At 43.1% G+C, this 64480-nt stretch overlaps 3 protein-coding genes and 1 long non-coding RNA gene across 6 annotated transcripts; 2 read left to right on the forward strand and 2 right to left on the reverse strand.

Annotated features, from left to right (window-relative positions):
- Nucleotides 1–1788: 1788 nt before the first annotated feature.
- On the reverse strand, nucleotides 1789–22143 carry LOC112264510 (terminal nucleotidyltransferase 4A). 3 transcript variants are annotated; one of them, XM_042295441.1, is made up of 13 exons: nucleotides 21574–22143; nucleotides 15854–15977; nucleotides 15683–15729; nucleotides 15456–15576; nucleotides 7968–8075; nucleotides 6855–6983; nucleotides 6488–6701; nucleotides 6185–6311; nucleotides 5888–5991; nucleotides 5528–5691; nucleotides 5251–5397; nucleotides 4555–4719; nucleotides 1789–3643 (listed from the first exon to the last, which is right to left on the reverse strand). In XM_042295441.1, exons 2-13 carry the CDS (start codon nucleotides 15941–15943, stop codon nucleotides 3464–3466), a joined length of 1596 nt encoding a protein of 531 aa, XP_042151375.1. In that variant the 5' UTR covers nucleotides 15944–15977; nucleotides 21574–22143; the 3' UTR covers nucleotides 1789–3463. The 3 variants fall into 3 exon arrangements, with proteins under 3 accessions (XP_042151375.1, XP_024296930.1, XP_042151374.1); XM_024441162.2 differs by having other exon boundaries at nucleotides 4666–4719; nucleotides 20885–22143; XM_042295440.1 differs by having other exon boundaries at nucleotides 20885–22143.
- Nucleotides 20907–24140, forward strand: LOC121839049. Its single transcript, XR_006078588.1, has 2 exons — nucleotides 20907–21027; nucleotides 22918–24140. It is a non-coding gene; the product is annotated as an uncharacterized LOC121839049 (long non-coding RNA).
- On the reverse strand, nucleotides 23247–31025 carry srd5a1 (steroid-5-alpha-reductase, alpha polypeptide 1 (3-oxo-5 alpha-steroid delta 4-dehydrogenase alpha 1)). The gene is made up of 5 exons (XM_024441167.2): nucleotides 30282–31025; nucleotides 29829–29995; nucleotides 29506–29607; nucleotides 24417–24567; nucleotides 23247–24304 (listed from the first exon to the last, which is right to left on the reverse strand). Exons 1-5 carry the CDS (start codon nucleotides 30590–30592, stop codon nucleotides 24238–24240), a joined length of 798 nt encoding a protein of 265 aa, XP_024296935.1. The 5' UTR covers nucleotides 30593–31025; the 3' UTR covers nucleotides 23247–24237.
- A 194-nt stretch (nucleotides 31026–31219) lies between these two features.
- Nucleotides 31220–38979, forward strand: nsun2 (NOP2/Sun RNA methyltransferase 2). The gene is made up of 19 exons (XM_024441163.2): nucleotides 31220–31444; nucleotides 31896–32053; nucleotides 33126–33230; nucleotides 33306–33411; nucleotides 33534–33605; nucleotides 33773–33857; nucleotides 34225–34420; nucleotides 34861–34935; nucleotides 35013–35143; nucleotides 35236–35309; nucleotides 35565–35695; nucleotides 35982–36078; nucleotides 36214–36389; nucleotides 36458–36550; nucleotides 36714–36849; nucleotides 37549–37629; nucleotides 37708–37846; nucleotides 37964–38003; nucleotides 38125–38979. Exons 1-19 carry the CDS (start codon nucleotides 31364–31366, stop codon nucleotides 38435–38437), a joined length of 2289 nt encoding a protein of 762 aa, XP_024296931.1. The 5' UTR covers nucleotides 31220–31363; the 3' UTR covers nucleotides 38438–38979.
- Nucleotides 38980–64480: the final 25501 nt, after the last annotated feature.

A 64480-nucleotide genomic window follows, 5' to 3' on the forward strand; every position in this document is an offset into this window, starting at 1 on the left:
TGGAGTTTACAGTAACGTCACTCCGATCCAAGAAGCAGTGGTTGTCATTGGAAACAGAAATACTGGGGCACTCAAAAATAACCCACTTGCATAGTAATAACATCATATGTTCAGTGTGTAGCTACCGCGCTGATCCTCAGCCACACACAGTCCCTCGTATGTGTGTGTGTGGGGCTATATACTTGCAGAGACGAGACACACACACACACACACACACACAATTACACACAAAGAAAAGACAAACAACTAGTGGAAGTACTTGGCAACCAAATATACACTAGATTCCAGAATGGAATCAAAATGATTCCCTTTCCTCCACTGTCCAGAGGTCTCCAGAACATTCTCCCCTGCTAAGAAGAAAGACCCTTTAGCCTTTAGAGCACCTAGTCTTTTAGGGCATGTCTAAATGGTACCCTATCCCCTATGTAGTTCACTACTTGACATAGGGGGTAAGTTGCCATTTCACACCACTCACCAATCTTCAGGTCATTTTTGCTGATCATTCATCTAACTCCACCACCATACCATGCACATCTTTAAAAAATGACAGACATACACCAACAGAAACACACTTGGAGCATACAATATGTATTTGGCCTTGTGCCAAACTCCTGCAATGGGGAAGAGTTTTCAGCCCTACTCTACACTAGGACTGAGTAGCGGAAATGGCACAAACGTTAGGTGACTAAGTCCTCCTATGACTGACACACACACACACACAATAAAGATAAGGGTTTTAAAAACAACAGCTATGGTGTTGGGCGTGACTAAGAGCTCAGTCCACTGTGACTCTGCTATAGTAAGAGCTCAGTCAGTCCACTGTGACTCTGCTATAGTAAGAGCTCAGTCAGTCAGCCTGCTGTGACTCTGCTATAGTAAGAGCTCAGTCCGTCAGCCCACTGACTCTGCTATAGTAAGTGCTCAGTCAGTCAGTCCACTGTGACTCTGCTATAGTAAGTGCTCAGTCAGTCAGTCCACTGTGACTCTGCTATAGTAAGTGCTCAGTCAGTCAGTCCACTGTGACTCTGCTATAGTAAGTGCTCAGTCAGTCAGTCAGTCAGTCCACTGTGACTCTGCTATAGTAAGAGCTCAGTCAGTCAGTCAGTCCACTGTGACTCTGCTATAGTAAGAGCTCAGTCAGTCAGTCAGTCCACTGTGACTCTGCTATAGTAAGAGCTCAGTCAGTCAGTCCACTGTGACTCTGCACTCAGTCAGTCAGTCCACTGTGACTCTGCTATAGTAAGAGCTCAGTCAGTCAGTCCACTGTGACTCTGCTATAGTAAGAGCTCAGTCAGTCAGTCCACTGTGACTCTGCTATAGTAAGAGCTCAGTCAGTCAGTCAGTCCACTGTGACTCTGCTATAGTAAGAGCTCAGTCAGTCAGTCCACTGTGACTCTGCTATAGTAAGAGCTCAGTCAGTCAGTCAGTCCACTGTGACTCTGCTATAGTAAGAGCTCAGTCAGTCAGTCAGTCCACTGTGACTCTGCTATAGTAAGAGCTCAGTCAGTCAGTCAGTCCACTGTGACTCTGCTATAGTAAGAGCTCAGTCAGTCAGTCAGTCCACTGTGACTCTGCTATAGTAAGAGCTCAGTCAGTCAGTCAGTCCACTGTGACTCTGCTATAGTAAGAGCTCAGTCAGTCAGTCAGTCCACTGTGACTCTGCTATAGTAAGAGCTCAGTCAGTCAGTCAGTCCACTGTGACTCTGCTATAGTAAGAGCTCAGTCAGTCAGTCAGTCCACTGTGACTCTGCTATAGTAAGAGCTCAGTCAGTCAGTCAGTCCACTGTGACTCTGCTATAGTAAGAGCTCAGTCAGTCAGTCAGTCCACTGTGACTCTGCTATAGTAAGAGCTCAGTCAGTCAGTCAGTCCACTGTGACTCTGCTATAGTAAGAGCTCAGTCAGTCAGTCAGTCCACTGTGACTCTGCTATAGTAAGAGCTCAGTCAGTCCGCTGTGACTCTGCTATAGTAAGAGCTCAGTCAGTCCACTGTGACTCTGCTATAGTAAGAGCTCAGTCAGTCAGTCAGTCCACTGTGACTCTGCTATAGTAAGAGCTCAGTCAGTCAGTCAGTCCACTGTGACTCTGCTATAGTAAGAGCTCAGTCAGTCCGCTGTGACTCTGCTATAGTAAGAGCTGTCAGTCCACTGTGACTCTGCTATAGTAAGAGCTCAGTCAGTCAGTCCACTGTGACTCTGCTATAGTAAGAGCTCAGTCAGTCAGCCCACTGTGACTCTGCTATAGTAAGAGCTCAGTCAGTCAGTCCACTGTGACTCCGCTATAGTAAGAGCTCAGTCAGTCAGTCCACTGTGACTCTGCTATAGTAAGAGCTCAGTCAGTCCACTGTGACTCTGCTGTAGTAAGAGCTCCATCTAGTGAGACAATGTGAGATTACAGACATTTAACCTGTCAACAAGAGGTTGCACTGCAGTAGTCTGAAGCCACTTAGCTCCTTCTGATTCTTCCTTTTCACACATTATAAAACACCCATGGGGGGTTTCAACTATACTTTGACACCAACAAGATACACACAACTCAAGAATTGACACACACTCTTGACACAGACACACACTCCGTCACACACTCTTGACACAGACACACACTCCGTCACACACTCTTGACACAGACACACTCCGTTACACACTCTCCAGACCGGAGGCCATCTGGGGAAAGGTTCTGTAAACTCTTGGCAAAAAAAAAAAAACTACAATCTTAAAAACGTAACACCAAAATTCCTTTACATACACAAATAATAAAATTAAATAAAGATTTGATAAGATAAAAAAAAAAATTTGAACACATTATTGCACAAATTAGAAACCGTCCATTGTGTGAACACTGAATAAGATACAGCTTGGCTACAGGGTTCAAGGACAAAGGCCTTCACAACGCAATCCAGTCAAAAAAACTAAAATAAACTCAATTTACAATACGACACTGGTCTTTCGCTACTTCCACCTGGCAAAGATGTCACTATCCTCAGTCTCCTTGAACGTATGTGAAAAAGGGCAAAGCGCAATTTTTAAAAATATTAATGTGAACAATAAACATTAACGAAAACAAAACAAAAAGGTGGATCCCAAACAGGAAGTGAAAGACTGGAGAGCTGCGGAAAAGTTCTGGGGCCAGAATGCACGTTGGGTTGCGCTGCGTTCTGTTTGCTAGCCGCACTGCTCGTTCCCGTATCGTTGGCCGTTGGTTCATTGCGCAGTAAAAAACATGCACAAATGGGGAGAGGGTGAGTGATGGAGAAAGAGTTTTCCCAGAGCTACACTTCTTTCCCTCCTCAGGGCCAAAGTTCAGCAGCCCAAAGTGTTGAATGAATCCCAATGCTGGTCTGGTGCCTCTGCCTGCCTGTCCTCCAAGTTGAACAGCAGGGAGCATTGTCTCATGAAGTTGTCTTCCCAATCAGTCAGAATGAGAGAGGGATGAAGGGAGGAGAGGAAACGGGGGATGTTTTATCCTTTATCTGCTCAGGCTTACTGGCAGGCTGTCCCTCTTCCGACGGCGCCAGGTGTTGCGGTACTGCGTGTGTGAGTGTGTGTGGGCGTGTGTGAGAGGGTGCGTGTGGGCGCGGTTGGCCAGGGCGGGACTGTGGACCACAGCTGGATTGTGGAAGCCTTTCACGTGAAACTTAGGACCATTCTGTAGAGAGAGAGAGAGGTAGAGAAAGAGAGAGAGGGGTAGAGGTAGAGAGAGAGGGGTAGAGAGAGAGACAGAGAGAGAGAGGTAGAGGTAGAGAGAGAGGGGTGGGTAGAGAGAGAGAGGGGTAGAGGTAGAGAGAGAGAGGGGTAGAGGTAGAGAGAGAGAGGGGTAGAGGTAGAGAGAGAGAGGGGTAGAGGTAGAGAGAGAGAGGGGTAGAGGTAGAGAGAGAGAGGGGTAGAGGTAGAGAGAGAGAGGGGTAGAGGTAGAGAGAGAGAGGGGTAGAGGTAGAGAGAGAGAGGGGTAGAGGTAGAGAGAGAGAGGGGTAGAGGTAGAGAGAGAGAGGGGTAGAGGTAGAGAGAGAGGGGGTAGAGGTAGAGAGAGAGAGGGGTAGAGGTAGAGAGAGAGAGGGGTAGAGGTAGAGAGAGAGAGGGGTAGAGAGGTAGAGGGGGTAGAGAGGTAGAGAGAGAGAGGGGTAGAGGTAGAGAGAGAGGTAGAGAGAGAGAGAGGTAGAGGTAGAGGTAGAGAGAGAGGTAGAGAGGTAGAGAGAGTGAGAGAAGCGGTGAAGAGTTAGAATTCAAGTCATTGAGTGTTTGAAACCTGAGTCAACGCACACACACACACACACACACACAAAAAGCAAAGTGCTCTATGAAAGGAATCCTATACTCAGTTACATCTTGCAGATATTCAATACAACAATGTAGTCATGAAACCAAGAGGGACCGATTGAGAGAACAGAGAGAAACAGGGGGAGGAGAGAACAAGAGAGAAAAGAAAGCAAGATGTGTTGGAAAGCAAAAAAGAGAGCAGAAATAAGAAAGTGAGAGGTGAGGAGAGTCTTAAAGGAGAGAGAAAGACAAAGAGGTTGTCCCAGTCTAGTGTGTGTAGCCGTAATTGTGGCCGGCGCCTACCTGGTGTGTGTGGCTGGTGGGGTGGGGGCTGGACAGAGGCTGGGGGTTGGAGGGGGCATGAGGGTTATGGTGGGCAGGGTGGTGGGTAGGGGGGGTCATGTCTATACCCACCTGTCTGACAGGTAAGGAGTGCATCGTCAGGCCACTGGGCAAAGACATACACGCCTGGAAGGAAGGGGCGGGAGAGACATTTTGAGCCATCACACGTCCAATCACAAACAGCTTTAGATCACCATTTCACAATCCCTGTTACTGGGTTGTAAGTACTAAAAACACAAGGCATGGAGAGGCATATATATATATATATATATATATGACAAATCTTAATGATAAGATGCAGCTGGAAATTCAGGAATGCTGTTTTCTTTTTATAACGGTAAAAGGTAGACTCTGCGGCATGATGCTGGCACAAGCAGCACCACAGCCATTAAGATGCAAGACTTTGTGGATACCTGTGGATGTGCACGGATGCACTTCACCCTGCTACAACGCGGTATCTACGGGACCAAAACAGCAGAGAAGTTTAGCCTCGTGCTTCAACGCTCTTAGTTGTTGCGGAAACTGTCCAGATATCGTTTATACTTAATGTGTCGCTGAGTCTACCTTTAATGTCCCACTCACAGAACATGTTGATCCATCACGCTAAACTCTCCCATCTCTAACAACACAAAGCTCAGTAGCTGCTAGGTTCTGTACCTGTGAGCCAGGGGACATGATGAGGTGCTGCTGGTTGATGCCAGTCTTGCCCAGTGCCAGGCCCAGGGGTAGAGTCATACCCAGAGACTGGAGGGTGTAGGGGGGCAGCGCCGGAGGGCGGCCAGGGCATGGCGTCGAATCAGAGTCCTGGAACACACAGCAGAGGGGAGGGCTTAAAACATGATCAGCTGTCAAATCATTAACACAATTGCATTTATATAGTACATCATAAAGACCGCAGTGTGTGTGTGTTTATTGTATGTGTCTGTGCCCTTACATTGTCTGACCCGGACAGAGAGGAGACCGAGGAGGCTGAGGAGTGTTGGTGAGGACTGGACAGGGACATGGGGGAGTCTGCACTGTGAGGGGAGACTGAGTCCCTCTGTTCCTCCACACCTACACTCAACACACACCGTGCTGGGTCCTGCTCCAGGACAGAACCTAAAGAGAGAAACAGGTTATTATACACAGCAACACACACTTCCCAAACTGCCATACGAGACAACAAAAGGTTACCCTTGCACACACAGGTCCATATACACACACAAAACCTGCCATAAAAGACAGTCAAGACTTATTTTACGCAGAGGTTACACACACAGGTTATTTTGTACACACACACACACACTTCTCTTACCACGGCTCTCCATGCGGGCGAGGTGCCTTCCTCCCCACTTCGTCATGATCCACTCCCTGTAGTCAATCACTTCCTGGGTCACCTTGATTATCCTCCCCAAAGTGCTGCAGGGATAGTGAGAAACAGGAAAGGGCAGGATTTCAAATGTTGCACAGCAGTGGATTAGTTACACTTTCCAACACAACCACCATATTTATTTGACAATCTTTACTTTGATAACTTCTGTACTTATTCATGTACAAACATTTCTAGGCCCGGCTGGACACAGAAGACATTCTGAAAGAGGGGGGAACCAACCTGTCGATGTCCTTATTGGGGTAGGAGCGTGCTAGCGGTGACACGGCGTGACCAAGGACGATGTAAGCGTAGTCGAACACCTGCTTGACTTGCATGGCTCCGTACGAACTCCTGCCAACGTCGTTACCTGGAACACACACGGTTAAAACACCTAAATCGGCCCATACAAACTAAGGCCAACACCATTACCAATGGAAAACACATACATTCGCTCAAACACTGTCCAGTCAGATGCACACACATACACATAGTCACACAAACACTCAGTCCTGCACACCATCATGCGCACACACACACACACACCTGGCATCAGTGGGTCCTCTATACAGAGCATGGAGGGTCTGTAGCCGTTGGTCATAACCTTCGTCATGTCCTCCTTGGCCATGTAGGCCCCTCCGTTCTTGACACGGATGCCCGTCTTCAGGTAATTAAAATGGCGGCCGTACAGCTCAAAGAACTCAATCAGCAGGATGCCAAGGTTGATGTTGGGGCTACTGGCGTCAATTCTTGGGTGGAGCTGGATGGATGGATAGTGAGAGAATAGGTAGACATGTTATGACAACATTACAAGTGCCATAACTGTACACTGTCATACTAGATTACACAAAGTGGGTGTTTGTGTGTGTGTGTGTGTGTGTGTGTGTGTGTGTGTGCTCGTTTGTGTGTGTACCTGGAGGAAGCTAATGACCATCAGGATGAGGCTGTAGGAGCTGATTCCTCCAGTGAACACCTCGTTGAGATCTCTCTGGAGCAGAAATTGCTTCAGCACAAAGATCAGGTAAGGCAGCACGGGATACCTCTGTAGGGGCCCGAGAGAGAAAGGGGGGAAGGAGGGCGAGAGAGATTAAAAACACTAAGGAGAGAATCGAATCCCTGCTCAATTTACACAGTCATTGAGGAGCAGAGCACCTATTAAAAGTGGGAATTATTTCAAATTAGACGATGAAAAAGTCTTTATTTAATGAAAATATGTAACTTCGTATGAGGATCACTACTTGAAATACAATTCGCCTCCTTTTTACAGATTCTCATTTTTAAATCATATGCTGATTTTGAGGCTGCGGTTGTCAATGGGACAAAGACTCACGCGTTATGGTTCTGGTGACTTACAGAAGCATGTTGGGTTATGTCATTGAATAAAGGACAAGTCAGAGAAATTCCTTTACTGACAGCATATTGTGGGCCTATCACCAAATCTCCACCTAACCCCTAGGGCATAGGCACTACTGCAGAACTAATAAGATTGGCTAGAGAAGTAAAAGCACGGTTCATTTGAGCGGGAAAACCCGACATTACAGCAGACGACACCACTCTGAACCAATGTGCAGGTGTACATTCTCTGTTCTCACCCAATATGGAACATTCCATCTCAAATTTAAAATGCATACAGTGCCTTCAGACAGTATTCACACCCCTTGACTTTTTCCAGATGTTGTTGTTTTACTGCCTGAATTTGAAATGGATTACATTTAGATTTTGTGTCACTGGCCTACACACGCACATACAACATCCCATAATGTCAAAGTGGGATTATGTTTTTTTAAATTTTTTTACTAATTAACTCAAAATGAAAAGCTGGAATGTGTTAAGTCAATAAGTATTCAACCCCTTTGTTATGGCAAGCCTAATAAGTTCAGGAGTAAAAATGTGCTTAAGTTAAAATAAGTTGCATGAACTCACTGAGTGCAATAATAGTGTTTCACATGATTATTGAATTACTACCTCATTTCTGTCTTGGGAAAATGAAGCTAACCTAAAAAAGTACAAATGCTAGTGTTCTCACCTTTGTGTAGTCCTTGATGAAGAGAGCAGCTTTGACTCCCGTCTCCACATTGAAGCTGATGTCCACTTTGACGTCTGTCTCCTGGTCAGTCAGCTTGATGATTGGCACCTGGGAAAAAGAAGAGAAACATTGACTTTTCATAAAAATAAACAAAGTTTATTTCACATCCATTTCACTTTCATTCCCGCTCAATTCTCAGATCTAATCATTAGTTGAATGTATGAAGTGTGCACTAAGTCTCATCTACTTGTTTATCCTGTTCAATTGACGCTCTCTGGTGTCATTTTCTAAGTGACACAAATTGTAACCTACCCGAATTAGATATAATTTTGAAATCTAAATGTAAGTCCTACAAACACATGCTTAGCACTGTTAGAAGGGTAAGTGCCGTGGGATTCTGATATAGCTGTACAGCAACGTCATGACTATTAAAGAGGCGGAGCCGCCTCCACAAGGGGGCAAAAACGGCTTAGCCCCCTCAGTTTAAACTTGTGCCCCCTCAGCTTAAGTTTAATGTCCCTATATAAAAATAGCAGAAAAGGTTAAATGATGATGATGATGATGATGGTTGAGTGACAGGTTGGCGCAAAATCTGTATTTCTGCTGCACTGCGTCAGTACAATGGACAGAAGGCACCGCAGTGTGTGAAGGGGGATATGGAAAGCCACTAGGGCGGTTAGGTAAGACTCCATTGGGTGGTTGGCTAAATGGATAACGCGATACGCCTCCGCCTGTAATATTTCCTTTATAAGGGCGGGGTCATGTTTACCGTTGAAGCCGCTTCACTCCCTACCACTACAGAGTTTAGTTAGCTTCTTGGCTAGCTGTAAAAAGTGCTCGTGTTGTTAGCAGTACAGTAGCCCAGCAGGACAGAGGAGAAGAGACTGAGTGTAAAAGACTTCTTGGATTCCGTCATTGGTGAAACGTCAGAACGATTCAGCGAACACAACAGCCAAATGGTGGAGGCCCTGTGTGCCTTTGACCTGGAGAGCCATGACTTTCTAGATGTGAAAAAGGTGAAACCACTGCTGGAGCTAAGCAAAACAGATTTGGTGGGAGCAAGAGTTTAGTGTCGCTCGCCAGTTGGGCTGAAAAATCACCTGCTCCAGCTCCAATGAGGACCCCACTATACACGGCAATGATTCTCTGGTTCTCTCTCCGCTATGCTGACCGTGCTTACTGCACTGACAAGTGGATCTCATTTTCCACTGACAAATGTGTTCAGACAGCACAGAAGAAGCATGCTACATCTGAGGAAAGCTCAACTAATCCAACTGTCATTTGAAGGGGAACTTACAAGAATATTTCAGGGATAATGGAATGATCAATTACACAGGAAGTTCCACAGAGCATCAAGGAGGCTGCAACTCTTCTGAAAAGAAACAATCTTGCTGGTTGGTTTTTATCAAAATCTTGGTGGTAGAGAAAGTGGCCTCATTTCAGCAAAAACCTAGGATATGGAATGGCAAAATGACTACCTTGGCCAAAAGCCTAGGTTTTCAACAGCCTTGTTTAGTGTGTAGAGGGCAGTCCATGGTGCTGATAGAGCACAGCAGACAATTCACACCAACCGGTCACTTCTTGGTCAAAAGCACTCAAATGGTCTCGCCAATTGAACGTGTGTTTATTGTGGTACAGCATGATGTAAGCGGAAATCTATATAATTCCAATGCAAGAATCCAAATGATGCCCCAGGGTATAGCTACATTACATACAGTTGAAGTCGGAAGTTTACATACACCATAGCCAAATACATTTAAACTCAGTTTTTCACAATTCCTGATATTTAATCCTAGTAAATATTCCCTGTCTTAGGTCAGTTAGGATCACCACTTCATTTTAAGAATGTGAAATGTCAGAATAATAGTAGAGAGAATAATTTCTTTCAGCTTTTATTTCTTTCATCACATTCCCAGTGGGTCAGAAGTTAACATACACTCAATTAGTATTTGGGTGTATTGATGTTAAATTGTTTAACTTGGGTCAAACGTTTCGGGTAGCCTTCCACAAGCTTCCCACAATAAGTTGGGTGAATTTTGGCCCATTCCTCCTGACAGAGCTGGTGTAACTGAGTCAGGTTTGTAGGCCTCCTTGCTCACACAGGCTTTTTCAGTTCTGCCCAAAAATGTTCTAATGGGATTGAGGTCAGGGCTTTGTGATGGCCACTCCAATACCTTGACTTTGTTGTCCTTAAGCCATTTTGCCACATCTTTGGAAGTATGCTTGGGGTCATTGTCCATTTGGAAGACCCATTTGTGACCAAGCTTTAACTTCCTGACTGTTGTCTTGAGATGTTGCTTCAATATATCCACCTAATTTTCATCCCTCATGATGCCATCTATTTTTTAATTTTACCCCCTTTTCGTGGTATCCAATTCTTAGTAATTACGATCTTGTGTCATCGCTACAACTCTCGTACGGGCTCGGGAGAGACGAAGGTCGAAAGCCATGCGTCCTCCGAAACACAACCCAACCAAGCCGCACTGCTTCTTAACACAGCGCACAGCCAATCCAGAAGCCAGCCGCACCAATGTGACGGAGGAAACACCATGCACCTGGCTACCTTGGTTAGCGTGCACTGCGCCCGGCCTGCAACAGGAGTCACTGGTGCGCGATGAGACAAGGATATCCCTACCGGCCAAACCTTCCCTGCGCCACTCGGGAGGCCCATGAAGCCATCAATTTTGTGAAGTGCACCAGTCCCTCCTGCAGCAAAGCACCGCCAAAACATGATGCTGCCACCTCCGTGCTTCAGGGTTGGGATGGTGTTCTTCAGCTTGCATGCATCCCCCTTTTTCCTCCAAACATAACAATGGTCATTATGGCCAAACGGTTCTATTTTTGTTTCGTCAAACCAGAGGACATTTCCCCAAAAAGTATGATCCTTGTCACCATGTGCAGTTGCAAAACCATATTCAGAGTTTTTTATGGCAGTTTTGGAGCAGTGGCTTCTTCCTTGCTGAGCAGCCTTTCAGGTTATGTCGATATATGACTCATTATCCTGTGGATATAGATACTTTTGTACCGGTTGATTTGTACTTTTCGAAGCAAAATACGTTAACCTCTAGGAGACAGAACGCATCGTCTCCCTGAGCGGTATGACGGCTGCTTGACGTCCCATGGTGTTTACACTTGCATACTATTGTTTGTACAGATGAATGTGGTACCTTCAGGCATTTGGAAATTGCTCCCAAGGATGAACCAGACTTGGAGGTCTACAATTTATTTCTGAGGTCTTGGCTAATTTCTTTTGATTTTTTCCCATGATGTCAAGCAAAGAGGCACTGAGTTTGAAGGAAGGCCTTGAAATACATCCACAGGTACACCTCCAATTGACTCAAATGATGTCAATTAGCCTATTAGAAGCTTCTAAAGCCATGATATCATTTTCTGGAATTTTCCAAGCTGTTTAAAGGCACAGTCAACTTAGTGTATGTGAACTTCAGACCCACTGGAATTGTGATACAGTGAATTATAAGTGAAATAATCTGTCTGTAAACAATTGTTGGAAAAATTACTTGTGTGGGGCAGAAAGTAGACGCCCTTTTGGGAAGACAGCAGTGTGTATAGGCTGCATTCACATAGGCTGTTTAATATGTTAATTACCCCCATCTACAATGCCTTCAGAAAGGATTCACATCCCTTTACTTTTTTTCACATTTTTAGTGTTACAAAGTGGGATTAAAATGGACTTAAATGGTAATATTTTATTAACGATCTACACAAACTACTCTAACATCAAAGTGGAAGAAAAATTCTAACATTTGTAAAAAAAAATAATAATAATTTTTTTTATAAATACAGTACCAGTCAAAAGTTTGGACGCGCCTACTCATTCAAGGGTTTTTCTTCATTTTTTAAAACTATTTTCTACATTGTAGAATAATAGCGAAGACATCAAAACTATAAAATAACACATAAGGAAACATGTGATAACTAAAAAAGTTTTTTACAAATGAAAATATATTTTATATTCTTCAAAGTAGCCACCTTTGCACACTCTTGGCATTCTCTCAACCAGCTTCACTTGAAATGTTTTTCCAACAGTTTTGAAGGAGTTCCCACACATCCTGAGGACTTGTTGGCTGCTTTTCCTTCACTCTGCAGTCCAACTCATCCCAAACCACCTCAATTGGAGGCCAGATCATCTGATGCAGCACTCCCATCACTCTCCTTCTTGGTCAAGTAGCCCTTACACAGCCTGGAGGTGTGTTGGGTCATTGTCCTGTTGAAAAACAAATAATAGTCCCACTAAGCGCAAACCAGATGGGGTGGCGTATCACTGCAGAATGCTGTGGTAGCCATGCTGGTAAAGTGTGCCTTGAATTCTAAATAAATCACCAACAGCGGCACCAGCAAAGCACCCCCACACCTCCTCCTACATGCTTCACGGTGGGAACCACACATGCGGAGATGTTTACCTCTGCGTCTCACAAAGACATGGCGGTTGGACTCATCAGACCAAACACATCAAATTTGGAGGACAGATTTCCACCGGTCTAATGTCCATTGGGCGTGTTTCTTGGCCCAAGCAAGTCTCTCCTTCTTATTGGGTCCTTTAGTAGTGGTTTCTTTGCAGCAATTCGACTTTGAAGGTCTGATTCACACAGTCTCCTCTGAACAGTTAATGTTTGAAATCTGTCTGTTAATTGAACTCTGTGAAGCATTTATTTGGGCTGCAATTTCTGAGGCCAGTCACTCTAATGAACTTGTCCTCTGCAGCAGAGGTAACTCTGGGTCTTCCTTTCCTGTGGCGGTCCTCATGAGAGACAGTTTCATCATAGAGCTGGATGGTTTTTGCGACTGCACTTGAAGAAACTTTAAAAGTTCTTGAAATGTTCCGCATTGATTGACCTTCATGTCTTAACGTAATGATGGACTGTCGTTTCTCTTTGCTTACTTGAGTGGTTCTTGCCGTAATATGGACCTGGTCTTTTACCAAATAGGGCTATCTTCTGTATTCCATCCCTAGACAACCATTTTTCAGGCATTAAGAAGGAAATTAATTCCACAAATTAACTTAAGGCACACCTGTTAATTGAAATGCATTCCAGGTGACTGATGCATGAAGCTGGTTGAGAGAATGCCAAGAGTGGGCAAAGCTTTCATCAAGGCAAAGGGTAGCTACTTTGAAGTATCTCAAATCTAAAATACATTGGTTACTATATGATTCCATACGTGTTATTTCATAGTTTTGATGTCTTCACTATTATTCTACAATGTAGAAAATAGTAAAAATAAAGAAAAACCCTAGAATGAGTAGGTGTGTCCAAACTTTTGACTGGCACTGTATATAAATAAACAGTAACACATCTTTATTTTACAAGTATTTAACCCAGAGTCAATAAATGTTAGAATCATCTTTGGCAGCAATTACAGCTGTGAATTTTTCTGGGTAAGTCTTCAAGAGCTTTCAACATCTGGATTGTGCAACATTTGCACATTATTCTTTTTAAAGATTCAAGCTCTGTCAAATTGGTTGTTGATCATTGCTAAGACAACCATTTTTCAGGTTTTGCCATAGATTTTCAAGCAGATTTAAGTCAAACCTAACTCTGTCATGGTCTTCTTGGTAAGTAACTCCAGTATATGTTTGGCCTTGTGTTTTAGGTTATTGTCCTGCTGAAATGTGAATTCATCTCCCAGTGTCTGGTAGAAAGCAGACTGAACCAGGTTTTTGTCTAGGATTTGCTTAACTCCATTACGTTTATTTTCTATCCTGAAAAACTCAGTCCGTAACGATTACAAGCATACCCATAACATGATGCAGCCACCACTATGCTTGAAAATATAGAGGGTGGTACTCAGTAATGTGTTGAATTGTGTTCAGGACACAAAGGGAATTGCTTTGCCACATTTTCTGCAGTATTATTTCAGTGCCTTGTTGCAAACAAGACGCGTGTTTTGGAATATTTTTTATTCTGTAGAGGCTTCCTTCATTTCACTCTGTCAATTAGGTTAGTATTGTGGAGTAACTACAATGTTGTTGATCCATCCTCAGTTTTCTCCTATCACAGTCATTAAAGTCTGTAACTGTTTTAAAGTCACCACTGGCCTCATGGTGAAATCCCTGAGCGGTTTCCTTCCTACCTGGCAACTGCATTAGGAAGGACGCCTGTTTCTTTGTAGTGACTGGGTGTATTGATACACCACCCAAAGTGTAATAACTTCACCATGCTCAAAGGGATATTCAATGTCTGCTTTTTTATTACCATCTACCAATAGATGCCCTTGTTTGTGAGACATTGGAAAACCTCCCTGGTCTTTGTGTCTGAATCTGGGTTTGAAATTCACTGCTTGTCTGAGGGACCTTACACACACCTTACAGTATGTGTGGGGTACAGAGATGCGGTAGCCATTCAAAAAGAAAGTTAAACCCTATTATTATACACAGAGTAAATCCATGCAACTTATTATGCGACTTGTTAAGCACATTTTTACTCCTAAAACTTATTTAGGCTTGCTATAACAAAAGGGTTGAACACTTATTGACTGAAGACATTTCAGCTTTTCATTTAATTAATTTGTTTTAAAAAATGATCCTAAAACATACTTACACTTTGACATGAGAGTTATTGTGTGTAGGCCAGTGACAAAAAAATATATACAAGTGTCCCTTAGTTGGGGAATAAGAGATTTGAATGTCTAGGTTTGAAATAAAATAACCAATTACCATTCCAAAAGGACACAGCCATTTTAAAAGCGCAGGGCTTGTGGAAGGTGCCATGCTTAAATTTTTCATCTTACAGGAATGATATACATAATGCTGAAGTTGTAATCTTTTTACTGATATAATCAGATCTCATGTCTGATTTCCAGTTCGACCACTAGAAGATCACATGTGCCTTTGGAACACGAAAAATAGATGCGTCCGGTTTGATCAGGTTTGGATAGTACCTCACTGTGCAAAAATGGCTGAATGGATTTTGAAGCCTGACATCTTAAAATGACCCTACTGATCAGGACTTTCTAGCTATCAAGTATTTTTTGAAATAACCCAGACAGCCAAGGAAACGTCAAACTACTTTTCCCACTGGAAACGGGTGAGCTTGATCAACGGCGAATATGGAGGATGCATTCAAGGTAATGTTATATTATGTGGATGGTAAAGAAATGCATTGCATTATGAGGACCACCAGGGTGTACCCTTTCCATGCATACATTTTTTTTCCACTTCTTGTCACTTGACCCAAATTATACACACCATGAATATGACCTTTGCGCATGATTTATGGCCTGTAGGGTGGACGTCATAAGAATGGGGGCATTCTTATGACATCACCAGCAGTGAGATTTAAGATCGATTTCCAAAATGAGAAGTGCTGTAGTTTTCGAATGATAGGTCACTTTCTATTTTCTGAATGAAATTGACTGAATGGGTACAGAGCCCAGAACACTCAAGAGTTTAACAGGTTATCAGTTTGAACAGCATTGAAGCTATCCCAACAGATTGTGTAAGCATTCTTTTAAAACACAGCACCAACTCACTGTAGCTTTGTCCAGCACTTTGATGGAGAAAGGTTCCGCCACGTTGTGTTTCCGGAGGGCCTGTTCCAATTGCTGCAGAGGGGGGCGTTCCCACTTCCCAAACACCACCAGGTCTATGTCACTATGGCAACAGAGAAAGATGGTGGTAGGTCAACTGGTGGCCAAGCACCTGGAGCAAATTCTGAGAACAAGATTCAACACATTACACAACAAGACTGCTCTCTTACCTTGTGGGTAGATAGAGTCCAGTGCTGAAGCTGCCAAATATCTGCACCTGGAGAGAGAGAGAGTTAGAAAAAAAAAAAAAAACTTTATTGTACCAATATTTGTAGACTAATGGACAAAATGTCTGATGTGCTGATTCAACGCCCAGCTCTGGTGTGTGTGTGTGTCCTCACGTCAGCAGTAGGCCACAGCTCCTTGATGACCGTCTCGATTCTGTTGACCACCTCCTTCCTCATAGAAGCCTCCTCGGGTTGGGGAGACATGAAGTTGTAGAAGTCCACCACCTCCTCATGGAGACTGGGGAGGGACAGGGGAACAGGGAGAGGAGAGGGTTAACAACAAGCACACAGTCGCTCACCCGATAATAAACCAATCAAATAATAGGTTGATTTACATGTTCTGTTTCATGAATTTAAAGGTCATCAGGTCGGGCCTACTGCCAGCATCTTCTCGAAAAACGTAAGACCATCATGGAAGCAGAGATTTTTTTATCCAAGGCCTATGTTGATAGTAATAAAAAAATGGGACATCTATAGCGCTTTTTCTGAACCCAAAGTCACTTGATTTTTATTTTTATTCAACCTTTATTTAACTAGGCAAGTCAGAACAATAAGAACAAATTCTTATTTACAATGACTGCCTTGTTCAGGAGCAGAACGACAGATTTTTACCTTGTCAGCTCGGAGATTCGATCTAGCAACCTTTTGGTTACAATGCTCTAACCACTAGGCTACCTGCCGCCCAGGTTTTCAAGTTCAACATCCCAGATATCCCTTAGAACTGTGTGGTAGTAGTGGAGAAGCCATCTTAGAAAAATGTTACACGTACCACCATAAGTAATCCACATCCCCTGGGATGAACTGTAGTAGTACTGGTCAGCAAAACCCTACAGCAATTTATTCACTAGGAAAAGGCCTAAACGCTATGCTATGATTTTAGAATGAAACACCGAGCAGAGAGACTGTTACTATCACTACTAGGACCCTGGTGGTGCCGTTAGAGACGGCATCTTCGCTTCTAGTCCTTAGGAAACTGTGCAGTATTTATTTGTATGTATTATTTATTACATTGTTAGCCCAAAACCTTAAGTGTTATTACATACAGCCAGGAAGAACTACTGGATATCGGAGAGACGTCAACTTACCAGCACTGTGACCAAAAATCCGACTTTCCCAAAGCGGATCCTTTGTCTGGGCATTTGAACTGATTCCAGAGGCCGACCCAAAATAACGCCGCCGGAGGAGAGGGTGCCAGAGCGGTCTTCTAGTGATGCTTCGGATGCGCACACACCACCCACCACTCCTGAGTATATTACTTGCTAATGTCCAGTCCCTAGTTAATAAAGTCGACAAAATCTGGACAAGAGTTGATTTCCAAAGAGATATCCAGGATTGTAACATACTCTGTTTCACGGAGACATGGTTAGCTGGGGACATGCTGTCGGAGTCCATACAGCCAACGGGATCTTTAGTACATCGCATCGACAGGAATAAACATCTCTCTGGTAAGAAGAAGGGCTGGGGTTTATGTTTCATGATTCACGGCTCATGGTGTAATTGTAACAACATACAGGAACTCAAGTCCTTTTGTTCACCTGACCTAGAATTCCTCAGTCAAATGCTGACTGTATTATCTCCCAAGAGAACTCTCCTCGGTTATCATCACAGCCGTGTATATCCCCCAACAAGTGGATACCAAGACGACCATCAAGGAACTTCAGTGGACTCCATGCAAACCATATATCCTGAGTAGAGGTTGACCGATTAATCAGAATGGCCGATTTCAAGTTTACATAACAATCGGAAATCTGTATTTTTGGGTCCCGATTTTTTAAAATATCTTTATTTAATTAGGTAAGTCATTTAAGAACACATTCTTATTTTCAATGACCTTCCTAGGAACGGTGGGTTAACTGCCTTGTTCAGGTGCAGAACGACAGATTTTCACATTGTCAGCTCGGGGGATCCAATCTTGCAACCTTACAGTTAACTCGTCCAACACAATAACGACCTGCCTCTCTCTCGTTACACCCCACAAGGAGACTGCCTGTTATGCGAATGCAGTAAGCCAAGGTCAGTTGCTAGCTAGCATTAAACGTATCTCATAAAAAACAATCAATCATAATCACTAGTTAACTACACATGGTTGATGATATTACTAGATATTATCTAGAGTGTCCTGCGTTGCAAAAATCTGACTGAGCGGTGGTAGGCAGAAGCAGGCGCGTAAACATTCATTCAAACAGCACTTTCGTGCGTTTTTCCAGCAGCTCTTCGTTGTGTGTCAAGCATTGCGCTGTTTATGACTTCAAGCCTATCAACTCCCGAGATGAGGCTCGTGTAACCGAAGTGAAATGGCTAGCTAGTTAGCGTGCGCTAATTGTCGTTGTGTTGCTGGTTCTGGCCCAGGGAAGAGTGAGGAGAGGGACGGAAGCTATACTGTTACACTGGCAATACTAAAGTGCCTATAAGAACATCCAATAGTCAAAGGTTAATGAAATACAAATGGTATAGAGGGAAATAGAAATTGCATATAATTGACAGATTAGGATAGAACTCTGAAGTCTCCAAAACGGTCAAAATATTGTCTGTGGGGCCTCCCGGGTGGAGCAGTGGTTAAGAGTGCTGTACTGCAGAGCCAGCTGGGTTCACGCCCAAGCTCTGTGCGAAGGTTGCCAGCAGCTGGCTTCCGGGTTGGATGCGCCGCTGTGTTAAGAAGCAGTGCGGCTTGGTTGGGTTGTGTATCGGAGAACGCACGACTTTCAACCTTCGTCTCTCCCAAGCCCGTACAGGAGTTGTAGAGATGAGACAAGATAGTAGCTACTAAACAATTGGAAACCACGAAATTGAGGAGAAAAAAGGGTAAAATTCAATTTAAAAAAAATAACAAATAAATTATTGTCTGTGAGTATAACAGAACTGATATTGCAGGCGAAAACCTGAGGAAAATCAAACCTTTATTATTTTGAAAGCGCCATGTTCCATAGCCTGCCTTCGCTAAATTTAAAGGGATATCACCCAGATTCCTTTTCCTATTGCTTCCTCAAGGTGTCAACAGTGTTTAGAAATAGTTTCAGGCTTTTATTTTGAAAAATTAGCTAGAAAGATAACATTGCGTCAGTTGATAGCTGGGTGTTCGCATGAGTTTTGCTAGCGCAACAGAGTGGGATAGCCATTGTCTCTCCCTCTCCTACTGAAAAAGAGACAGTGCCGGTTGATATATTATCGATTATATATTTTAATTTTTTATAGGCAGTAAATGAGAAGGAATTAACTGTTTCACTGCCAGACAAGGCTCCGCTGATAGCCAGGTGTAGCAGTGGTAAGATGTTGGGATAGCTTTATATATGCCCTAACAGTTTGTGGCCACCGTGTGTCACCGTTAAAGTGCAATTCATGTATTGTTGTTACTTGTTGTGTAGTGGCTTTGCTGGCATACGTCCCACTTTTAGTGGTATTTGTTTTCCCCCCAATTAGATTTACATGCTAAAATCTTCGTTAGGTGCTTCCTCCGTCACGTCATGCCATTGTTTTAAGCGTTCTCAAGCCGCCCTCTGCCGGCGTACCCAAAGTGCTGCGCTAAAATGGTGATAAAGCCAACTACTATTGCAAAAGCACTCAAATATTTAGTAGGAAACCACTTTGCCCGCATTATCATGTCGTCAAATGTACTTTACGCATCTCAATGTTCTCGTCAGCTAGCAAAGTTCGAAAAAAAAGCTAACAATGCTAAAATCCGGTGGCCTTAATTTTAGAAAGCTAGCTAACGTTATACTACATCTAAAGTAAATCTGGCGACATCAAAATTAAGACAGAAGGTTTCCCTACTAACTATTTGACTCATTTGGAATGACAGTATTTCCAAGTCACTGTAATGCATTTAAGATTAAATCGTCATCGACGATGGAGTAGAACGCTCAACCGGGCATCAGTCCAAAACAATATTGTGAATTGTGACGAAACATGCGACCTGTGATCCTTAAAATTGCTTCTGTGCATACTAAAAGGTAGATAAGAGATCGTGTGCATGTTTTTGGCAAAATAAACAGATATATCGTTAAAACATGATTTTGTATTTTCAGCAAATCTAATGAAAATGAACTTATTGATAGCCTTCTTACTCCTAATATAGTTATCTTAAAGTCACCTGGCAGTTTTTGTTGCAGCCTCTGATTTTATAGCGGTGGTCAACTTGGAAATATATATAGCTAGCTAATCAACAATAATATATGGAATGAAGTTAGCTAGCAAGCCAACTAGCTAGCTATAGTTGAATAACTATATATTGAGTCAGAGGTTCATCCTCCAAGTGGCTAACTATGAACCCCTTTTTAAGTTTGTGTGACTTAAACATATATTCTAGAAGTTACCCAACCATTCATATGTTAAGTAACCAATAAGTTAGCAAGCTAACCCTACCAAAGCGTTAGTTAGCCGCTACCTGCTTAGCAAGCTACCTAATGCACTGCTAATAAATACAAAAAAACTGGTTAGCCACTGCAGTTCAATCTAGCTAAAAGTTAACATTCGCATTACTACCGCCCGTGCAGCAAATCAAACAAACACCAAAATTACACGTTAACTGATTAACTGAAGGCATGACAAGATGACATGTTTACAATCATAAATAAAAGTAGCTAACGTTAACTAATAGGAAACCATGACAGCTAGCTGTCGCGGTTAAAATTAGCAAATTAGCCAAAGAGTATAACTAACTCAAGATAAACTAGAGCCTGTTTCCAATGGGCGCAGATTAATCAGTGGACAGAACAAGCACGAGCTAGTGAGGTTCTATTGGCGCGTTCCAGTATTTAATTACATATTTCCGTTAAGGAACGCCTACTCTGTGAAAGGCGTGTGTGCAATAACTCAATTCTCCCTTGCACTTCTAAACAAATATTTTTTTCCCCTCACTTTAGTAAAGGGTAAAGTCTTCAAAACCTAATCCACTCTGTTAGCTGCAAATTATAGTTATGGATACAGAACTGTATGGAGATAAAATATTTAATCGGCCAAAATTCATATTGCTCAATCTTCTCCCACAGCCGGCCAATGGGCTTCCTCTCATCACCATATTTGGTAGTGAATGAAAGGCCAACCGGATGTTACATTTATACATCCGGTGAAATATCTGTCTCATTGTTCTGTATGTATGTTGGCGTCAAACAATCCCAGTGGGGCAATGACCCTATCAAAAATACTCACCCATCAACACCGGGGCTGTATTTCCTCGTCTTCCAAGGAGTTCCAGTCCCCGAACTAACATGGTTGTCATTAGTCCAGTTAGAAAGCAAGTAATTAATCCCATAGGTGCTCGCCTTGTTGTCACTTTTCCTTCGGCCTGGATGGTGAGTGTGGTTATTTAAGGGTGATGGTGGGTGACGCTTCACACAATTATGTTGGAAATTGTACTGGGGGTGATCCTGATGATGCCTTTGATGGTGGTGGAATTGGTTGACATTATTATGCATGCTTTCGCTGAAGCTAAAAAACAGATTGGCACATCCAGGGCTTTTATTACTATTTCCCGTTACATTGCCACCGCAAGTCCTTCCCAACGAGCAGTTCGAAGATGGACTGTCCGTTCCAGATTCCGTCTTTTGGGGCATTCCACTGTCTCCCAACAAATCTGTCGTTACACTGTTACCGTTCACTTTGGACGGAGTCAATATGTTCTGTACGTTGCCTTTGGGTAACGTTGACCCGAAGGAGGAAAATGAAGTGCCGTGATTAGTAGTACGGTTTGAAATACAGTGATGGCTGCTGCTCAGACTAGCAGTGGTGTTAATGCTATTGCTCGATGCCGCAACATTTTTATAAACGTCCAACGCTGGATAATTCACACACAGGTTGTGGTTCTGATTATTATGATGTTGACCGGAGGTCGCTCGTACCTGAGAAATCTCCCAGATTCGCATCCATGATGCGTTCGCAGGTCCTTTCTGCTCGGGCTGATTCCAAGCCACCCTCGGATCCATTCAACTTTTTTTCGGAACCCCCTTCAAGCAAATCAATGTGCCCGTTAAAAATACACTACTGCCCTGACTAAAGAAACGTGATAATAACCCGTGTTACAAAGACAGAGATAAAAGGTAACGCCAAATGAAGTCCATTAGAAGACCGGTCCTTTTCAAACAGCTAGCTGAAAATCGCTAGCAGAAGTCTACGGTGATTCAATATGGCGTATTCTCTTCCAACCGAAGCGCCGTGCGCATGTCTGTAGGATTTTAAACGATCAGTTTGAACACACCCCGGTCGTCCCTAGTTACCACAGCCACAAAGTCCTAAACCCTCGCCTAATTCTACAATTTCTCTTCTTAAAATCAGATTTTAAACCTAACCTTAACCACACTGCTAACATTATACCTAACCTTATGTTAAGACCAAAAAACGTATTTAAATTATTTGTAGTTTTTTTTTAGATATAGCCAATTTTTGCTTTGTAGCTGTGGTAACGACACACACCTCGCTCTCAGCTGCCACACAATTTGACTCATTACAAATCACCCAATACTGTTCAAAGTAAATATTTGAAGAATTTTTGACCATGTTTATACAGCAAAATATGTATTATGAATAATTCAATAACAGCACCCAGTATCATAACTTTATCTTCGCTGTCTACTCCTGTTAATTTGAAATAAGTAATCAGTCAACATGGTAATGAGAAATTTGAATAACCCTGGCAAAATGTTGGACAGCCTTTGTGCATGACAGATTGGCAATAAAAAAAATGCATTTAATTGAATACATTAAGAAAAAGGTCGTTTCATTTGGAGGTATCCCTATTATATCAGAAAATACTTATGTTAAAATGTCTTCCTGGTCCTTGTAGAGGTAAAAAAAAAAAAGAGAGAATGTATTACCACAAGCTTGGTGACTTTTTAATGTCATTGATCCTAGTCTCTCCCTGAATGACCCTGGTAAGCTAAGGAGCTCAACAACCCATTTTACTGCTTGCTAACAGCTCAGTTCAGTGTGAGTCAAAATGCAATGCTGTCCTAAGACCACAAGGAATTCACAAGGTGAGCTCTTACCTCAGACAAATATGTTGCTTGGGGCAATGGGTGTAATAGCTTGAGTCTTGAGAACACTACACACACAGAGAGAGATTTAGTCCACAGTGTAGTTCAGCATTTCCAATTCTGTTACTCATTTTGATTCCATTCATGACATATCATTGAAATGAAACCAATGTTTCATTAAAAAAATTAAAAATATACTATCCTCACTTACAGGATTGATACTATAAACTACATGTGAAGACAGAGGGCTGGGAAGGAGACGGGGAACACGTAACTAGAGGTGTCCGTCATTACACACGCAAAGAGAGCGATTCCAGACACCATTTGCAGTCAACCCTACACACAGCCATCTTCCAGCCCATTAAACTCTGTAATGGAATGAGGCAAGCTGGAGCCTACTGGCAGCACCTTCTGTACTGTGTGTGCGCTCTTTGCATAATGTCTGCTTCCCTCCCTGCTCACGTGCTGCATGTGACAGAGCCAAGGAAAACCCCCAGAGCAAGAATGTCAGGTTGAGTATTGCTCACTCCCTCACTAGTCCACTCTCTCTCCCTCCATCACTATCTTTTCACTCTCCCTTTCTTTTGGTCTCTCTCTATGGCAGCAACAAGCTCTGGGTGATAGGCTAATCCAGTGGCCTTACTGACTGAATGGAGCATTTCTCTCATTTGTATCTCTGGTTCATAACCCCATTTTCAGCTGGGGTCGCCTCACGAAGTGTGTGTGTGGTGAAGGGTTGGTTCATCCTCAGTGCTGCTAGCACTACACATCATAGGGGAAGACTACAACACTGCTCACGACAGATTCCTCTGACACACACGTGAGTGCACGAATATACAAAGAGCTAGTTTCTTCCACAAGCAGTGAAATCTGTCTGTGTGCATTCCTGTGTGTTGACAGTAAGTTAATTCTCAGTCCTTCTAGCACTGGGTTGTCTCACTGGGGAAACTAGAGCTCTACTGACAGATTGTGTTTTGATGGTTGGCTCATTCTCCGCCTGCACGCAACAGAGAGGGCGAGAGATGCACACACTGCTGCAGGGAGTTAGGGGAAGGGTAGAGGTTAGGGGATGTGTTGAAATGGAGCTGAACCTTTGTAAGATGGATTGGTTCTGTTGGTTGGTCCGCTGTGAAAGTATCGTAAAAGTAATAGTCGCCACATACTATAGTAAATCTCATTGCGGGACATAACCAAGTTGGTGAGAACTGAAGTGCAACCATGTGAAAAATATATCCAGCCACTCTTGGAGGATTTTTTTTTTCTCAATAAAATAAATTGCCTCTACTTGGCATTGTAGCCTCCATCAGGGCATGTCTAATAATCTTGTCATTGGTGTTGTGGTTTCTGGAGCTCTTCATATCTTCCCAGTGAATAGAATTGTCAGTACTCATTGTGTTCATCCTTGTACGTATTCTCTTGAGGTAAACCCAAACAAACAAGCAATAACAAACCTAACCAGACCCCAGATGATGTAGCATAGGGTCACAGCTCGTTGCGTTGGGCTGTTGGAGGTTGGATCGTTGTAGTGAATCATTATAATACAAATGGTATCAATGCCTTCCTGGATTTGGGGTAGTCTTCGAATTTCTGAAGGTACCACCTAGAGAGAAGGAAAGACAGGAGGACATGAATTCACTATTATAGTATTACAAGTGTAGTTCACCCCAAACCGTGTGTGTGTGTGTGTGTGTGTGTGTGTGTTTCCTTCCTACCTGTGGTGAGCGAAGGCTCTGCTGGCAAGAACAATGAGAGTGAAGATGGCGAAGGATGCGCTGTGGACAGAATGAGCCGCCAGGGCAAATCCCGCCCACTCTGTTATCTCACCAAAGAAGTTTGCTCCAGACACATATTCAAACAGCCCACCTACAGGAGAGAACATAAGACAGGGTACAACCAGTGATGTACAGTATATAAACCCTGGATTGCTGATGCTATGTATTGACCAGTGAAAGGCTTTGAAGCCACCGGTCAACCATATTGGCACTGCCCAGAAGAATGAATGGCACCCCCTATCAGTCATCTAGTGTATATATAAATAATTTGGTAGAACCACAGGAACAGTCACGACAGCAATGTGATTAACCAGGCCCGTGTCGCATGTTTATCACCTGCGCCAGTCAAGATTCCATTGATCCAAGGTTTGGGTTTTAGTCTTAGCAGACATGCTTATCCAGACCGACTTACAGTAGTAGGTACATACATTTTTGTACTGAGCAGCCAACAAGTGCTCAGCACGTGGGAACTCTTTCAACTGTTGGAAAAGCATTCCAGGTGAAGCTGGTTGAGAGAATGCCAAGAGTGTGCAAAGCTGTCAAAGGCAAAGGGTGGCTACTTTGAAGAATCTAAAATATATTTTGATTTGTTTAACACCTGTTTGGTTACGACATGATTCCATGTTTTACTTTTACAATGTAGAAAATAGTACAACTAAGAAAAACCCTTGAATGAGTAGGTGTGTCCAAACTTGACTGGTACTGTGTGTATATACTATTCCCCCCCAATACGAAGGTTTAGTGGTGAGCACCAATATCGATAATTAATGTAATACTGATATGAGCATGGCATATCGTGATATGGGTTTATCCTTGCTGTTAACCTACACTAATGTGTAAAAGTAAATTCATGACTGTTCCTGCAGTCACAGAACATCTACTTAGCATACTTAACAGCCTGCTGATGGGCCATCAACAGGCTTTCCATTGTTTTCAAGCTAGGTTAGGCTCCCAGAACATTCACACCTGGCCCATGGGAAATCAGGAAACAGTTATCTGAACTTCAAAGCCTTGGAAGAGAAGTCCACGTAGTTGCAATGTTATTCATTCAAACAGATGTGTTTGATAAAATGCAACTGATTTCAATATAAATTTTCCATATCCGTGCCCATCAAATTTTTTATCTTGGTCCCAGATGTTTGTGCTGTCTTGCCAATGTCTATGATCATTCATAGACATATATGTATGCCTTATGACTAACGTGACATGGTGTGATGAAAGAAACATACAGGAACTCAAATCCTTCTGTTCACCTGATTTTAGAATTCCTCACAATCAAATGTAGACCGCATTATCTACCAAGAGAATTATCTTCGATTATAATCACAGCCGTATATATCCCCCCCAAGCAGACACATCGATGGCTCTGAACGAACTTTATTTAACTCTCTGCAAACTGGAAACGATTTATCCGGAGGCTGCATTCATTGTAGCTGGGGATTTTAACAAGGCTAATCTGAAAACAAGACTCCCTAAATTTTATCAGCATATCGATTGCGCAACCAGGGGTGGAAAGACCTTGGATCATTGTTACTCTAACTTCCGCGACGCATATAAGGCCCTGCCCCGCCCTCCTTTCGGGAAAAGCTGACCACGACTCCATTTTGTTGATCCCTGCCTACAGACAGAAACTAAAACAAGAAGCTCCCACGCTGAGGTCTGTCCAACGCTGGTCCGACCAAGCTGACTCCACACTCCAAGACTGCTTCCATCACCAGGACTGGGAGATGTTTCGTATTGCGTCAGATAACAATATTGACGAATACGCTGATTCAGTGTGAGAGTTCATTAGAACGTGCGTTGAAGATGTCGTTCCCATAGCAACGATAAAACATTCCCTAACCAGAAACCGTGGATTGATGGCAGCATTCGTGTGAAACTGAAAGCGCGAACCACTGCTTTTAATCAGGGCAAGGTGTCTGGTAACATGACTGAATACAAACAGTGCAGCTATTCCCTCCGCAAGGCTATCAAACAAGCGAAGCGTCAGTACAGAGACAAAGTAGAATCTCAATTCAACGGCTCAGACACAAGAGGCATGTGGCAGGGTCTACAGTCAATCACGGACTACAAGAAGAAATCCAGCCCAGTCACGGACCAGGATGTCTTGCTCCCAGGCAGACTAAATAACTTTTTTTGCCCGCTTTGAGGACAATACAGTGCCACTGACACGGCCTGCAACGAAAACACTCCAATTTGCTTACCGCCCAAATAGGTCCACAGACGATGCAATCTCAACCACACTGCACACTGCCCTAACCCATCTGGACAAGAGGAATACCTATGTGAGAATGCTGTTCATCGACTACAGCTTGGCATTCAACACCATAGTACCCTCCAAGCTCGTCATCAAGCTCGAGACCCTGGGTCTCGACCCCGCTCTGTGCAACTGGGTACTGGACTTCCTGACGGGCCGCCCCCAGGTGGTGAGGGTAGGCAACATCTCCTCCCCGCTGATCCTCAACACTGGGGCCCCACAAGGGTGCGTTCTGAGCCCTCTCCTGTACTCCCTGTTCACCCACGACTGCGTGGCCACGCACGCCTCCAACTCAATCATCAAGTTTGCGGACGACACAACAGTGGTAGGCTTGATTACCAACAACGACGAGATGGCCTACAGGGAGGAGGTGAGGGCCCTCGGAGTGTGGTGTCAGGAAAATAACCTCACACTCAACGTCAAATCAACAAAACTAAGGAGATGATTGTGGACTTCAGGAAACAGCAGAGGGAACACCCCCTATCCACATCGATGGAACAGTAGTGGAGAGGGTAGCAAGTTTTAAGTTCCTCGGCATACACATCACAGACAAACTGAATTGGTCCACTCACACAGACAGCATCGTGAAGAAGGCGCAGCAGTGCTTCTTCAACCTCAGGAGGCTGAAGAAATTCGGCTTGTCACCAAAAGCACTCGCAAACTTCTACAGATGCACAATCGAGAGCATCCTGGCGGGCTGTATCACCGCCTGGTACGGCAACTGCTCCGCCCTCAACCGTAAGTCTCTCCAGAGGGTAGTGAGGTCTGCACAACGCATCACCGGGGGCAAACTACCTGCCCTCCAGGACACCTACACCACCCGATGTTACAGGAAGGCCATAAAGATCATCAAGGACATCAACCACCCGAGCCACTGCCTGTTCACCCCGCTATCATCCAGAAGGCGAGGTCAGTACAGGTGCATGTTGCAGGCCATTGACAGGGCTCAAAGCTGGGACCGAGAGACTGAAAAACAGCTTCTATCTCAAGGCCATCAGACTGTTAAACAGCCACCACTAACATTGAGTGGCTGCTGCCAACACACTGACACTGACTCAACTCCAGCCACTTTAATAATGGGAATTGATGGGAAATGTAAATATATCACTAGCCACTTTAAACAATGCTACCTTATATAATGTTTACATACCCTACATTATTCATCTCATATGCATACGTATATACTGTACTCTATATCATCGACTGCATCCTTATGTAATACATGTATCACTAGCCACTAACTATGCCACTTTGTTTACATACTCATCTCATGTATATACTGTACTCGATATCAGCTACTGTATCTTGCCTATGCTGCTCTGTACCATCACTCATTCATATATCCTTATGTACATATTCTTTATCCCCTTACACTGTGTATAAGACAGTAGTTTTGGAATTGTTAGTTAGATTACTTGTTGGTTATTACTGCATTGTCGGAACTAGAAGCACAAGCATTTCGCTACACTCGCATTAACATCTGCTAACCATGTGTATGTGACAAATAAAATTTGATTTGATTTGATTTCACTGGCTTGTCAGTACAAAAAAGTACAAATGTATGCACACACTATTGTAAGACGCCCTGTACAAGAGCGTCTGCTAAATAACTCAAATGTAATGTCAAGGAGTTTGTTAGAGTACAACCAGGTCTGGGACCAGGTTATAGCCATTGTACTATGATCGTGAGCTCTATCAAGATCTATCCACCTAGGCTGCAATACAGAAAACTCACTTCTGATACAATTTCACACACTTGATTATTTTCATCAAGACCATTCAAATTGTCATTGGATAATTGGAGAAAGAGATCCCTAATATGATTTTATAAACTGCCGTTAAGTAAAGCATTCAATAGAGGCATTATTACAAAAGGATGCAAAACACTACTAAAGACAAATGTTAATCTACCCGTTTCAATTTCTTCAGGTCAGTTTCCGGTGAAACTGTAGCATTGTATTTCAGATCCTTTCTCAGTCTCTCTGGCTTCAAACCACTTCTAAGTCACTGAAGGTTGATCTCAATTTTGAGTGTTAAGGTCATAGACTGAAATACGGCAGCATAAAAAAATTATTCATAAACAAGGCATGAAAGACCATAGATGGCTTCAGTCCTCCCCCCTGCTTGAACACAGACTGTGTACAGCCACTGCCTTCACCACCACTCTTCTAAAACATCATGTTTCTCTGGATTCCAGGAGTGCCTGCAGGGCGGCAGGTAGCCTAACGGTTAAAACGTAGGGCCAGTAACTGAAGGTCATTGGTTCTAATTGGTGAAAAAAAATTTTGTCTGTGCCCTTGAGCAAGGCACTTAAATAACTAAAATGTAAGAATGTTTCATACGGTGTGACTAGACTTGCTACATTCTTCTGTCTCTACCGTAAAAAGCTTTATTTCTACAAGGCTTTAGGGTGGACAGGCTTCAACTGGTTCATCAGTTATGAAGGGTTCACCTCGGGCACAAGGTGATGGTTTCAACACTCTCTGGTGTGTCATAGTGACACTACTCTCTGTAACCCTGGATTTAAAATAGAATACTGGATCCACCCTCTGGAAAGAGTGAACTCCCTGTTTTAAGCAACACTGAACATCAGTGTGCTACTATGGTTGTAGCTAGCATAGACACATTTCACAGCCATTATTTACAATGTGTTCAGCTGGCCGTGAGAGAACTGATGTGAAAATGTTACAGCATGCTGTCCAAAACAGTCATGGCGTCTGGTCAGGGGAAAACCTGTCTCTCTATATCGCTCTCTGGTAGCAGGTATCTTACCTGTTGGTATCTTGTAGCTGATCTCTCCAGGCTTCCGTAGGTTCCTCAGGATGTGGTCTGAGTGAACGTTCACCAACCAACCCACCAACCATAGCGCAGAGCCTGAAAATCAACCAATGGGGAAGCTGATTTATAATGATTTATAATGAGGTGAAAATGAGGAAATGTAAGGTATTTGTTTTGGATAGCATGACGTGGATAACTCTAGAACGAGAAGAAATTCATGGAACATATTGAAATAGACAACTGTGTAATTTGTGAATGTGTGGTTTATGCATTAATACAGACCCTAAGCTGCATGTCATGTCAGCCATGTCTCTTACCTGTGATAAAGCAAGGGCTGGTAACCCAATCAGCAGAGTACTCTGCATAGTGGCTCAGGTATCTGACCTGCATGTAGCCATTATAGATGCAGAACACAAAGGCCAAGGCGAACGATGCAAATGGTGTAGATTTCCCTCCACGAATTAAAAATGGATAGATGAGAGATCTAGAAGAATATAAATAGAACTGATGAATAATAATTTCCCCACCAGTTGTCTAGGATGCATGTGTCTCATGGCTGGCAATGCACTGCATTTAGCAATGTGTTATTACAATTGAGAAATCCATTGCATATGAGGGAGTACTCTGGGCAGAGCAAAATGTACTTGGTTGTACAGTAACCAAAAAACGTTTGAGAACCACTGACCTAGAAGATATGACAGTTAGTACTTTGTATGCATGTGAAGTACAGTGTTACCTTGTCAAACTATCTTCTAACCATTGGGTCTTACCTTTGCACATAGTGGCAGAAGTACATGACCAGCAGTAACTGATTGGGAAGATGAGTGGTTTTCGCCGCAGAAGTCCACAGCACAAGGCACAGTGGCACCAGAAAAGCAGGTAGTTCCTGCACGAACCAGGCGAATTTGACGTTGACGGGGAATCCATATCTGCTTGTTGCGTATCTGCCATAGGGGACATTCTCAAATAGTAATGTTATGAAGGTACAAGCAGCCATGAAAATCATGAAGTATGCCAGGCAGTCCAAAACATACAACTCTTCTGTCTCGGAGGCGAAAAGCTTTGACATAATACTGTCCATATTTACCAGATAAGCTGCAAATAGTGTAAGAAATTAAAATTGTATTCAAAACAATGTAAATAAAATGAATGTATCCAAGGCAATAATGAACACATATGTCACTTGCACAAGTATGCGTACTGCGATCATCTCACTGGTCTGCTCAGTTCCATGGTCCAATCATAAGGATAAATAAAGGAGCCTGACTCCTAATAAACCAATCGAGTCACTTTGTTTTGCATCGTCATTATCTAGCCAATTGAAAATGGATACAATGTTATTCAACTACAAGGTGTGTTCAGGAGAAACCACCACACTGGTAAAAATATGAAATTACAGTAATTTTAGATGAATTCCATTACATATTTATGCAAACTGCTGTTTAAAAAACAAAAATAAAGTATATAGCCATTGCCCCTGGTTTCCTTAACTGGCGAGGAATAAGCCACGGACTATATCGTTGATCAGACATTGTTTGGAGGAAGGGGCATTAGTGCACACAAAAAAAAACGTATCATTTATCACTGTCTGACTAGCTCCAAAACGAAAACATATTTGAGTGTGTTTTTGGTTTTAGTTGGCCAAAATGTTGCACTGATATTTTCTATTTCTCAGGCTAATTACATCGCCACCCATAAACTGGGGTCCTGTCTCACATGTGTGCGTCAGAGGCTGAAACAGAACACGAGTGCAGTACCATTCGCATTTCAATCACCCTGTTAGCAAAATACATTTAGCTACACCAGAACGTTGCTTCGCAGATTCATATTCAGAGTAGTGTGTGTTTCCAAAATGGGAAAGAGAAGTCGACTGAGAAAGAAGGAGCATCAAAATAATAGCAAGCCTGGTGGAAGAGATAACCGGGACAATGCTGTAAGTTTTGATAGCTCTTCATAGCTAGCCGGCTAATTTAGCGTACTGTAGCTAACTTGCCTAGGTCACCTCAAATTACTGTATGCCGAGTCAAAGAGATGTAATTTTTCCCCAGCAACTTTGATTTGATTACTACTGCACAACTCGTTGACATAGCTATGTGTAGCTAGCTAGCTATTTTATCTTGGTCCCAGATGTTTGTGCTGGCATGTCAAGGAGTTGGCTATACAGTAAAAGCAGATCTGGGACCAGGTTATAGCTATTGAACTATGATAGTAAACTCTATCAATATCTATCCATCTGAGGCTGCAATTCAGAAAACTAACATCCACTTCACTTTACCCCCATCCATTCCTCTCCTCCCATGTCTCCTATTCGGTTCCCCCCACATCTGCTCTCTTCCCAATGTCGCCTCGCGTCTTCCCTCTCCTCCGATGTATCTGTCCTGTAGGGTTGGGGTGCAGGCTACGCTGACATCATCAAGGAGAACAAGCTGTTTGAGGCATACTACCAGGAGCTGGGCCTGGTGCCCGAGGGGGAGTTTGACCAGTTCATGGCGGCTATGAGAGAACCGCTGCCCGCCACCATCCGCATCACTGGATACAAGAGGTACGGAAGCTACTAAGCTCGACCTCTGCCAAATGGCCAGGGGTGTATTCACTAGGAAGTAAACAGGTCCCCCCATGTTCGGTATTATCTCAATTTGTCCAATAGAAACTCTTGTTTGCCAGATGTTTTTTGTTTGGAAACGTTTTGTTACAGTGTGCACTAATAAATACATCAATGGACTCTGGATCCTCTATGGCACAGATGGAAGTGGTCTTTCTCACCCTGTAGGTGAGGTGACAAACTGTTAGTTGGAATTGACCACTGTAGATGTTTTGTAAAGGGATGATGATTTATACACTCCCACTCTTGTTTTAGCCTGGTCCCAGATTTGTTTGTGTTCATGATAATTTGACATGACAATGACCATAGGGGGGTTAGCGAGAGAGCAGACACAAGTCTAGGACCAGGCTACTCTTGCTCTACATCAGGATTCATACTTATGAAGATTGCTTTCCAAAACACCACTCTATTAAACCTCTAAGTGTATTAAAAAGGATTGTCCATTGGGTTGTCCCCATGTACTTCCTGACGGGCCACCCCCAGGTGTTGAGGGTAGGTAGCAACACATCCGCCACCCTGATCCTCAACACTGGAGCCCCTCGGGTGCGTGCTCAGTCCCCTCCTGTACTCCCTGTTCACCCACGACTGCGTGGCCAGGCACAACTACAACACCACCATTAAGTTTGCAGATGCCGGAGGAGGTCAGAGACCTGGCCGGGTCTGCATTGTGTCCCACCACCCACCAACCCCTCTTTTACATTACTGCTACTCTCTGTTTATCATATATGCATAGTCACTTTAACCATACCTACATGTGTATATACTACCTCAATTAGCCCGATTACCCGGTGCCTATATAGCCTCACTACAGTTATTTTTCACTGTCTTTTTACTGCTGTTTTTATTTCTTTACCTTTACCTATTTCTTTACCTTATCTATTGTTCACCTAATACCTATTTTTTTTACTTAAAAATCGCAATGTTGGTTAGGGCCTGTAAGTAAGCATTTCACTGTAAGGTCTACACCTGTTTTGTTTGGCTCACGTGACAAATGAACTTTGATTTGATGTAGCCATGCCAAGGAGATCCTCCACTGTCTGAAGAACAAGTACTTCAAGGAGATCCAGGAGGTAGAGATCGACGGGCAGAAGATAGAGGCTCCTCAGCCTCTGAGCTGGTACGTCTACACACACACACACATGCATACATACATACATAAAGGGTCATCTGCTGTAATTGTGTGTGTGTGTAGGTACCCAGATGAGCTAGCATGGCATACCAACATGAGCAGGAAGATCCTGAGGAAGTCTCCTCTCCTGGAGAAGTTCCATCAGTTCCTGGTCAGCGAGACCGAGTCGGTGAGGAAGTCTTGAGTGTTATTTAAGAATTAGAACGTAATTTAATAGGATCTCAATGGTTTCTTATCTGTATGGCTGCCTTATGTACTGTGGTGTTTCTTTCTCTACGTTGGTCTATACAGGGTAACATCAGCAGACAGGAGGCTGTAAGTATGATCCCTCCTCTGCTGATGAAGATTGAGCCCCACCACAAGGTAAATGACACACTGGATGCCTTTCTGGCCAAGAACTGCTTCCATTTCGGTCCTTAGACCCTAAATCTGGGAACATTGTAGCGTAACTGTGTTTTTGTGGGTAGATTCTGTTCCTAGACCCTAAACCTTGGAACATGTATAGTGTAATTGTGTATTTCTGTGGGTAGATTCTGGACATGTGTGCTGCTCCTGGATCTAAGACGGCGCAGTTGATTGAGATGCTCCATTCTGATATGGACGTACCCTTCCCAGGTAACCCGCACGCACAGAATCAAATCAGTAGAAAAATGTAACAACAAACATCTGATGCATTGTCTGAATTGTGGCCCAATGGAAAGGGCGGTAAGTTGCTGAATGTATCTTTTCTGTTACTTTGTGACAGAAAAGATAGCGGTTAAGAGCATTGGGACAGTAACCAAAACACTGCTGGTTTGAATCCCCGAGCAGACTAGGTGAAAAATCTCTGTGCCCTTGAGCAAGGCACTTAACCCTAATTGCTCCTCTAAGTCTCTGGATAAGAGCGTCTGCTAAATGACTAAAATGTGAAACAACGTAACAAAGCATTGTAATCCTGAACATCCTCATCTCCCCCCTCTTTCTCTTCCTCTTCCCCCTTCAGAGGGCTTTGTGATAGCCAACGACGTGGACAACAAGCGTTGTTACCTGCTGGTGCACCAGGCTAAGAGACTGAACAGCCCCTGTATCATGGTGGTGAACCACGATGCCTCGTGCATCCCCAGACTACAGATAGACACAGAGGACGGACAGAAGGGCACACTGTTCTACGACCGCATCCTCTGCGACGTCCCCTGCAGGTGAACAAAGAGTGAACCTGTTTAGCTGAGAGAAGCAAGTAAATAGTGATTGAGAGAAGTAGGGGAGAAAGGTGGGGGGAAAGGAAAATCTGGGATTTTGGTGTTCGACAGTCAAAACTAGACGTGTCGACAGTCAGCTATATGGAGAGATATCAACCTCACTGTTCTACCCTATGTCTTATGATTGGCTCTTCTGTCTGATTTATGATTGGTTGCTGCACTGGGTAGGCTACTGCTTGTTTTGTTTTTATTAGGGGAACCAAATGTGACTATAAGAATGAGACAGGAGAGAGAGCGATCTCCTGTAACCACATTGTAGGATTGTCTGTCTGGGAAGGCTGATGTGTAGTTAGATGTCCCAGGGAAGCTGACAAACTCTAATTTTGGATTTTCTCAAGTGTGTTCCTAAAAAGTAAAGTATTCTGTGTGTGTTTCTACAGTGGAGATGGCACCATGAGGAAGAACATTGACGTGTGGAAGAAATGGACCACCAGTAACAGCCTGCATCTCCATGGGTGAGGAGAGAAAGAGAGAGCATGTGTGTGTGTGCGCCTGTATATGTGTGTGTGTGATAACCTGTGTGTGTCTCCAGTCTCCAGATCCGTATAGCAGTGCGTGGTGTGGAGCAGCTAGCTGTAGGAGGGAGGATGGTCTACTCTACCTGTTCACTCAACCCTATAGAGGACGAAGCTGTCATAGCAACGCTACTGGAGAAGAGTGAAGGTAACACACGCATGCAAGCACACACAAATACAGTGCCGCACACACACACACAGGAGATAACTGCCTCTGTCTCCCTCTTTGTCTATCTCTAGGTGCGTTAGAGTTAGCAGATGCGTCAGTTGATCTCCCAGGGTTAAAATGGATGCCTGGAGTCACCAAATGGAAGGTATATAACTGTTGGAACACATGACTGCCACCTCATGCCTATTAATCACTGCTAGCGACTATTAGAGGTACTTGATAGGCCTGACAGTAGCCACTACAATAGTCATGATATTCCACCACCGTGCCAGTTTGACTACAGATTTAGCCCGTTTTATAACTGAGTCTTTTGCGCTCTCTCCCATCCCCCTCCTCTCCCTCCAACAGCTACCTCTCACACACACTTAATATCTCTCACCATCTTTCCTTCCATCTCTAGTTGATGACTAAGGAGGGTCAGTGGTATAAGGACTGGTCCGAGGTGCCAGTCAACCGCCACACACAGATCAGACCCACCATGTTCCCTCCCACAGACACAGAGAAACTGGCCAATATGAAGTTGGAGAGATGGTACATTCACCTGCATACACACCTGCACACAAACACACAGGGCCCCACTTTATTTGGTTAGAATATGCCTAAAATGTCAGTCATGACAATCATGTACATGTATTTGCTACACCTGTGCACACAGCTGCATACGTAATCCTAATGAGATGAAAAATAAAAGCTGGACAGACTTTCAAATCCCTGTGAAGTGTTGCTGGTTTGTGTTGATTTGATTTCTACCAGCAGAGGGTGCAGTTGCATCTAATTAATCTTTGTATATACTGTGCATACGTATGTGTTTATTCAGTATGAGGATCCTGCCCCATCACCAGAACACGGGAGGCTTCTTTGTAGCTGTCCTGGTCAAGAAAGCCCCCATGCCCTGGAACAGAAGATTCCCCAAGGTATACACACATGTACATGCACGGCCACACACTCACGGATAAGCCCACATCTCAGATGGAATGCAACACCATCTGGTAGCTCATATACCAGAGAGAAGTTCCCGTTAAAGTGAACTATGATCCATCCTTCTCCAGTTGAGGAAGGAGCAGTCATCCAGCTCCGTGCCCCAGCCAGAGGACTCTCCAGTGGGCACCCCTCTTCCTGAGACACCCTTGGAGGATGGAGAGAGAGATGGGGGGAAGGAGGCAGGAGAGGACTCGCCCAAAGAGCCAGAGGCAGGCGATCAGGCCAAGGAATCCAACGTGTGTGGGTAAGTTGAGAGAGAGAGAGAGGGGTGGGGGGGAACAGTGTGTATTCTGACTCTGTTCTGTGTTCCAGACCTCCTCCCAATAAAAAGATGAAGAGGCATGGTTTTAAAGAAGACCCCTTTGTCTTCCTCACAGAAGACGACCCTGTCTTCCCCCCGATAGAGTGAGTGTGTTTGGTGGTTTGTGTAGCCTATGTAAGCAGCTGCTCGATAACAGCATTATCTGTACAGAGGGGACAATGTTTTGACCAAGCATAATGGTATTACCTTTACATGTTTTGATTGAGCCCTGGTTATTGATCTATTCCATGAATGTGTTTTTTGCAGGTCATTCTATGACCTGTCTCCAGACTTCCCAAAGATAAACGTTCTGACCAGAACCCACGAGGGGAAGAAGAGACATCTGTACATGGTCTCCAAGGAGCTACGCAACGTCATGCTCAACAACAGTGAGCGAATGAAGGTAGGAAGGTGTGTGTGAGAGACACCTGTATGTTCTCTAAGGAACAATGTGGCGCTCTGCCTAACAACAACTGTGTGTGTCACTGCCAGCCCATCAAGGGGAGTCCAGCTAACAGATGGGACCCTTTTCATCCCAAATCCCCCTAGTACACTCAGCTCCTGCACAGGTGGTCGTGTGTGTGCATTCAAGCAGACAGAGGAACCCCCCCCTCTATTTCCCCTCTCCTTGTCGCTCTCCCCTCCTTGTCGTGCTCCCCCTTTTTACCCTTTCCTTTTCTCCCTCCTCCTCTCCCTATGTATCTCCCCCTCCTTTCTGATGTTGTGATGTTTAGACCTGACCCAGGTTCAGATCAGCCTCCAGGTAAGCAGTAGTAACAGACAGGCTGAGTCCATCACCAGACGGTTCCCAGAACTGCACACATACTGACATACAAGCAGCGTACTTAACAGGGTTCTGGCTCAATGATGGGAGAAAGTATTTAGTTTTCTTAGAAGCAATGGTTTATTTGAAATGGCCATCTCCCAATTGGAGCAATTTGACCTAATAAACAAATATTTGCATAACTTAAGAAATCTAGAAACTGTCATCACTATTATTGAAAACAACAATGACAACGTTGAAATGAGAAGCAATTGTAAATATGTTGCTGAAAAAGTCATTCTCAAGTGTAATGATTTAATTATTTTGTGAGTTTTGCAGGTGATCAACACAGGGGTAAAGGTGTGGTCTCGCAACAGCGATGGGGAGGAGTTTGGCTGTGCCTTCAGACTAGCCCAGGAGGTAGGTGCATGCACACACACGCGCATTCATTCCTTACTCTCCTCGTTCTGCTCTCCTCATTCTGCTCTCCTCCTCCAGGGTATCTATACTCTGTTCCCCTACATCCGCTCCAGGATGATCACAGTGAGTGTCGAGGACATTAAGATTCTACTGACTCAGGAGAACCCGTACCTCAGCAAACTGGAGGAAGACGCTCACCAACAGGCCAAGAAGATGGGTGTGTGTTCTCAACTGGAAAGCAATGATCTGTGTCTAAGGCCATGTTGGGTGTTGGCCCATTCATGTCTGTATTACTAGTAAGTACTTCATGTTTTCCTCCTCTGTGTTTCCACAGGAATGGGCAGCATCGTGTTAAAATACCGGCCTGACAATAGGTAAGTGTCCATTTTGTTTGCCTGTCTGTGTGTGTTATATTATCTGTTGAATTCACCCTGACATCCCTCTCCCACTATCGCCCCCTCTCTCCCTCATCGTCCTCTCCCTCTCTTTCCTCAGTAACCCCGATGGTCCTCAGTGTCCTATAGAGCTGTGTGGCTGGAGAGGCAAGACCTCCATCAGAGCCTTCGTGCCCCGCAACGAGAGGTTCCACTACCTCCGCATGCTGGGGGTCGAGGTATTCAGAGACAAACAGGGGCAGGGACCCAGGGAGGAAGAGAAGGAGGTGAAGGAGGAGGTGAAAGAGGGGGAGACAGAGAATGGGAATAAAGATGTCAGCCCAAAACAGGAATTGAGAGGTGAAAATCGAGGTGACGAGCACCTGAAAGGAGATGAGAGGGAGGGAGGAGGGGAGAATTTGACCAGCACCTGAGACGAGTAGAAGGAAATGTGTAACTTAATAGTCTTAACAAGTTTCCTCTCTTTGGCTGCACTGATGTTAATGAACTGGAGGTCATCCACCATGTTGTCACCCATGTTTTTTGCAGATGGAGAAGAGGAGTTGAGAAACCACTTTAGACTAGTAACATACACGGAGAAGGGAGGAAGTGGAGCTGTATGAGGTTGAGCAATGCTGGCCAGACAAGAGCTAGACCAAACATGAGAGAGAAGAGGGGTGTTGGGTAGCTCAGTAGTACTTCTAAACCACTGCCATAGCAGAATGACCACCCCTCCTAGACTGGGCATGTGGACTCTTCCATGCTCCCCCAGACTTGGTGTGCTTCAATGCTTTAGTGACTTTTATTTTCTATTGCCGGTTTTATTTTAACAAAACTCAACTCCACTGGCAAAACATGGAGAGAGTGTTGTTTTTTTCTTATTGTGCATGTTTGAAGGTTTCTCTTAATGGCCATTTCATTTTTTTATCATTGTAAGTAAGAAGAAAGGTGGAATTGATTAAAAGTATTAAATTCATATAAAGTCTCTGAAGTGCATTGAAATAGAATCTCAACCACCATATGACTTAACTGTGTCATATCACACACCCAACCATACACACACACACACCATCAGCCATACACCTCCTGTGTAGGCCTCAAACCCCAATGGGCCTTGGTCAAAAGTAGTGCACTGGGAAATCAGGTGTCATCTGGTTCGTTGACTAGTTGTCATGGATGTGTGGCGTTTTGAGAGTATTAAACAGAGGGAGGAACTTGTCTGTGTACCTTTACTCTGCTCTGTCAGAGTGAGTGATGCCCAGTGTCTTTTAGCTGCTGCTCCATGTGCCAGCTCACTAATACCATAATAACATGTTCCCTGTAGGAACACATCATTCACTACGCTTTCTACCTCACTCTACTGTAACTTCATTCCTGCTTTCTCTCCCTCTGCTCTCTAACCTCCCTCCCTACCTTCTTCTTTCTCCTCACACCTTTTGTTTATCCATTTCTACTTTCCCCTATTTTTTCTTCTAATCTCTTGCTCTCTCCTGTGACTGAGCTTTTAAAGCCTCTGCTTCAATCTCTGGACCCTAAATGTTCCAGACAGGCACTTTAATCAAATGGTCTCTCGGGACCAAGACAATCCACCATGTTTGCTATTCTAAACACCCAAAACCTTCTCAGTTACTGTAAATACATCTGAGACGAGTGTACTTCGTCTTACGTTAGCCATTTCAATGGCATTGAAATGGCTATATCAAAACCCTATTGTCTCTCTAGTGCACTTCCTCCCATTGTTTGATCCGTCACGTTTTCATTAGGCTGAACCATCAACCCAGAATCAAGCAAGCGAACAGAATCTCCTCGTATCACCCCTACCCCTCTTTGCCTACCCAACCACCTTCCCCTGTTTCCACTTCCCTCGTCCCTTAGGTAAGTGTCTTTCACTTCCTCTTCTTTCTTCATTCACTCCCCTCCTTCCAAACTCCTTTCCTTTTCTCTCTCCTCTTCTCCAATCTGCTACTGTTGCATGGTTCATGCTCTCAGACTGCAAGCCTCGGCTCGTGGATATGAATATATGTTTCGGATTATATAATAGATGCCCTTACGCAACTCACAGATTCACATAGAGTGGAGGCATTTGGGTATAGAGCTTGTGTTTCATGGACTAAGTCTAATCCCACTCAGCCTCCACAGACACATGTGGCTACAGGCTAACACAGACATTTCAAAATGCTAAATACTTTTAGTCCACACGCTTCCACTTAAATTCACCCATACAGACCTTAAACACACACACACAGATTTTCATGGATTTACGTGTCATTTGTAATGCAGCTTTAGCTCTCTGACTCATCTTCTGCGAAAAGACAGGATTTGTGGTTTAAACCCCCAAAAGACATTTCTCTGCATTTGTCTTCAGAGACCATATGACCAAGAACAGAACACTTTAATATAATTGAGCTACACTGAACAAAAATATCAACGCTACATGTAAAGTGTTGGTCCCATGTTTCATGAGCTGAAATAAAAGATCCCAGAAATGTTCCATATGCACAAAAAGCTTATTTCTCTCAATTGTTTTGCACAGATTTGTTTACATCCCTGTTTGTGAGCATTTTCCTTTGCCAAGTTAATCAATCCACCTGACCGGTGTGGCATATTAAACAGCATGATCGTTACATAGGTGCACCTTGTGCTAGGGATAATGAAAGGCCCTTCTGAAATGTACATTGGAGTTGTGTGACAAACACAATGCCAGAAGTGTTTCAAGTCTTTAGGGAGTGTCCAATTGGCTTTCTGACTGCAGGAATATCCACCAGAGCTTTTGCCAGAGAAGTGAATTTTCATTTGTCTAACAAGCCACCTCCGTCATTTTAGAGAATTTGGCAGTACGTCCAATTGGCCTCAAATGCAAACCTTGTGTATGACGTTGTGGGCGAGTGGTTTTCTGATGTCACCGTTGTGAACAGAGTCCCCCCGTGGTGGTGGGGTTATTTTATGGGCAGGCATAAGCTACGGACAATGAACACAATTACATCTTATCGATGGCAATTTGAATGCACAGAGATACAGTGATGAGACCCTGAGGCTTATCCGCCACCATCACCTCATGTTCAGCATGGTAATGCACAGCCCCATGTTGCAAGCATTCCTGGAAGCTGGAAATGTCCTAGTTCTTCCATGGCATGCATAATCACCAGATATGTCACCCATTGAGCATGTTTGGAATGTTCTGGATCAATGTACACGTTCCCGCCAATATCCAGCAACTTCACACAGCCATTGAAGAGGAGTGGGACAACAGTCCATGGGACACAATAAACAATATGATCAACTCTATGTGAAGGAGATGTCGTGCTGCATGAGGCAAATGGTCACACCAGATACTGACTGGATTTCTGATCCACTCCCCTGTCTTTTTTTTATATATATCTGTGACCCAACAGGTGCATATCTGTATTCCCAGTCATGTGAAATCCATAGATTCGGGCCTAATGAATTCCTTTCAATTGACTGATTTTCTTATATGAACTGTAACTCAGTAAAATCTTTGAAATTGTTGCATTTATATTTTAGTTCAGTATAAATGCTCGAGAACAGGTGTCTTTCATGTAATTGGGATAATCACAGACCATTGTTAACAATATCTGGTTCCTGTTGCTGATGAGTCTCCATGGTGATGGGGTTTATTTCCTGTAGAGATTCAGCTAGCAGGGTCCACAGGGTATACTTCCTTACTCTTCTCTCTACTGTTGTTTTCCCTCTATCTAATAGTCGTTCTTCAGAAATCAGGGTCAGAGAGAAAAGAAGCTGTCAAGGAAAATGTGTTCTGCATTCATGGAAGAACATGACAAACACAAACTGCCAAGGTAGCTCTGAAGGTTCAAGGCCTTGCTGTGGATATCCTCTGCCTTTGGCTCAGGGACAATTTGAAGCTGAGGAGGGGTGAGAAAACGATGGAGGGAAAGGGTGAGGGAGAGTAAGATGGGGTTAGAGATTATGGTGGTGAGAGAGGGATGAATACTGGGAGCGAGAGAGGCGGTAAGGGAGAGAGATGAAGGATGGAGATAGAAAAGGGGGTTGAAGAGGGAGGGGGTGAGTGGCTGGTGCAAGGCTTTATTTAGCCCATGCCTGCAGGTGTTGCCTAGTAACAGAGACAAAACAGAATGGAGGAAGAGAGACGGAGTGTGCATATCACCTTTTTCTCTTTCACTGTATTTCCTCCCTCACTCCGTCTCTCGGTTTCCGCTGTTTCTTCCCCCCCTCGCCTTTCCCCTATGTGTCACTCAGGTAAACACACAGCGATGACTCCGTGGCATTGCTGTTTTTCATTAGCAGTGAGAAAGGCTGCAATTATCTGGACAGAAGGAAGAGAGCATGAGGAAGAGTATAGAAGAAGAATGTGAATGAATTCCTCCATTTTAAAATAACAGCCTCAGTTGGTTGCCATGGTTTTAGCGCTGTACCTCTCGTCGCATGCTGTTTATTTGTAGTTGTAGCAGTGTGCTGCCATCTTGCCTCTAGCTAACAGCTGTTGAACTTGGTTAAATCATTAGATTCTCACCAGATTGAAAGCAAGGCCATATCAAGGTAGAAGAAGGTTAGAGGTCCAGAAATGATCATCCAGGCCTGTGTGTTTGTGCATGTATTCTGGACACTGACCCAATTACCTGCAGGCCTGTTTAAAAATGCAGGAGTTAACACAGAGAGACAGACACCGAGAGAGAGAGAGAGAGAGAGAGCGAAGCGAGAGATCAGAGACCTGGATTGCAGTTGAGATTAGACTAAAAGTACATGGTGCAAGTGATCAATGCCGTTCGAGTTTCTGCAGAGATTATTACAGCAATTGTAAATCTCCACAGACCCACAATGACCTAAGCAGGCCATCTTGAACATGCACGCATTATATAAGAAAAAATGTATTGTGACAGTAACCAACAAAATGTTGACATGGATGTGTTACTCATTTTAAGGTTGATTGTTACATTAGTTTGTAAATTAGCCTTAACTTTAGGCTATTTACTCTATTACAAAAGTAATATTGAATTCTGTTTGGTTGACAACGCAAACAAATATCAACATTACTGCTTGGATAGTTCCATCTGAGACACTAGCTTAATCCCATTCTTTAAATTGTATTTTTGGTTGAGTTTGTTAGAGGTTGATGTTACTCTTCAATAACACAGACCCCAAGGCAAATCGGAGGGAGAAAAATAGGTTTCTTCAAAGAGGACAAATCATAGATGTTGAGAGGTAGATGTTCATTCTCTCCTGTCCTCAGTGATTCTCTCCACAGAACAAAGAGAATTGATGTAGTTAATAACCCAACCCTAGCCTGTGGTTGTTCCTAACCATGTCTCTGACCCTTTGATCATTAATTCCATATTACTGAAAAAACACTATTTCCATTGATTGTTAATTCCCTCTTGACCTTTAATACTCTAATGACTTTTAGTCCTCTTGATCTTTAGTCTTCTAGTCCTCTGCTTTGTGTATTTAACTTCTAAATATTCTTACACTCCTCCCTAGACCATTTAAAAACATATATATATATACTTCAAATTTATTTTTTAGAAAACATGAAAATATACAGTATAAAAACACATTAGCAGTAAGCATAAATCATTTACATTAAACACCTTGTATTTCTATAAAACCCAAAGGGAATATTTTACTTGATGTTACAATAAGAAATAGATTTCAAAGAAAGTTACAGAAAATAATTATTAACAGGTGTAATGATGATGTCCCTTACGATTCCTACCACATCCTGTATTAGGAGGAAACTCGCCCCAAAAAATAATTGTCTTTCAGACAATAATATTAAATCGTCCTATCATCCTATTGGCAAGGTAATCATTTACCAAGTCCTTTCAAAGTGACCAGCTCTTCCACACTGGTATCAGTCCCACTTAGATAACTATTAGAGATGATGTTCTGACAGTCTGCCGGTAGTGAGGAATTCTTCTTCTGTTCCACGGGTTGATAAGGACGTCTCTAATGAACACTTCACCAGTGATCTTGTATCGTTTCAGGTACAGTCCTTCAGTCAAGGTATATTGCTTCAGTCGATAGATTATCATAACCTGTAACGAAGGAAACAAAATGAAAGTAACATGTCCTGGTTTCAGAACAATTTGAAATTTCACATAGATTTTCATAAGTAAGCATGTCCCAATTTTCAGGTAAAAGTTCTTGTTCAGTTTATGTCTCAGTTGTTGAATCTTGTAATGTTCATACAAATATTTACACGTTGAGTTTGCTGAAAATAAACGCAGTTGACAATGAGAGGACGTTTCTTTTTTTGCTGAGTTTATACAGTATATATTTATAACCCTTTGAGGACTCAAACCTATCTTCTAGAATACAAATAGTTTCTGTATGGCCTGGTAACTTGTTGAAGGCTTACATTACTCACACGTGTAAAAACTGCTACTCAACTAGCAACTCACTTCTATGCAACAAGGTTTCACAAAAAGGACTCAAACCTTTTAATGGAGGACTTGAGATTTAACAAACCGGTAACAGAGGAGGACTCAAACCCCTAACAGAGCAAACAAAGGACTAAACCCTGTAACAGAACAAAGGACTCAAACCTTTTGCATCACATACTGTATACGTATCACTCATTGCATGCACTAATTTAAATCTGTTTTGGTTCTTTTAAATTTCATTGGTCTAGACTCACCCAGCAATATGTTAGCAGTCAATCAGGAGATTAAGAGTTGAACCCCATGGGTTGCGCTCAGCCCCCTCTCTCTCTATCTCTCTCTCTTTTCCTTGGATCAACACACAGTTGAGTTTTCAAGACCAATTAATCTGGTTCACGGCACCAAGTGTTCGCAGTTGATGTTACTCTTCAATAACACAGACCCTAAGGCAAATCAGGGGGGAGAAAAATAGGTTTATTCAAAGAACACAAATCATAGATGTTATGCTGAGAGGTAGATGTTCATTCTCCCCTGTCCTCAGTGATTCTCTTCACAGAACAAAGGGACAGGATGTAGTTTATAACCTAACCCTAGCCTGTGGTTGACCAATTAGAATTCCTTGCAATAAAGCTGTATCCTATTTCAGCCTCAATGTGTAGACAAATTACTCCCATGTCTCTGGCCCATTCATGATTAATTTCCTATTACAGAAAAAACACTATTTCCATTGATCATTAATTCCTTCTTGACCTTTAGTACTATTGACTTTTAGTCCACTTCACCTTGAGTCCTCAAGTCCTCTGCGTTGTGTATTTATCTTTGAAATATTCTTACAAGTTGGAGAAGTGAATCCAACATATCATTTTCCAACTTGTCATCTAGTTAATAGGCTATTTAATGTATTTCAAAAGTGATGTTGGAATGTGTTTGATTGTCAACGCAACAAAATATCAACATTTGAAGGAGATTTATTTTTTTGCTTGGATAGTTCCATCTGTGCCACTGACTTAGTCTGGCTTTAATTCCAGTTTGTCTAAAAATGTATAATTGATGTTGGAATCATGTCATTTCACCCATAAACCAAAGTTAAAGGACTAAATCAAACTTTAAATGCGCTTCAAATAAAGGTTGCTTTGGTCTCCCAAGTGGTGCAGTGTTCTAAGGCACTGCACTACAGACCCGGGTTCGATCCCAGGCTGTGACTGGGAGTCCCATAGGGTGGTGCACAATTGGCCCAGCGTCATCCGAGTTAGTGGAGGGTTTGGCCAGGGGGGATTTACTTGGCTCATTGTGCTTTAGTGACTCCTTGTGGCGGGCCGGGAGCCTGCAGGCTGACTTCGGTTGTTAGTTGAACAGTGTTTCCTCCGACACATTAGTGTGGCCGGCTTCTGGGTTAAGAAGCGTAGTTTGGCAGGATATGTTTCGGAGGACGCATGACTCTCCAAAGCTCTTTGGGGAGTTGCAGCAATGAGACGATCACATGAGAAGATCACAATTGGATATCATGAAAAAAGGGGTATAAAATAAAGGTTGATTTGACCCTATTCTTTAACTTTGCAATATTGATGATATGAGTGATAAAGTATGGCCACATTTTATTTGCTCTGTTAAATCTAGCCTTAGGAACAACTTTGATAGCAACAGTTAATCAATTAAGTTAAGTGGCAATCTCAACCATTCTCATGGTAGCACATTGGTAATAATCAGTGAAAAATATACCTAAGCAGGGCTTGGTTAAAACCCTGGATGGGAGACCAGGGTAGCTGTAGATCAGTGGTCACCAACCTTTGAGTCGAGATCACTTTCTGAGTCAAATTGCAAGCCGAGATCTACCATTGATGTTTTTTTTAACACGACGTAAAAACGTATGCCTATGCATCATTAACCTATGAAAAACAGTACTGTAGTAATGAGGTTTGTGCAGTAGGTTATAGGCCCAAAACACTACAGCATATTGTCTGAATTGCCCTGCCAATGCATTCTTGTTAATCTCAGATCATTAAAAAAAATATATATATTTCAACAATTGAAGCAGGCTATATGATCACACCAGTTGTTCTATTACTTGTGAGGCACAGCTGAGGTAACAAAAAGATTTGAGCCTGCATCTGATGGTCAGTCTCAGTGGAGGGAAAGTGCAGCAGACCGGGTGCGCTCCTCATCCTCCGCTCTCCCTTTCCTCCGCCGACACGGACAAAGTTAAACTTTTTGGGGGAATCTGTACTTTACTATTTATATTTTTTTCAACTTTTACTTCACTACATTCCTAAAGAAAATAATATACTTTTTACTCCATACATTTTCCCTGACACCCAAAGTACTCATTACAATTTGAATGCTTAGCAGGACAGGAAAATGTGGTTTAAACCACATACTTATCAAGAGAAAATCCCTGGCCATCCCTCCTGCCTCTGATCTGGCGGACTCACTAAACACATGCTTTGTTTGTAAATGATGTCTGAGTGTGCCCCTGGTTATCTGTAAATAAAATAAACTCAAATGTGGCTGTCTGCTTTGCTTAAGACAAAGAATTTGAAATGATTTCTACTTGTACTTTTGATACTTAAGTATATTTAAGCGATTACATTTACTTTTGATACTTAAGTATATTTAAAACCCAATACTTTTATACTTTTACTCAAGTAGTATTTTACTGGTTTACTTTCACTTTTACGCAAGTATGACTATTGGTTACTTTTTACACCACTGCTCCTATGTCCAGAGAAAGTGAAATATTCCTTCATTTTAAAAAGACCCAAGCCACTAATAATAAGCCTATCAATACATTTTCCTAATCAGTCATTGCAGCTGCAGTGCTGGTTGTAGCACAAGTGCATGTCATAACTTATGTAAGTGTTGAATAGAAAGTGTTGACCATGCTGAATAAACTTAAGAGCTCAAAAACAGCAGCTCTGCTGTATTTGTTGACACTCTAGTCATAGATTTTATACTTTTTTAAACTGTCTCAACTTTGCGTGACTTTGTTTTACGTCTGCTACATTACTGTAGACAGTAATCTGGAGCCATCCGATTGGCCAGTGGTAGGCCTATAGTGCACTTGATTTGCTCCCCCAGGAGCACTGTGTGCCGGGTAGGTGCGCAGTGCAGCTGAATCTGGTGCACCTTCCCCCAACAGTACAAGATGAATAAATAAAAAAATTGGAACACAAGGTTTATCTCTTGTTTTTTTACAGAAATGTTTGGCATCGACTAGGAATGCCTTGGCGATCGACCGGTTGTTGACCACTGCTGTATATCAGTTCCCCAGTAGGAGGTGCTGACCAGCCTATTGTTTTGTTTTCTGGTAGTGGATATAATGTTGACGATCTGACGTAAAGTTACAAATTCAGCAAGGTTTGTCTGTTTTAATTTGATTACCCTGTGGTTGGAATTTCACCTTCAAAACAATTACTTTTTTCAAATCCAATGTATTTTTCACAGATTCCACATCACAATATTGATTCAACCAGTTTTTGCACAGTAGGACTCTGGGTCTGCCCTCAATGTGTCCGGTTAAGATGATCTGTTTTAGCTGTGATGAGGGAGGGTGTGTGCGTGTGCTCACTTGCAATTTAGGAGTCCCACCTCAGGCAAACAGGGTATTATAAATCAAGCCATTCTTCAGGGATAGAGAGTCTAGAGAGATAAGATCACCTTGAGGATCCCCAGTGCAGTCTGCATACACACATATGCAATGGAACACCCCCCTCCCCCATCCATCCACACACACACACACACTACGATCCAAGCATCTGAGAGCATTAGGAAAAGTGTCTAAAAATATATTTTTTCCCACATGCACTGTGCTACATAAAATATTTATAGTGACTCCCAGTCCTTTAGCTCTGCCATTGATGCAGCAAGAGCAAGAGGGTGTGCCTGTGTGTGCGCATGAGTCAAGTTCAGGTTCTAGATACCAGGCCACCACACAGACAAGGTTTAAGGAAGTTTGTTTGCTTCAAAATAACCATTTTGGTTACCACATTGCACACAAATACTCAGTCCCAAACATAATGTACATGCTTCTACTCATGGTGGTGCTTCTACTCATGGTGGTGCTTCTACTCATGGTGGTGCTTCTACTCATGGTGGTGCTTCTACTCATGGTGGCGCTTCTACTCATGGTGGTGCTTCTACTCATGGTGGCGCTTCTACTCATGGTGGTGCTTCTACTCATGGTGGTGCTTCTACTCATGGTGGCGCTTCTACTCATGGTGGTGCTTCTACTCATGGTGGCGCTTCTACTCATGGTGGCGCTTCTACTCATGGTGGTGCTTCTACTCATGGTGGTGCTTCTACTCATGGTGGCGCTTCTACTCATGGTGGCGCTTCTACTCATGGTGGCGCTTCTACTCATGGTGGCGCTTCTACTCATGGTGGCGCTTCTACTCATGGTGGTGCTTCTACTCATGGTGGTGCTTCTACTCATGGTGGTGCTTCTACTCATGGTGGCGCTTCTACTCATGGTGGTGCTTCTACTCATGGTGGCGCTTCTACTCATGGTGGCGCTTCTACTCATGGTGGCGCTTCTACTCATGGTGGTGCTTCTACTCATGGTGGTGCTTCTACTCATGGTGGTGCTTCTACTCATGGTGGTGCTTCTACTCATGGTGGCGCTTCTACTCATGGTGGTGCTTCTACTCATGGTGGTGCTTCTACTCATGGTGGTGCTTCTACTCATGGTGGTGCTTCTACTCATGGTGGTGCTTCTACTCATGGTGGCGCTTCTACTCATGGTGGCGCTTCTACTCATGGTGGCGCTTCTACTCATGGTGGCGCTTCTACTCATGGTGGCGCTTCTACTCATGGTGGCGCTTCTACTCATGGTGGCGCTTCTACTCATGGTGGCGCTTCTACTCATGGTGGCGCTTCTACTCATTCTACTCATGGTGGCGCTTCTACTCATGGTGGCGCTTCTACTCATGGTGGCGCTTCTACTCATGGTGGCGCTTCTACTCATGGTGGCGCTTCTACTCATGGTGGCGCTTCTACTCATGGTGGCGCTTCTACTCATGGTGGCGCTTCTACTCATGGTGGCGCTTCTACTCATGGTGGCGCTTCTACTCATGGTGGCGCTTCTACTCATGGTGGCGCTTCTACTCAAACATTCATCCAGTATTTGCCCGTCGGAAGTCGTCACCAGTCATTCCTCATCGTCCATTTTCATCAAGTGGGGGGGTAGTAAAACATGCATGAGCAGGGAGACATTCTGAACAGAAGTAGTCAACCAGGCTCACATGTTTAAGGGTTGACCGTCCTGCATACAGTATCTGCTTGTAGGAGAGTGTGGTCGACTCAGGTCCCTATCTGGCTGCAAGGTCGTTGGTAGCTGGGGTGACGGCGGCAGCAGCAGTTTGGCACTAGTCTTACTCCTATAGCAGCAGTCCAGAAATTTGTTAGAAGCTCTATTATAACCAAGCAGGTTCTTCTTAGGTCAATGAGGCCCAGGTGTGGCAGACCGAGGCCAATTCCCGTCTCCCAAGGAGAACAGCTGTTATGTTTGAAAAGAAGCAAACAAACACTTGTTCTCAGTTGAGACTAAATGAGTAGCATCTCACATACAACAGAAATAGAACAACCAAACCACCTAAGGACTTCTGATAACAACAGATAAAACAGACTGTGCAATTGATGATGCGAATCATAGATGCTATACCAATCAATCAGGGATGAGCACAACAGAACACCAGTCAAAGGGGAGGGGTCTACATTCAATAAAATAAGAAAACAAGAGAAACACAGCAAACCAAGGTAAATCATGCAAAGTGAAATGGCAGACGTTTTGGGAAATGAGAAGTCACTGCGAACTCTAAATACATATTAAATACACACAAAGAAGGCTTGTCTATAATTAGAGAAAATCTAGGAAGGGCAGCATGTGTCAAGTGTGTACCAGATTAATAGAAAGGAGACAAGGATACAGCAGTTTGTTTATATTTTTGGGGCCAGATGGATTACCAGGACGTGTACTGAGGTCACCTGACTGACATTTTCAACCTCTCCTTAACCGAGCGTGTAATACCTACATGTTTCAAGCAGACCACCATAGTCTCTGTGCCCAAAGAAAGCGAAGGTAACCTGCCTAAATGTCTACTGCCCAGTAGCACCCACGTCGGTAGCCATGAAGTGCTTTGAAAGGGTGGTCATGGCTCACAACACCACCATCCTGGAAACCCTAGACCCACTCCAATTCACATACTTTCTCAACAGATCCACAGATGGCGCAATCTCAATCGCACTCCACACTTCCCTTTATCACCTGGACAAAAGGAACACTGACAGTGGCACGAAAAAGTATGTGAACCCTTTGGAAATACCTGGACTTCTGCATAAATTGGTCATAAAATGTGATCTGATCTTCATCCATGTCACAACAATAGACAAACACAGTCTGTCACCATCAAGTGCATCCTGACCAGTTGCATCACCGCCTGTCATGGCAGCTGCTTGGCATGCAGAGGGTAGCGCCTTACTGAGGCCAAGCTTCCTGCCATCCAGGACCCACAGTTGAAGTCGGAAGTTTACATACACCTTACCAAATACATTTAAACTCAGTTTTTCACAATTTCTGACATTTAATCCTGGTAAAAATCCCTGTTTTAGGTCAGTTAGGATCACCACCTAATTTTAAGAATGTGAAATGTCAGAATAATATTAGAGAGAATGATTTATTTCAGCTTTTATTTCTTTCATCACATTCCCAGTGGGTCAGAAGTGTACATACACTCAATTAGTATTTGGTAGCATTGCCTTTAATTGTTTAACTTGGTTCAAACGTTTCGGGTAGTCTTCCACAAGCTTCCCACAATAAGTTGGGTGAATTTTGGCCCATTCCTCCTGACAGAGCTGGTGTAACTGAGTCAGGTTTGTAGGCCTCCTTGCTCGCACACGCTTTTTCAGTTCTGTCCACAAATGTTCTATAGGATTGAGGTCAGGGCTTTGTGATGGCCACTCCAATACCTTGACTAAGCCATTTGCCACAACTTTGGAAGTATGCTTGGGGTCATTGTCCATTTGGAAGACTCATTTGCGACCAAGCTTTAACTTCCTGACTGTTGTCTTGAGATGTTGCGTCAATATAGCACAACATTTTCCTTCCTCAAGATGCCATCTATTTTGAGAAGTGCACCAGCCCCTCCTGCAGCAAAGCACCCCCACAACATGATGCTGCCACCCCTGTGCTTCACGGTTGGGATGGTGTTCTTCAGATTGCAAGCCTTCTCATTTTTCCTCCAAACATAACGATGGTCATTATGGCCAAACAGTTCTATTTTCGTTTCATCAGACCAGAGACCATTTCTTCAAAAAGGACGATATTTGTCCCCATGTGCAGTTGCAAACCATAGTCTGGCTTTTTCATGGCTGTTTTGGAGCAGTGGCTTCTTCCTTGCTGAACGGCCTTTCAGATTATGTCGATATAGGACTCGTTTTACTGTGGATATAGATATGTTTGTACCTGTTTCCTCCAGTATCTTCACAAGGTCCTTTGCTGTTGTTCTGGGATTGATTTGAAGTACATTCATCTCTAGGAGACAGAACGCGTCTCCTTCCTGAGCGGTGTGACGGCTGAATTGTCCCATGGTGTTTATACTTGTGTACTATTGTTTGTACAGATGAACGTGGTACCTTCAGGCGTTTGGAAATTTCTCCCAAGGATGAACCAGACTTGTGGAGGTCTACAATTTATTTTCTAAGGTCTTGGTTGACTGCTTTTGATTTCTCCCATGATTTCAAGCAAAGAGGCACTGAGTTTGAAGTTAGGCCTTGAAATACATCCACAGGTACACCTCCAATTGACTCAAATGATGTCAATTAGCCTATCAGAAGCTTCTAAATCCATGACATCATTTTCTGGAATTTTCTAAGCTGTTTAAAGGCACAGTCAACTTAGTGTACGTAAAGTTCTGACCCACTAGAATTGTGATACAGTGAATTATAAGTGAAATAATTAAACAATTGTTGGAAAAATGACTTGTGTCATGCACAAAGTAGATGTCCTAACTGACTTGCCAAAACTATAATTTGCTAACAAGACATTTGTGGAGTGGTTGAAAAACTAGTTTTAATGACTCAACCTACATGTATGCAAACCTCCGACTTCTTCTCCCCAAAAAATGGTAAAAAACTCCAGTCACCCAAGTCATAGACTGTTTTCCCTGCTACCGCACGGCAAGCGGTACCGGTCTAGGTCCAAAAGGCCCCTTATTAGCTTTTATCCCCAAGCCATAGGGCTGAACAATTAATCAAATGACCACCGGGCTGGCAACCCCCCTTTGTTTTTACAAGGCTGCTACTTGCTGTTTATTATGTATGCATAGTCACTTCACCCCCACCTACATGTACAAATGACCTCAACTAACCTGTACCTGCTCACATTGACTCGGTACCCCCTGTATATAGCCTCAGTATTGTTATTTTATTATGTGACTTTCATCATTTTTTAAAAACTTTTTTTATTTTGTAAATATTTTCTTATCTCTATTTTCTTAAAACTACATTGTTGGTTAAGGGCTTGTAAGTAAGCATTTCACAGTGAGTTCTACACCTGTTGTATTCGGCACATTTGACAAATCATTTTTATTTGATTTTGAATGGTAAGTATGTGAAGTGATATGATTCAAATATATGTAAAGCTGTGTTGATGATGACAAGTCAAATAACAACCCATTGCGGTATGATTTATATACAGTGCTTCATATATTATTAATTACACACACACCACACGTTCATGTATTAAGAGGGGGATAACATTCATTATTTAACATTATGTCCACAGAAAGCAGTGGTGGTTGTGGGCCTGAATTAATAATGTATAAAATCAAGAATGAAGACTACTCAAAGACTATTTGAAGTATCATGGATTCCCCAGTATCACAGAAGATGCATACAGTGCATTCGGAAAGTATTCAGACCCCTTCCCCTTTTCCACATTTTGTTACATTACAGCCTTATTCTAAAATGGATTCATTTGTTTTTTCCCCCTCATCAATCTACACACATATCCCATAATGACAAAGCAAAAACAGGTTTTTAGAAATGTTTGCAAATGTATTACAAATAAAAATGGAAATATCACATTTAGATAAGTATTCAGACCCTTTGCTCGAAATTGAGCTCAGGTGTATCGTTTCCATTGATCATCCTTGAGATATTTCTACAACTTTATTGGAGTCCACCTGTGGTAAATACAATTGATTGGACATGATTTGGAAAGGCACACACCTGTCTATATAAAGTCCCACAGTTGGCAGTGCAGGTCAGAGCAAAAACCAAGCCATGTGGTCGAAGCAATTGTCCGTAGAGCTCCGAGACAGGATTGTGTCGAGGCACAGATCTGGGGAGCTCTGACAGAACTCCAGAGTTCCTCTGTGGAGATGGGAGAACATTCCAGAAGGACAACCATCTCTGCAGAACTCCACCAATCAGGACGTTATGGTAGAGTGGCCAGACGGGAGCCACTCCTCAGTAAAAGGCACATGACAGCCCGCTTGGAATTTGCCAAAAGGCACCTAAAGGACTCTCAGATCATGAGAAACAAGATTCTCTGGTCTAATGAAACAACGATTGAACTCTTTGGCCTGAATGCCAAGCGTCATGTGAAACGTCTGGATGAAACCTGGCACCATACCTACGGTGAAGCATGGTGGTGGCAGCATCATGCTGTGGGGATGTTTTTCAGCAGCAGGGACTGGGAGACTGGACAGGATCGAGGGAAAGATGAACAGAATAAAGTACAGAGAGATCCGTGATGAAAACCTGCTCCAGAGCGCTCAGGACCTCAGAATTTGGCCAAGGTTTACATTCCAAAAGGACAATGACCCTAAGCACACAGCCAAGACAACGTAGGAGTGGCTTCGAGACAAGTCTCTGAATGTCCTTGAGTGGCCCAGCCAGAACCCAGACTTGAACCAGATCGAACATCTCTGGACAGACCTGAAAATAGCTGTGCAGCGACGCTCCCCATCCAACCTGACAGAGCTTGAGAGGATCTGCAGATAAGAATGGGTGAAACTCCCCAAATACAGGTGTGCCAAGCTTGTAGCGTCATACCCGAGAAGACTTGAGGCTGTAATCACTGCCAAAGGTGCTTCAACAAAATACTGAGTAAAGGTCATGAATACTTACTTGATATTTCAGGTTTTTATTTTTAATAGATTTGCAAAAATGTCTAAAAAACTGTTTTTGCTTTGTCCTTCTGGGTTATTGTGTGGAGATTAATGATGGAAAAAATGGAATTAATCCATTTTAGAATAAGGCTGTAACGTAACAAAGTGCAGAGAAAGTCAAGGGGTCTGAATACTTCCCGAATTGTACATGTAGATACACCAAGAGCCCTTAGTGGTGGTCAAGAAATATCTAACTGAACATTCCTAGATAACCTCTACTTAGATGGTGATGGTTATTATCCCTAGCTTAGGCTTTTTTTCTAGAATGGCTGTAAAATTCCGTCTACAAATGTGTAATAGAATGCGATTCTATGGGGCCTCCCGAGTGGCGCAGCGGTCTAAAGCCCTTCATTGAAGTGCTTGAGATGTCACTGCAGACCTGGGTGTGATCCCAGGTTCTGTCACAATCAGCTGTGACTGGGAGTCCTATCCGGCGGAGCACAATTGGCCCAGCATCGTCCGGTTTAGGGGAGGGTTTGGCTGGGGGGACTTTACTTGGTTCATCGCGCTCTAGTGACTCCTTGTGGCGGGTCAGGCGCCTGCAGGCTGACTTCGGTTGTCAGTCGAACAGTGTTAATTAAGGAGCGCGATTTGGGCGGATCATGTTTCGGAGGATGCATGACTCAACCTTCACCTCTCCCAAGCTCGTTGGAAAGTTGCAGCAAAATAATTCATTCTCATTCCTTATACCATGGCATTGTTGAATACTCATTTCTGATTGGATTGAAGGGCATTCTAGAGTGTGCATTATTTCCTTATAAAGCATTGGTATATTTGCACGGTATAATTCAATGACTATAGTTCATTTTTACAGGTTTTGTTTGAGCTGCTTTAAAAAGCAAAATATGAATTGAAACCTGGACTGGAGTATGGACCTCAGTTCATCTTTCAATCACCCATGTGGGTATATGCTCCTAAAAACCATTGAGGAAATGGCATGTGGGTATTTGCTCCTAAAAACCAATGAGGAGATGGGAGAGGCGGGACTTGCAGCGTCAGGCGCCACATAGAACCAAGTTGTAACATGCTGACCACATCACTCGCGTCGAGTTGCAAAATAAATTAACACACATATTATTCAATCATTGCACCCACACTGCTCGTGCGCGTCAATGCGGTTCTATTAGTTTTACTCGTGAATCTTGATGTGCTGCAAGTCCCACCTCTCCCATCTCATTAGATTTTAGGCGCATATGCCAATGTGGGTGATTGAAAGATGAACTGAGGTTCACACTCCAGCCCAGTTGGTGGTGGTAATGCACCTTAAAGTTGGTTGCCAACCACCATATAAAGTCCAAAGAAGAAGAAGAAGCCTGAAGGAGGAGAGATTACTAGAAATTAACTCGGTTTACCCTTTTATCTGTGGATTAATTGTCTGAGTAGAGGACCTTGTGCATTTCAGGTAAAATAACAACCCGATGTTTATATCCCAGGACAAATGAGCTAGCAACAGCAAGCTAGCTAGCTAAATTGCCATTAAATGTTTAATGCTTTTTGACGTATCCCCAAATTAATTTAGTTGGTTTAGAGTTCATTTTGATATTTCAACCTTCGTGTCTTGATCGCGTCTGGTGTAGGTGGACAAAATCAACATGTGTGCGATGGCGCACGTGGATGAGCTGTCTGGTCAGCATGTAAGGAAGAATTTAACATCCTTCTCCAACTGTTTTATAGAAATGGGAAGGGTGAGCAGTACAGCATAAGTAGCTACCTGGCACTCCGGAGTGGGCTGAACCAGTTTCTAACTGACCCACCCATCGGTCACAGCTGGTGCCTTATGAAGGACACTGAATTTACCACCTCGAATCATGTATTTCTGGGAAAAATCAAACAGCTAAGAAGGCAAGGAAAATATGTCACAAACAGCCACCCTCCCATCACCGATAAGGACATGGCCCAGCTCCAAAACTCCCAGGCTCTGAATCCCGCAACACCAAGGGGTCTGGCCCAGAAAGTGTGGTTAGACCTACAGTTACATCTGGGTCAAAGAGGGTAACAGACAACTAAAGCCCAACTCATTCCTGGTAAAAACAGATGAGAACGGTCTAAGGTATGTTGTTCATAGCCTGTTTGTGTTATTTCTAAGTTGCACTCATAATTAGGCTACTAGAAAACTATATTATAACAATGCATTCGCTCTCAGATACACCACTTTCCCATATAACAAGGCCACAACGAATCATCTGGACCCAAGGGGAGAGGGCACAGGGAGTCCAAGGGGGGATTCTGGTTTGAGCAGCCAGGGAACCCACTATGCCCGGTTGCATCACTGGGGAAATATCTATCAAAATGCCTAGAGAACGCCCTTGCATTTTATCTCCACCCAAGGAGAGGGGATCGGGGACTCGATCTGGTACACGTCAGAGCCGATGTGCGTGAACTATCTGGCAGCACTTTTACCCAAGATCTGCAGGAACAACTATATATACAAATCACAGCATCAGGACCATGACAGTCCAGAAACTGGCCAATGTTGGTTTAGAAGCGAGGGAGATTATGTCAGTGAGTGGGCATTGGTCCATAGCTACTGGCGTCCCTCAGTTATAGACAGAAAATGCTGGAGCAACATCCTGGCCGAAAACAGAGAATACTGCAGCACCATCAACACCCAAAAGGCTGAAATCAAATCAAATTGTATTTGTCACATACACATGGTTAGCAGATGGTAATGTGAGTGTAGCGAAATGCTTGTGCTTCTAGTTCCGACCATGCAGTAATATCTAACAAGTAATCTAACCTAACAATTTCACAACAACTACCTTATACACACAAGTGTAAAGGAATGAATAAGAATATGTACATAAAAATATATGGATGAGCGATGGCCGAACGGCATAGCAAGATGGTATAGAGTACAGTATATACTGTATGAGATGAGTAATGTAGGGTATGTAAACTTTATATAAAGTGGCATTGTTTAAAGTGGCTAGTGATACATTTATTATTATTAAAGTGGCTAGAGAGTTGGCAGCAGCCACTCAATGTTGATGATGGCTGTTTAACAGTCTGATGGCTTTGAGATAGAAGCTGTTTTTCAGTCTCTCGGTCCCAGCTTTGATGCACCTGTACTGACCTCGCCTTCTGGATGATAGCGGGGTGAACAGGCAGTGGCTCGGGTGGTTGTTGTCCTTGATGATCTTTTGGTCTTCCTGTGACTTTGGGTGGTTTAGGTGTCCTGGAGGACAGGTAGTTTCCCCTTGGATTGTCTTTATTTTGTCTGAACAGTGTCTGGACAAGAGAGCACATTTTCTCTGCATGGCAAAGTCGCTCATCATAAGCTCATTGACATACATGTATCCACATAAATCTAACTAGGAAATAGCTACTTTGCTGTTATTCTGTCTGCACTGTTTGACGTGACTGTAAGTTAGCCGTAGTTGCATAAATAGCAAGCAGGGAATAAGGATGTTGTCAGCCAGTATGGCAATGGAATATTCAGAACGAACAACTCGGTCGCGTCCATAGATACAGTATATATGTCATCTATAGAGGAAGAATGATTTATTCAACAATGATGCTTATGTAGCGCCCTGTGGTGTAGATGATGGATTGGGCCTTGGCACACCTCAGTTATCCTGGACCAAAGTCTAAACAACATTTTCTATCTTTTTTTAATGCATTGGGAGTCCTAACTTAGTCACACGAGTATACATCCTATTTCTTTTTAATGCACTGGGCCGTGATCTCACTCGCAAAAGAACACAGACAATCTTTTTTTTTTTTTCATGTAAATGGTTTCACTACACTGAACAAAAATATAAATGCAACATGTAAAGTGCTGGTTGCATGTTTCTTGAGCTGAAATAAAAGATCCCAGAAATGTTCCATATGCACAAAAAGCTTATTTTTCGCAGACGTTGTGCACAAATTTGTTACATCCCTGTAAGTGACCATTTTTTCCTTTGTCACGATAATCCATCCTCCTGACAGGTGTGGCATATCAAGATGCTGAATAAACAGCATGATCATTACACAAGTGCACCTTGTGCTGGGACAATAAAAGGCCACCCTAAAATGTGCAGTTTTGACACACACCACAATGCCACAGATGTCTCAAGTTTTGAGGGAGCGTGCAATTGGCATGCTGACTGCAGGAATGTCCACCAGAGCTGTTGCCAGAGAATTGAATGTTCAATTCTCTACTATTAGCCACCTCCAACGTCAGAGGATTAGGAGTATTTCTGGCTGTAATAAAGCACTTTTGTGGGGAAAACACATTCTGATTGGCTGGACCTGGCTCCCCAATGGGTTAGCCTGTCTCCCAAGTGGGTGGGTCTATGCCCTCCCAGGCCCACCCATGGCTGCCTAATGAATTCATTTAAATCGACTGATTTCCTTACAGGCTGACTACAACGCTCGCATCGCGTGCGCGAGCGTTGCAAAATTAATTTAGAAATCTATATTATTAAATTATTGCACCCACACTGCTCGCGTGCTTCAACGAGTGTCTGGGTTGCCAAGGGCTAAAATAGAAGTCAGTTTTTATTTCTGACGCAGATCGCGCTGCAAGTCCTGCCTCTCCCATCTCCTCATTGGTTATACCCATGTGGTTGACTGAAATAGGAAATAAGTCGGTGGCGGTAATGCACGTAATTTATGAAAGTTGCCAATTGCAATATAAAGTCAAGAGAAGAAAAATCCTGGAAGGAGGAGAGATGACTAGAAACAATTCGGTTGACCGTGTTATGTGTGGATTAATTGGTGGAGTTGAGGACCTTGTGCATTTCAGGTAAAATAACAACTCAATGTTTTATATCCCAGGACAAATTAGCTAGCAACAGCAAGTTAGCTAAATAGGACAAATTAGCTAGCAAGTGCAAGCTATCTAGCTACATTTCCATAAATGTTTAATGCTATTTGACCTGTCCCCAAATTAATATAATTGCTTCAGAGTTTGTTTTGATATTTTAACCTGCGTGTCGTGATCGCGTTTGGGGTGGGGGGACAAAATACAATTATGCACGATGGCGCACGCACGCAGCCAGTTTGGGTTCCGTGTTATATAAACTGTAACTAAGCAAAATCTTTGAATTTGTTGCATGTTGTGTTTATATTTTTGTTCAGTATAAACAATAATTTACTGGTATTCATGTAACTTTTTTATCATGTATTATGTCATTCAGAATGAATTGTAAAAGTCTGAAATGGTTATTGATGTAGACTGACTACCTGACCAAAAGCATGTGGACACCTTCTCATCCTACAACTCATTCCAAAATCATGTACATTAATATGGACTTGGGCCCCCCTTTGCTGCTGTAACAGCCTCCACTCTTCTGGGAAGGCTTTGGAACAATGCTGCGGGGACTTGCTTACATTCAGCCACAAGAGCATTAGTGAGGTCGGGCACTGATTTTGGGCAATTACGCCTGGCTCTGAGTCTGCGTTCCCATTCATCCCAAAGGTTTTTGATTGAGTTGAAGTCAGGGCTCTGTGCATCGATCTCGACAAACCATTTCTGTATGGACCTCGCTTTGTGCACTGTGGCATTGTCATGCTGAAACAGGAAAGGGCATTCCCCAAACTGTTGCTACAAATCTGGAAGCACAGAATCGTCTAGAATGTCATTGTACAGTGTCTTGCAAAAGTATTCATCCCCCTTGGCGTTTTTCCTATTTTGTTGCATTACAACCTGTAATTGAAATTAATTTTTATTTGGATTTCATGTAATGGACATACACAAAATAGTCCAAATTGGCGATGTGAAATTAAAAAACTAACTTGTTTAAAAAACGGAAAAGCGGTGCATGCATATGTATTCACTCCTTTTCTATACAGCGCCTTAATAAGACCTGGTGCAATCAATTACCTTCAGAAGTCACATAATTAGTTCAATAAAGTCCACCTGTGTGCCATCTAAGTGTCATATGAGCTGTCACAGGAAATCAGTATATACAGTTGAAGTCGGAAGTTTACATACACGTAGGTTGGAGTCATTGAAACTTGTTTTTCAACCACTCCACAAATTTCTTGTTAATAAATTATAGTTTTGGCAAGTTGGTTAGGACATCTACTTTGTGCATGACACAAGTAATTTTTCCAACAATTGTTTACAGACAGATTATTTCACTTATAATTCACTGTATCACAATTCCAGTGGGTCAGAACTTTACGTACACTAAGTTGACAGTGCCTTAAAAACAGCTTGGAAAATTCCAGAATATGATGTCATGGCTTTAGAAGCTTCTGATCGGCTAATTGACATAATTTGAGTCAATTGGAGGTGTACCTGTGGATGTATTTCAAGGCCTACCTTCAAACTCAGTGCCTCTTTGCTTGACATCATGGGAAAAATCAAAAGAAATCAGCCAAGACCTCAGAAAAAAAATTGTCCACCTCCACAAGTCTGATTCATCCTTGAGAGCAATTTCCAAATGCCGGAAGGTACGACATTCATCTGTACAAACAATAGTACACAAGTATAAACACTATGGGACCATGCGGCCATCATTCCGCCCAGGAAGGAGACACCTTCTGTCTTCTAGAGATGAAAGTACTTTGGTGCGAAAAGTGCAAATCAATCCCAGAACAACAGCAAAGAACCTTGTGAAGATGCTGGAGGAAACAGGTACAAAAGTATCTATATCCACAGTAAAATAAATCCTATATCGACATAGCCTGAAAGGCCGCTCAACAAGGAAGAAGCCACTGCTCCAAAACCGCCATAAAAAAGCCAGACTACGGTTTGCAACTGCACATGGGGACAAAGAACGTACTTTTTGGAGAAATGTCCTCTGGTCTGATGAAACAAAAATAGAACAGTTTGGCCATAATGACCATCTTTATCTTTGGAGGAAAAAAGGGGAGGCTTGCAAGTCGAAAAACACCATCCCAACCGTGAGGCATGGGGGTGGCAGCATCATGTTGTGGGGGTGCTTTGCTGCAGGAGGAACTGGTGCACTTCACAAAATAGATGGCATCATGATGGAGGAAAATTATGTGGATATATTGAAGCAACATTTCAAGAGATCAGTCAGGAAGTTAAAGCTTGGTCGCAAATGGGTCTTCCAAATGGACAATGACCCCAAGCATACTTCCACATTTGTGACAACAGCTTAAGGACAACAAAGTCAAGGTATTGGAGTAGCCATCGCAAAGCCCTGACCTCCATCCTGTAGAAAATGTGTGGGCAGAACTGAAGTGTGTGCGAGCAAGGAGGCCTACAAACCTGACTCAGTTACACCAGCTCTGTCAGGAGGAATGGGCCAAAATTCACCCAACTTATTGTGGGAGGCTTTTGGGAGGCTACCCGAAATGTTTGACCCAAGTTAAACAATTTAAAGGCAATACTACCAAATACTAATTGAGTGTATGTAAACTTCTGACCCACTCAGAATGTGATGAAAGAAATAAAAGCTGAAATAAATCACTCTCTACTATTATTCTGACATTTCACATTCTTAAAATAAAGTGGTGATCCTAACGGACCTAAGATAGGGAAATTTTACTAGGATTAAATGTCAGCAATTGTGAAAAACTGAGTTTAAATGTATTTGGCTAAGGTGCATGTTAACTTGCAACTTCAACTGTATACACTTGTTCTGAAAGGCCCCAGAGTCTTCAACACCACTAAGCAAGTGGCACCATGAATACCAAGGAGCTCTCCAAACAGATCAGGGTTGGGTTATAAAAAAATATCGGAAACTTTTAACATTCCACGGAGCACCATTAAACACATTATTTAAAAATGGAAAGAATATGGCACCACAACAAACCCGCCAAGAGAGGGCCGCCCACTTAATCACACAAACTAGGCAAGGAGGGCATTAATCATAGAGTCAACAAAAAGACCAAAGATAACCCTGAAGGAGCTGCAAAGCTCCACGGCGGAGATTGGAGTATCTGACTCTGTATCTGACTCTGGTCAGATGAGACTAAAATTGAGCTTTTTGGCCATCAAGGAAAACACTATGTCTGGCGTAAACCCAACACCTTTCATCACCCAGAGAACACCATCTCACCATCCCCACAACATCGTGCTGTGGGGATGTTTTTCATCGGCAGGGACTGGGAGGGATACTTCTTGAGAAACATCTGTTTTAGTCTTCCAGAGATTTGAGACTGGGGCGGAGGTTCACGTTCCAGCAGAACAATGACCCTAATCATACCGCTAAAGCAACACTCGAGTGGTTTAATGGGAAACATCTAAATGTCTTGGAATGGCCTAGTCAAAGCCCAGACCTCAATCCAATTGAGAATCTGTGGTCTGACTTAAAGATTGCTCTACACCAGCGGAACCCATCCAACTTGAAGGAGATGGACTAGTTTTGTCTTGAAGAATGGTCAAAAATCCCAGCGGCTAGATGTGCCAAGCTTATAGAGATATGCCCCAAGAGACTTGCAGCCGTAATTGCTGCAGGTGGCTCTACAAAGTATTGACATTGGGGGGGGGTGAAGAGTTATGCATGTTTATGTTTTCAGTTTTTTTGTCTTGTTTCTTGTTTGTTTCACCCCCAAAACTATTTTGCATCTTCAAAGTGGCAGACATGTTGTTTAAATCAAATGGTACAAACCCCCCCAAAAATCAATTTTCATTCCAGGTTGTAAGGCAACAGAAAATGAAAAATGCCAAGGGGGGTGAATACTTTCGCAAGCCATTGTATGCTATAGTGTTAAGATTTCCCATCACTGTAACTAAGGGGCCTAGCCCGAACCATGAAAAACAGCCCAAGATCTCCTCCACCAAACTTTACAGTGGACACTATGCATTCGGGCAGGGAAACTTTTTCTGTCATCTGCCAAACCCAGATTCGTCCTTCGGACCTGCCAGATGGTGAAGCGTGAATCATCACTTCAGAGAACACATTTCCACTGCTCCATTGTACAATGGCGGTGAGCTTTACACCACTACAGCTGACATTTGCCATTACACATGGTGATCTTAGGCTTGTGTGTGGCTGCTTGGCCATTTCATGAAGCTCCCGATGAACAGTTCTTGTTGCTTCCAGAGGCAGTTTGGAACTCGGTAGTGAGTGTTGCATCCAAGGACAGACAATTTTTACACGCTACTCGCTTCATCACTCGGCGGCTTACCACTTTGCGGCTGAGCTGTTGTTGCTCCTAGACGTTTCCACTTCACGATAACAACACTTACAGTTAACCAGGGCAGCTCTAGCAGGGCAGAAATTTGACTAACTGACTTGTTGGAAAGGTGGCATCCGATGACGATGCCACATTGAATGTCACTGAGATCTTCAGTAAGGCCATTCTACTGCCAATGTTTGTCTCTGGCGATTGCATGGAGGTGTGCTCGATTTTATACACCTGTCAGCAACGTGTGTGGCTGAAATTGCCAAATCCACTCACATGAAGGCGTGGCCACATACTTTGTATATATAGTGATATTTTAGTTATAGTGTGATGACAGAAGTCTACATGATATGTATAGTGACATTGAGAGAGTGAGAGGCTAGTGTTTTTAATGTTCCTAGGAGGTTTCTAGGCTTTCTCGGTTTAACATCTCCAGATGTTCTTCACAAATTCCAGAGCTCTGAAATATTCTATTCTATTCATTTGTACTTGTTTCTATTATTTTCTATTCAGATGACGTGATAGGTACATGTGAGATGTACCCTCCCTACTGTAAGTGACTTGGCTGTATATGTACTCGTAAATGATCAAATTAAATCAATCAATAAATACAATCAATCGACCACTTCCTCTCTGCTGAGCTAATCCAACCTGGCACAGCTGGCTGTGAAGGACTCTGGGAAATCTCATCAGCAGTCTACGGGAAACAGTGAAGTCACTCAGCTAGTCACATGTAGTATAGATAATGCTATTCTGATAGGGGATGCCTTCTACTCTCTCTCTCTTTCTCTATCTCACTCCCTATATATATATATATATATATATATATATATATATATATCTCACTCCCTTTCTCTCATTCTGTTTCTCTATCCTTCTCTCTCTCTGTCTCTCTCTCTCTCTC

The sequence above is a fragment of the Oncorhynchus tshawytscha genome, linkage group LG13 (assembly GCF_018296145.1).
Source record: "Oncorhynchus tshawytscha isolate Ot180627B linkage group LG13, Otsh_v2.0, whole genome shotgun sequence".
NCBI lineage: Eukaryota > Metazoa > Chordata > Actinopteri > Salmoniformes > Salmonidae > Oncorhynchus > Oncorhynchus tshawytscha.

Bases quoted from the DNA above. Each gene is read 5' to 3' on its own strand.
- LOC112264510 (XM_042295440.1), bottom strand. From the start codon at position 21,657: ATGGATCCGAGGGTGGCTTGGAATCAGCCCGAGCAGAAAGGACCTGCG. The intron at 15,978-20,884 runs GTGAGTATTTTT...GTCCCTCCCCAG, and splicing joins TACAGCCCCGGTGTTGATGG to TCTCCATGAGGAGGTGGTGG. The intron at 5,992-6,184 runs GTTGGTTCCCCC...CTATCCCTGCAG, and splicing joins CCCAATAAGGACATCGACAG to CACTTTGGGGAGGATAATCA.
- srd5a1 (XM_024441167.2), bottom strand. From the start codon at position 30,592: ATGGACAGTATTATGTCAAAGCTTTTCGCCTCCGAGACAGAAGAGTTG. The intron at 29,608-29,828 runs GTAAGAGACATG...GTTGATTTTCAG, and splicing joins CAGCCCTTGCTTTATCACAG to GCTCTGCGCTATGGTTGGTG. The intron at 24,568-29,505 runs GTAAGATACCTG...TCTCTCCTGTAG, and splicing joins CAGCTACAAGATACCAACAG to GTGGGCTGTTTGAATATGTG.
- nsun2 (XM_024441163.2), top strand. From the start codon at position 31,364: ATGGGAAAGAGAAGTCGACTGAGAAAGAAGGAGCATCAAAATAATAGC. The intron at 36,850-37,548 runs GTAGGAAGGTGT...TGAGTTTTGCAG, and splicing joins ACAACAGTGAGCGAATGAAG to GTGATCAACACAGGGGTAAA. The intron at 38,004-38,124 runs GTAAGTGTCCAT...CTCTTTCCTCAG, and splicing joins AAATACCGGCCTGACAATAG to TAACCCCGATGGTCCTCAGT.